General features: G+C 41.7%; 1 protein-coding gene across 1 annotated transcript; it reads right to left on the minus strand.

The window, feature by feature from the left end:
• Positions 1 to 2552: 2552 nt before the first annotated feature.
• On the minus strand, positions 2553 to 35185 carry trmt44 (tRNA methyltransferase 44 homolog). The gene is given in 12 exon segments (XM_055645278.1): positions 2553 to 2792; positions 5406 to 5522; positions 8625 to 8775; positions 8777 to 9040; positions 12954 to 13137; positions 17531 to 17637; positions 18945 to 19016; positions 20660 to 20767; positions 24107 to 24175; positions 26290 to 26509; positions 28944 to 29067; positions 34711 to 35185. Coding segments are annotated over 12 exon segments (1998 nt in total). The 5' UTR covers positions 35084 to 35185; the 3' UTR covers positions 2553 to 2583.
• Positions 35186 to 72089: the final 36904 nt, after the last annotated feature.

The following is a 72089-nucleotide window of genomic DNA, read 5'->3' on the forward strand; positions in this document are numbered from 1 at the left end:
TCCCATTAATTTGAGAATCTTTTGCAATTTTTCCTGTAGTCGCTTCCCCTTCAACTCCATCTTTATACTCCCAATTTGCCAATCCCTCCCCCCCCACTATTTAGTTTAAACCCAAGTGCAGCCCTAGCAAACCTGCCTGCCAGAATGTCAGTCTCCCTCCAGTTAAGGTGCAACCCGTCCCTTTTGTACAGGTCACCCCCTACCCCAGAAGAAATCCTAGTGGTCTACAAATCAAAATCCTTGCTTCCTGCTCCAGCCCCTCAGCCACACATTCAGATCCCCTATCTCCCTGTTCCTGTCCTCATTAGCACGAGGTACTGGAAGCAATCCAGAGATAACCACCCTAGAAGTCCGGCATTTCAGTCTACTTCCCAACTCTCTGGTCATGTTGGAGAACCTCCTTCCTCTTCTTCCTAATGTCGTTTGTACGTCCAGTCCCTTTACACCTCCATCCTCCACCAAGAAGTTCTCAATGCCCTCCAGTTCTTCCTTGAACAGAGACCCAATCACATTCCCTCTCCTAACACCCTTGTCTGACTGGCAGAACTTGGCCCCACCCTCAACAACTCTTTTGACTCCTCTCACTTTCTTCAAGTTAAATTGTAGCCTTGGGCACTTGCATAAGCCCCAGCTATGCCTGCTTTTTTGTCAGTTATGTCGAACAGTCCTTGTTTCAAACATACTCTGGCACCATCCCCCAACGTTCTCCTCTACATCGATGACTGCACCGAGGCTGCATCCTGCATCAGTACAGAACTCATTGATTTATTAACCACTAACTACTATCCTACCCTCAAATTAACTTGGACTATATGTGACACTCTCTCCTCTTTCTTGATCTGTCTCCATCCCTATTGACTGACCGACTTCCAGTTATCTGGACTACACTTCCATTTGCCTATTGCAAAGATACTACCCCTGCTCCCAATTTCTTCATCTCCGCAACATCTGGTCACAAGATGAAGATTTTCATTGAAAAAGATTTTCATTCGTCCTCTTTCTTTAGTAAATATAGTCCCCCCCCCCCCCCCCCCCCCCCCCCCCCCCGCTAATCTCACCCATATCTCTATCCCGTAATTCTGCTCTCAATGGTTAGAGTTCCCTCATCCTCACCTTTCACCCCACCAGCATCCACATCTAGTGCATCATTGTCCGACAGTTCCGTTACCTCCAATGTGATCCCACCACCAGTAACAAAGTGATCCCACCACCAGTCACATTTTTTCCGGCTTCCGCAGAAACCACATTATCCAATAATCTTTGATTCACTCATTCCTTCACACACAAACTACCCCCTCCCCAGGTACTTCCCTCTGCAACCTCAGGAGTTGTAACATCTATCCCTGTATCTCGTCCCTCACCTCCATCCAGGGACCCAGCAGTCCTTCCAGTTGGGACAGAAGTTCATGTGACTCTCATCTAACCTCAACAACATCTGGTGTTCCCAATGTGGGCTCCAGTACATCGTCGAGACGTAGTGTAGTGGCCATTTCATCAAACATTTGCGCTTGGTCTATCAAGGCCTACTGGATCTCCCGGTTGCTAACCATTTTAACTCCTTTTCCCATTCTGACCTTTCTGTCTTGGGCATCTTTAATTGCCTCAGTGAGTTCACGTGCAAACTAGAGGAACAGCACTTCATATTCCACTTGGGTAGCTCACAACCTAACGGTATGAACATTGAATTCTCCAATTTTAGGTAATTCCACTCCTTTTTCCCCCCTCTCCCCAGTATCCCACCTGGAATCACACCTATTTCTCCCCTCTCCCTCCATTCTTTCCTCTACCTTCACAATTTCCAACTCTTCAATCCTTTTGTCTCACTTGGCTTTTCATCTCCACCCTTTATCCAAACATCTGCCTATCAAGCTCACCCTCACCCCTCCATCTGTATATATTATCTGCCAGATTTTACCTTGCCCCCTCCCCTCTCTTCTAGCTTTCTTTCTCCCCCACCCTACACAATCAGACTGAAGATGGTTCCCGACCTAAAAACGTCAGCTGCCCATGTTTTCCAGAGATGTTATCTGACCCACTGAGTTACTCTAGCACTTTGTCTCTTATTTCAATCTGCTAGGTTGCTTGGCCTGTTTACTCAGTTTCAGATGACAGGTTTAATTCACTGAATCATATTCAGCTTACAGGTTCAGTAACCTGCAACACAAGAAACTTAAAAGCGAAACATCTGAGGGGAAGTTCCGCCACAGCCCTGTTAGAAGGCTCATTAGTTTAGTTTAGTTTAGAGATACAGCGCGGAAACAGGCCCTTACAGCCCAACGGGACCACGCCAACCAGCGATCCCCGCACATTAACACTATCCTAAATCCACTAGAGCCATTTTTTACATTTACCAAGCCAATTCACCTACATACCTGTACGTCTTTGGAGTGTGGGAGGAAACCGAAGATCTTGGAGAAAACCCATGCAGGTCACGGGGAGAACGTAAAAACTCCATACTTAACACAAAGGAACAAGTATTTGAATATAAATGAAAATCTTTATTCTTGTTTGCTATATTTCATTCTAATTGCCCAGAAAAAAAAAAAAAAAATTTGCCCAGAAGAACAAAATATGGCCAATAATTTACTTCACAGTTCGAGGCCGCAGTTCTTCTGTTCCATGTGCGAATGGACATTTTTCAGCATTTCGAGGACAACCATCAGGATGGTTTAAAAAGAACCAGCAAAGACGTGATTTGGATGTGTCTAATGGCATTTTCCTTGCACCGGGTGATTGTTTTTTAGTTTGCTTTTCTTTTGTCCAATCTCGAATCTGAACCTGGCCACGAGCAACTGCATGTTGGAGAAATAAAAAGTGTTTTCAAATATTTTAAAGCATTTGCCTCTACATTTGTGATCCAGTTACCCTGGTGAATACATTCCTACAGCTTTACATCAAAAGTTCTTCCAGATAAATGTATGGTGAATTCAAAACCATTTAAATAGGCTAATCATTCAATTCAAGTTCAGTCACTGATTTCTTAGATAAAGAACCATGTATGGAAATAAAAAAAGCAATAAATACAGGGGATCCCTTGGTTGCAGAAGACATGATTTACGGAAATCTGACTTTATGCTAATTTGCCCAGTTTCTACTCTCAGGTATAGTACTCGAATCTTTTCACCACAAAACAATGCAGTGACCACCCATAAAGCCAATGCCTTCTCCAAACTTTTGTTCACTTAAGAGCGAACATTGTGCACCCTGATTGACCATTCATTAGCACACTTTCTTTTGTTAAAGTTGCCAATATTTCTCTTGGTGATCGGCAGATAAACACCTCTCATCAGTCCTGCATTACTACAACCATATATTACCATTCACTTGCTGCCAACAACTTCAATCAACTATGCTGACCTTCCTAGTGTACTCTTTGCAACCCTAACATTTGTCAAGGCTAAAGATTCTACATTAGTTTAGTTTAGTTTATTATTCTGACACACAATGAAAAGCTTTTTTATTGCATGCTATCCAGTCAAAGACGACTATACACAATTACAATTAAGCCTTCCACACCTCACAGATAAAGGATAAAGGGTACAACATTTAGTGCAAGATAAAGTCCCATTAAAGGTAGTTCAAAGGTCTCCGATGAAGTAGATGAGTTTCAGGACCGCACTCTAGCTAATGAGAGGGCAACTCAGTTGCCTGATAACTGCCGGGAAGAAATGTTCCCTGAATCTGGAAGTATGTATTTTCAAGCTTCAAACTCTTGCCTGATGAGAGGGGAGAAGAGGGAGTGCTGCAGTTCCATAATCCTTGATTATGCTGATAGTCCTTGCTGAGAAGTGTAGATGGAATCAATGGTTGGTGTCTTGGCACCAGATTACGAGGTTCTCAATCACTTTCCTGTACTCTGTCCCGTCATTGTTGATATCCGGCCCACTAGGGTGGTGTCGCCTGCAACCTTGTAAATTGAGTTGGATTGGTATTTGGCTGTACTGTCATGAGTGTGTAAGGAGTGCAGTAGGGGGCTGAGAAAGCATCCTTGCAGGACACCAGTGTCGTGGATTATTGTGGAAGATGATTTATCACACGTCCTCACTGATTGTGCTTTACTGATCAAGAAGTCGAGAATCCAGTTGCAGAGGGAATTGCTGACTCCAAGTCCAATGAGTTTGGAGAACATTACTATTTAGGGGGAAAGTATTCACTACTGATTTTAGCAAAATTAAGTTTAACAGTTCTTGAGAATGGAACCCATAATGTAGGTATGTTGCAAAGCCTACCTGAATCGTGGCTGAGAATCTGCCCCACCCCGTGTGCGCGATTTTGGCGCTGTTTAGAGGGGGCGGGTTTAAAACGCGATTTTTACTAGGCTGTTGCAATCGAAAATGTTCAGCCTAGTAAATTATTAACGAAAAATCGCTGAAATTCCCCGTCGCAAAAGGTATTATTAGTTTTTATGGCCTTGTATAATAGTTATAGTAGTTTAAAAATCACTCTCTAAACCCGCGACCTCTCGCAGCCCCAGGGTTTTATAAAGTAAACAATTAAAGGTATGTACCTTATTTTTACATTAAAAGGGGCTTCTTAAGAACCCTATGTACAAAGTTTACTATAGCGAGTAGCTCATTTTGGGTTCTTTATATCCCGCAGTATTTTTCTGGGCATTTGAGGGCACAAAGCCAGCGCAATGTGAACGTTCTAAACCAGCGCGTTCAAAGGAACCCACTAGAAAGCCGATTTAAAATGGACTTTAATTTACAGCAATTGAACACTAAATTCCTTCCATTTGGCCTATAAATTGATGTAAATGAGATTAAAATATCATGTTTTATTGTGATTTATTGGTGAATATTATTTGGACACTTAGGCTCTGTAAAAATGTTAATCATTTATTAAGAAATGTTTAGATCTAGTAATTGAAGTTTGAAATTTGCTACACTTGGGTAACTAACTAATTATATGCTTTAATTTCAGGTCATCCAAGTTAGATTATTTTATGTTTGTTTCAGAATGGTTCAATCTACGATAACTGAAAATTTCATTCAGTTCTCTTAATTTTTAAGAAGGTTATGGCCTTTTGACAGCACGCGATCACAGCTTTTTTGTTATGTCCATAGAAAATCAATAGGGAACAAGATGCTAATTTCCGAGTATGAAAATGGCCATAACTTTTTAAATACTTGAGATATGAAAGTGAATTAGGTGTCAAATTAAACTTATTTTTATGCTTTATCTGATGGGATAAATTACAGACTTGATTTTTTAAATCTCAAAATTTTGTAACATTGCTACATAATGTAACTGAAGGATCCCCTCTACAAAACTGCTGTGAGTGTCAATAGGAGGAAATGGGATGTGATGACAGCCAACAAAGATTAAATGACATTGTTTAATACCACAAGGAAATGCTACAATCTGAGACTCTAAATAGAATTAATAAAGGTTGCAAATCTTACCTTCAAATACCTGACAATTGTTTCTTAAGAGTGTCTTCAACCCTCCACACTCATTTTTTAATCTCTGTAATGCACTGCTGTCTAGAAGATCCGCTACATTCTTCAGGGGCAGGCTTCCTGTGAGAAAACATATTGGAATAGAAATGGTGAGAAAGCCAAGATATTCACATCTAAGTGAGTACTTTGCATCTGTAACGGACACAAAGTACTGGAGTAACTCAGCAGGTCAGGCAGCATCTCTGGATAGGTGACGTAAGGGGACAGGACAAGATATATCCCAAGGTCCTGATGGGACCTATCCCAGGTTATTAAGAGAGATAAGAAAGGTGATTGCAGGAGCCTTGACAAAGATCTTTACTCTACTCATCTACTCTAGCCACAGGCGAAGGGCCAAAGGACTGGAGAGTGTAGGTTGGTGGGCCTCATTTTTAGTTTGGAGATACAGCACGGAAACAGACTCTTCGGCCTACCAGGTCCGCACCGACCAGCGATACCTGCATACTAACACCATCCTGCACCCACTAGAGACAATTTTTACATTTACCAAGCCAATTGACCTACAAACCTGCACCTCATGTCAGTGGTAAGGAAGCCAATGGGTTTGTGATATACAGGTCAACCACTGATTTTCAGGCAACTAGTGATCTGGCACCTCCTTTAATCCGGACAAAATTGCAAGAGCGCACTTGAAATCCCTCCCCCCCGGAAGTCCCCCTCGAAAATGTGGATCCTAGGCCAGGTGAGGCAGCTGATCTCAACCTCATCGGGACTTCTGCGCCGAACAGTGGGTCGAATTTGTCCCCTGCAGCTGAGGCTCTGGAACTCTGGTCTGGACGGAGCCAGCAGATCTTTTCCCATAACTGAATTTTGCGGCAGTTCAGCAGGTCAAATTTTGGCACCTGCGGCTGGCGTTCTGTACTATTAACGCAGCCGCCCCCCCCCCCCCCCCATGGCCGTGATCTCTATTGGTCTGGCAAAACAGATAATATTGCCAGGGTCTGGAACCAAGAGTGTCGGAAAATCAGTGAAGGCCCTATATAGGAACGATTTGGACGTAAATGTAGGTAGATAGACACTAAAAGCTGGAGTAACTCAGTGGGACAGGCAACAAATTTGGAGAGAAGGAATGGATGACATTTTGTGTCGAGACCCTTCTTCAGACTAGGTTGGTTAGGAAATTTGCAGATAACACAATCGATCACATTCTTTGAGGAAGGATATCAAAGTCTACAACAGGATATAGATCAGCTACAGAAATTGGCAGAGATATGCCGGATAGAGTTCACTTTGAGCCAGTGTGAGGTGTTGCACTTGTGAGGTGGAAAGTAAGGGGAATATATACAATTAACGGCAAGACCCTGAACAGCATTGATGCACAGCTGACAAAAACTCCCTGAAAGTTGCAACACAAGTAGAGTGGTAAAGGCGGCAGATGGTATGCTCGCCTTCATTGGTCAAGGCATTGACTCCAAGAGTGTTAAAGCTTCATAGGACTTTGGTCAGACCACATTTGGAGTATTGAATACAGTTCTGGTCGCCCCAATACTGGAAGAAAGTGGAGCTTTACAAAGGGTGTAAAGGAGGTTTACCAGAATGATGCCTGGATTGGAGATGAGCTGCAAGGAGAGGTTGGACATACTTGGATTGTTGTCTCTGGAATGGCAGTTGAGGGGAGACTTGACAGAAGTATGCAAAATTATGTGAAGCATAGATCGGGTAGACAGGCGGAAGCAGGCAAATAAGATTTTGGCTCAGACATTGGGGGCCATAGGGCCTGTTCCTGTGTTCTATATATCTGGGATTAGAGAGGTTCAATAGAACGTTTAAAATTATGAAGTTAAAAGGGGTAGATTTAGAGATCAATTGCAGTCTAGCCCTGAATGTAGAAACATAAGTATAAAATAGTTATAGATCAAATAAACAAGAATTAATTTTGTAAGAATTTGAAACTCATTGCCTGGAATCATAGGCTGGATGCATTTAATGAGAGGTATGATGGTTATGAATGGATGACAGCACCACTGAGGAGCGAGAGTTGAAGGAATGACCTGTTTCTGTGATGTGGGTTATAAGTACATTAAACCACATCAATATTTTCTGAAATTGTGCAATAATGATCAGAGGCTTAACCAAACAAGTCATCTCACATACAACTCTAAAATGACCTCTTCATATTTGTAAAACAGATGTCATGATTATAATTACACTACTATTTGATTGATTATGCTGAAAAATTATATAATTGCCCTGCAAAATTAGCAGTCTGAAATAACTGAGCTCAAATTTGGATCATTTGCCTGAAAAATAGTCAGCATCTTCATCTTTTGTGGCTTAGTTTACCAAATATCATGCAATATGTGAAATTACTCATGTATTGGAGGGTTTTGCTCTTTACAAGTTTAGAGTCCGAAAACTAGTCAGCAGGTCATGCTATTTTAAAAATAAAACTGGTTATCCAGTCTGAAGAAGGGTCCTGAAATGTCACATATACGCGTCTTCCTCATCCTGCTGATCATCATGCATTTTAGTTCAGAGATACATCGTGGAAACTGGCTCTTCGGCTTACCAAATCCACACCAACCAGCGATCCCCGCACATTAACACTATCCTGCACACACTTGGGACAATTTTACCCTTATACCAAGCCAATTAACCTAAACATGTACATCTTTGGAGTGTGGGAGGAAAAACGTGGTCACGGGGATAATGTACAAACTCCGTACAGACAGCATCCATAGCCGGGATCGAACCCGGGTCTCTGGCGCTACAAGTGCTGTAGGTAACAACTCTACCGTTGCGCCACCCATGCTTTATTCCATGACAATCTATTTATCATGCTGCCTCACCCAGAGTTGCTCCAATGCTGCTATTTAAAACAATATTTTACATTTATAACCCATATGAGCAAATAGATATTAAAAATATTGCTTTCCATTAAAATATTTTTCAATTCCACAACATCCTTCACATATATCTAACGATTTTTTATTATGAGACAATATACCAGCCAGTAAGAAAGGCAAAATAACCAGTTTCTATCGCAGTTAATACAATGGTAAATGTATAAATTAAAGCAATAAGAGGAATTATTGGTGTTTCAGACATTGGAATCTCTGTCATTCGAGCAAACAAAATTTGAGCCCTTCATTTTGAAAATCTAAAATAATTGATATAATATAGAACAGAATGACATGGAAAAGAGTGGTTTATCAGTCCTACCTCCCTTGTTCCAATTTCCTGCATTGTCTTCATCATTACTGTTCTGAGAGGAGTCCTGATTTATTTTCAAAAGTTCTTTGGCTACTTGAAGCACAACATCATCTGTGAAATCCCTCGGCAGCGTAGCACAGTTCCTAACTTTTTGTATTTTTTTCTCGTGGTTGGAAACCAGCCAACCACTTGCTGGATGCAAGTGAATTCATTTCAGCAGAAGTATCTTGAACCATAGAATCATAAGCATTGGAACAATGTTTCATATCAGGAGCAAACAGTGAAGTGGAAGCAATCACGTCACTAAAATGATTATTTGTACTCAGAGTACAAGAATATCTTTCTCTAATATATTGTGTTCTTTCTTCATCCAATCTTTCTTCACTGGACAGAGGATATGTTCTTTGATTACCAATCAAGCAAACCTACAAATACAAGGAAGAAAATACGAATCAAGTAAATTTATCAGAATATTATTGCTTTTCCACCTTGAAAGGCACAATAAGCAAGTTGCTTTTGAACCAATGAAGACCAAAACAAATTGACAACTGAAGTATATATAGCTATCAGTTTTGGGAGAATAATTTTGTAGTAACTACTAATGTACATCAATTTTAAAAAAAGCAATTACTTCAGTATTTCTGAATTAATGTAATTATTTCTGCTTGACAGGCTGATGAGACTACTATATAAATGTATTGAGCATCCTCTAATTCAATTGCTTAATAGAAAAATTAATATTAAATACCACTACCCCGTGGACTTTTCAACCGAAATGGCTATAAAAATTAAATAAATAGAATTTTATCACGTCCCAAATAAAAGAAAGGACTTAATTTGAAAGAGGTTGATGGTCTATTTACAAAACGCAGGCTTCTGAGGTACATTTTCTGCAAGGTTACGATTAGCTTTTAGGTCCAAAAAGTCATCAAATTAGCATTTCACGCTGAGTGACTATGATCAGTGTGCTTTGCCATGTCTGCACACTTTTTGCAGACATTGAAAGTGTGTTAATGTCCTCACAAATATCTTGCCAAAGTGATTTGCAATGTGCCAGTGCTATTTTTTTAACTTCACGGTTGCGCTTAAACTGAAGTCCTGAACTCCAGCATTCTGTTCTTAATCCTCTCAATTTCTCTAATTTTCCTTCCTCCCGTCACTCTTAAAAACAAACACTGGCCGTCTTTAAACAGTTTGCCTAAATCACTTTTTTTGCGAAATGCCCCTGCTACAAAGCAAAATTATATAAATAGTTGTTGCGTTGTAATGTGATTTTGCAAAGTCACATGAGAAACTTTAATGATTAGAGCTAAGATTGAAGTCTGAAATACATGACCTTTATGAATAACTCCAATTTTAAAAAAATGCAGTGCAATAGTTTGCTGTTTTACTACACTCACATATTTTACAAAAACCCAAAATATTTATCACAAATAATTAAGTCTGCCCAGTACATTTGTTTGGTATACCTTCAGACTAATACATTTATACAGATAAAATGACAAAATCATTGCACAGAACCTTTACAGTTAATTACTGAAAGAAAGTTGAACTGAAGGGAGATCACAAGTAAGATTGTGTCATTGATGTCCAGAGGAAAAGAATGGTGCCAGTAAGCGAGTTGGGGGCTCGCCTCTCACACACTCAAGAGCCGCTTTGGGGGTTCAGAGGTCGGCTGTGGCAGATGCCCTGGGGCACGGAGACTAAGTGGCGGCTGTGTGAGGTGAGGGACAGTGTGTCGTGGGTCAATGTTTGTCGTGGGCCGATGTACTGGTAATGTGGGCTGCTGTAAGCCCTGCAGCAACCAGAGGCTCAATTGTATTAGGTGTCACTCCAAGAGGGGGGCACAGGGATAGTACATGGCCTGCAGTGGTACAGTGCGACTGAGCAGTGGGAGGAGAATATTGACAAAATTGGCTGGGCAGGCCAACCCCTGCAACTCAAACCCAGTGCCGTGCTGAGCCAACAGGCCTTTTATGGCCAATTTAAGACTCCATATTTTATAACAACTTTGAACTTTAAAGGATGCAAGATGGTGCCAGAAACATGTAGTAATCTTGTGTCTGAAGAAGGGTCTCGACTCCAAACGTCACCCATTCCTTCTCTCCAGAGATGCTGCCTGTTCTGTTGAGTTACTCCAGCATTTTGTGTCTATCTTTGGTTTAAATCAGCATCTGCATCATAACAAGAGGATTTGAGTATAGGAGCAGGGAGGTTCTACTGCAGTTGTACAGGGTCTTGGTGAGACCACACCTGGAGTATTGCATACAGTTTTGGTCTCCAAATCTGAGGAAAGTCATTCTTGCCATAGAGGGAGTACAGAGAAGGTTCACCAGACTGATTCCTGGGATGTCAGGACTTTCATATGAAGAAAGACTGGATAGGCTCAGTTTGTACTCGCTAGAATTTAGAAGATTGAGGGGGAGGGGGGGATCTTATAGAAACGTACAACATACTTAAGGGGTTGGGCAGGCTAGATGCAGGAAGATTGTTCCCGATGTTGGGGAAGTCCAGGACAAGGGGTCACAGTTTAAGGAAAAAGGGGAAATCCTTTAGGACCGAGATGAGAAAACCATTTTTCACACAGAGAGTGGTGAATCTCTGGAATTCTCTGCCACAGAAGGTAGTTGAGGCCAGTTCATTGGCTATATTTAAGAGGGAGTTAGATGTGGCCCTTGTGGCTAAAGGGATCAGGGGGTATAGAGAGAAGGCGGGTACAGGATACTGAGTTGGATGATCAGACATGATCATATTGAATGGTGGTGCAGGCTCGAAGGGACAAATGGCCTATTCCTGCACCTATTTTCGATGTTTCTATGCAGTTCCTTCATACATTAGGAATATTGAGTACTGCCTCAGAGTAATCATCTATTCTTACGCACTTACACTTATGATTGTGCCTATTTATGGTAAAAACTTTACTGAGCTGTATGCAGAAAAAGGAATTTCACTGTACCTAGATACACGTGACAATAATGTACCATTGATATAAGACCAGGCGTAGGCCTGTCTTCTGCAGCCTATCCCACCATTCAGTATGATCTTGCCTTATCTATCCAGGTTTCATCTCTTCTGCTGTCAATTCCACATCATTTCAATTTTAAGATATTTAAAAAAATATGTATTTGCTTTTTAAATGGTTCCAGGGATCTAGCCTTCACAAATCTCCAGTATAGAGATTTTCAGATATTCATGACTCCCAGCAAGAAAAAATTCCTCTGCAACTTTTTAAATGATCACCTCCTTATCTTTTATAACTATGTCAAAACTGCAATACAAGACGATCTATATTGTAAGGACCATGTTAGCTGAAATGGAGTTGTCAGCTAAATTAGCAGCACAGCATTCCAAACGCTTCAAAAACAAGTAGACGTTTCAAAACATGTAGAAGATGTTCTCAAACAATTCTGGGAATGTCTGGCTATGTCTGGGTTTGCTGAACAAAACACTGCAATAGTTGAGCCGACCACCTATGCCCCCCTACCGCAAGTAGTGCAGAAACGGTGTGCATCAACAGGATAAGTGTGGCACGGTCTGATTGGACGAGAAACGCCATAAAATAATGTGTCGAGCGCCCTTCCAGAGCAGTTGAGAACCCCGCCCTTGGACCGTGTCGCAAACGGTGCCAGGAAATTGACAACAGGTCACTACACGGCAGCATGCTTTGCTGTGTACTCGGGGTTTGCGCATGCATACGCGGATATGGGAGTCTATGTGCTTTATTTGGTAGTGTAATAAAATATTTTGTTGTACAAACTCTGTTGCCTGAATCGGGTGATTTGTCAAACATAACATTTGGTGTAGTCAGCAGGATTCAAACAGACACTTAGTAATAATGTGTAAGTTGAAGAAATAAGTGGAGACTGAAACTCGTCAGATCCCCGGGTGGGTGGACAACACGGACAGGTTCCCCGAGAAAGAGCCACAAACTGTTGATGTCGTAAGTTAGATCCCAAGCTGAGAATCTTAAATAAAAAGAACAAGAAGTAAAAAACCTAAAAGACAAAATTGATGTTAAAAAAGCGCTCACTGACTGTCAGAGGCAGTGGAAACGTCCAGAAACTGGGCAACGGAGATGTAAAACCGGGCAGTGGACACAGCTTGTAAGTTGGCTGGCTCAAGCAAATGCAGGCGGCTAAGTTCACGGATTGGCAAATTGACCCAATTAAAGTCCGTCTGCTAATGAACCAGGGGGAGATCGTTGATACCTGGGATGAGGACATCTGTTATGATAATGACAGAAGTTCTGCAGCAGATCAGGGTCCCCCACGACAAACATTTGACCCTCCCCCCCCCCCGCTGCAAAAGAAAATATTTTAGAGAAAATTGTTCTCATACCCGTTTTGTAGATGGAATTCGGAGGCAATCTTCCTCAACTTTAAAACCACAAACAGATCCCACTTCTGTAATGAAATTCAGATATGCTCTGTACTGTGTATTTTTAGGTTCCCTTCGACAGTATTTTCCATAAAAATCATAGAAGCAACAAGGCAGGACAAAGTAGCGGCATGAATAGGATGACCTGCGACACAAAGTCAAAAACATCCATGAGTCTCTTACCACTGCAAATATTTTGGACTTGTGACTTGTATACAACCAATAACTACCAAAAGTTGAAATTGTTTGGCAGTCATTTGCTATTAAGCCTCTATCATTAACTTATTTTATTACAGCAAATATTACAGCATAAAACATCAGAGCTGAAAAATGCATGTTGAAGCAATACATATGCATCTATGTTAGCAATTTGGTTCTGTAAAAAAAATCGTCAGACTGGACAAATTAAGATTAATAAAATAAAGAGATAGATTAGAACATAAAATAGCACTGTATGTTTAAAACTGAAGAAGGGTTTCGGCCTGAAACGTTGCCTATTTTCTTCGCTCCATAGATGCTGCCTCACCCGCTGAGTTTCTCCAGCACTTTGGTCCTACCTGTATATTTAATATCTCTTTTTAAAGAGTTATTTGTGCTTGCAACATAAGGTACCCCAAATGACACAATAGCGCAGTGGTGCTCCCCAACAGTGTCAGGGTCCTGGGTTCGATCTTTTCTACGAGTCCTGTCTGTACAGTTTACATGTTCTACCTGTGACCACATGGGTTTTCACCAGGTATTCCAGTTTCCTCCCACATTCCAAAAACGTACAGGTTTGGCTTCTGTAGATTGTCCCTATTGTGTAGGATTGTTCTGCAGCCGTTCAGTGACATCCCTGGCCCTTGCACCAGGGCGGCAACATACCATCCCAAACGAGACTACAGGATGGTATGTTGCCTCCCTGGTGCAAGGGTCAGGGATGTCACTGAACGGCTGCAGAACATTCTGGAAGGGGAGGGTGAACAGCCAGTTGTCGTGGTGCATATTGGCACCAACGATATAGGTAAAAAAAGGGATGAGGTCCTACAAGGTGAATTTAGGGAGCTAGGAGATAAACTTAAAAGTAGGACCTCAAAGGTAATAATCTCTGGATTACTACCAGTGCCACAGGCTAGTCAGAGTAGAAATAGGAGGATATTGCAGATGAATACGTGGCTTGAAAAATGGTGCAAGGGGGAGGGATTCAAATTTTTAGGGCATTGGAACCAGTTCTGGGGGAGGTGGGACCAGTACTAACAGGACGGTCTGCACCTGGGCTGGAATGGAACCAATGTCCTTGGGGGAGTGTTTGCTAGTGCTGTCGGGGAGGATTTAAACTAATGTGGCAGGGGGATGAGTGCAAGAGCAGAGAGGCAGAGGGGTGTAAAATGAGGATAGAAGCAATAGGTAGCAAGGTGAAAAGTAAAAGTGGCAGGCAGACAAATCCAGGGCAAAAATCAAAGAGGGCCACTTTTCAACATAATTGTATAAGGGGTAAGAGTGTTGTAAAGACAAGCCTGAAGGCTTTGTATCTTAATGCAAGGAGCATTCGTAATAAGGTGGATGAGTTGAATGTGCAGATAGTTATTAATGAATATGATATAGTTGGGATCACGGAGACATGCCTCCAGGGTGACCAAGGCTGGGAGCTGAACATCCAGGGATATTCAATATTCAGGAGGGATAGACAGAAAGGAAAAGGAGGCGGGGTAGCGCTGCTGGTTAGAAAGGAGATTAACGCAATAGAAAGGAAGGAGATTAGCTTGGAGGATGTGGAATCGATATGGGTAGAGCTGCGAAACACTAAGGGACAGAAAACACTAGTACAGGCCACCTAACAGTAGTAGTGGAGTTGGGGATGGCATCAAACAGGAAATTAGAAACGCGTGCAACAAAGGTAAAACAATTATAATGGGTGACTTCAATCTACATATAGATTGGGTGAATCAAATTGGCAGGGGTGCTGAGGAAGAGGATTTCTTGGAATGCATACAAGATAGTTTTCTAAACCAACATGTGGAAGAACCAACGAGAGAGCAGGCTATTCTAGACTGGGTATTGAGTAATGAGGACGGGTTAGTTAGCAGTCTTGTTGTGCGTGGCCCCTTGGGCAAGAGTGACCATAATATGGTTGAGTTCTTCATTAGGATGGAGAGTGACATTGTTAATTCAGAAGCAAGGGTCCTGAACTTAAAGAAAGGTGACTTTGAGGGTATGAGGCGTGAACTGGCCAAGATAGACTAGCAAATGATTCTTAAAGGGTTGACGGTGGATATGCAACGGAAAGCATTTAAAAACTGCATGGATGAACTACAACAAGTGTTCATCCCAGTTTGGCAAAAGAATAAATCAGGGAAGGTAGTGCATCCGTGGATAACAAGGGAAATCTGGGATAGTATCAAAACAAAAGATGAAGCGCACAAATTAGCCAGAACAAGCAGCCTACCAGAGGACTGGGAGAAATTCAGAGTCCAGCAGAGGAGGACAAAAGGCTTAATTAGGAAAGGGAAAATAGATTATGAAAGAAAACTGGCAGGGAACATAAAAACTGACTGCAAAAGTTTTTATAGATATGTGAAGAGGAAAAGAATAGTTAAAACAAATGTAGGTCCCTTGCAGTCAGAAACAGGCGAATTGATCATGGGGAACAAGGATGTGGCAGACCAACTGAATAACTACTTTGGTTCTGTCTTCACTAAGGAAGACATAAACAATCTTCCGGAAATAGCAAGGGACCGGGGGTTATATGAGATGGAGGAACTGAGTGAAATCCAGGTTAGCCGGGAAGTGGTGTTAGGTAAATTTATGGATTAAAGGCCGATAAATCCCCAGGGCCAGATAAGTTGCATCCCAGAGTACTTAAGGAAGTAGCCGCAGAAATAGTGGATGCATTAGTGATAATTTTTCAAAACTCTTTAGATTCTGGAGAAGTTCCTGAGGACTGGAGGGTAGCTAATGTAACCCCACTTTTTAAAAAGGGAGGGAGCGAGAAAACGGGGAATTACAGACCAGTTAGTCTAACATCGGTGGTGGGGAAAATTCTGGAGTCAATTATTAAAGATGGGATAGCAGCACATTTGGAAAGTGGTGAATTCATTGGACAAAGTCAGCATGGATTTATGAAAGGTAAATCATGTCTGACGAATCTTATAGAATTTTTCGAGGATGTAACTAGTAGAGTGGATAAGGGAGAACCAGTGGATGTGTTATATCTGGACTTTCAGAAGGCTTTCGACAAGGTCCCACATAAGAGATTAGTACACAAACTTAAAGCACATGGTATTGGTGATTCAGTATTGATGTGGATAGAGAACTGGCTGGCAGACAGGAAGTAAAGAGTGGGAGTAAACGGGCCCTTTTCAGAATGGCAGGCAGTGACTAGTGGGGTACCGCAAGGCTCAGTGCTGGGACCCCAGCTATTTACAATATATATTAATGATCTGGATGAGGGAATTGAATGCAACATCTCCAAGTTTGCGGATGACACGAAGCTGGGGGGCAGTATTAGCTGTGAGGAGGATGCTAGGAGGCTGCAAGGTAACTTGGATAGGTTGGGTGAGTGGGCAAATGCATGGCAGATGCAGTATAATGTGGATAAATGTGAGGTTATCCACTTTGGTGGCAAAAACAGGGCTATTATCTGAATGGTGGCGGTTTAGGAAAAAGGGGAGATGCAACGAGATCTGGATGTCATGGTACACCAGTCATTGAAAGTAGGAATGCAGGTGCAGCAGGCAGTGAAGAAAGCAAATGGTATGTTAGCATTCATTGCAAAAGGATTTGAGTATAAGAGCAAGGAGGTTCTACTGCAGTTGTACATGGTCTTGGTGAGACCACACCTGGAGTATTGCGTACAGTTTTGTTCTCCTAATCTGAGGAAAGACATTCTTGCCATAGAGGGAGTACAGAGAAGGGTCACCAGACTGATTCCTGGGATGGCAGGACTTTCATATGAAGAAAGACTGGATAAACTCGGCTTGTACACGCTGGAATTCAGAAGATTGAGGGGGGATCTTATAGAAACTTACAAAATTCTTAAGGGGTTGGACAGGCTAGATGCAGGAAGATTATTCCCGATGTTGGGGAAGTCCAGAACTAGGGGTCACAGTTTAAGGATAAGAGGGAAGTCTTTTAGGACCGAGATGAGAAAATCATTTTTACACAGAGTGGTGAATCTGTGGAATTCTCTGCCACAGAAGGTAGTTGAGGCCAGTTCATTGGCTATATTTAAGAGGGAGTTAGATGTGGCCATTGTGGCTAAAGGGATCAGGGGGTATGGAGAGAAGGCAGGGATGGGATACTGAGTTGGATGATCAGCCATGATCATATCGAATGGCGGTGCAGGCTCGAAGGGCCGAATGGCCTACTCCTGCACCTATTTTCTATGTTTCTAACAAGGGTGTGGGTGATCATTGGTTGGCTCAGATTCGATGGGCTGAAGGAATATACGTGATATTTAAAAACTAAAGCAAGTTTAATGAATATTTCTAATTTGTGCAGAGGAATAACAAAAGCAAATGAACAAATTTCATTTTTTTTGGATCAAAAAAGCTAATTACCTTGCTGCAACAACGGGAATCCATGGTGTGAGCTCATCTGAATGGTTGCCAATTAGCCAATCCACTTCCGGAAAAAGGAAGTCATCACTTGGAGTTATGGCACATTCCTATTAAAAAGCAGCAATTTATTTTTCTTAAATATTTCTTCAGCGACCTCAATTGTCTACATGAATTTTGCACTGTTATATGTCACAGGATATTCTGTCAGCTACCAATATGTGATTCTAACATCTGCTGGTTTTCAAAGATCAGGATATTCAGTCTTAGTGGTCAGTCTGAAAACTGACATTAAGTCACGTGGCATAAGTAGAAATTAGTTAAATCTAAATTGGGTGATAACGAGGACAGCATTAGTGATTAAATACTGATTATATCATCGTTGCATGACCTTCCAGCACAGTGTTAACAATTGAAAATAGAATAATTGGGCAATAATTAGTCCAAAGCTATAGATGGGCGATTTTTTATAAGATGGGCTAAAAGCCAATGCTGCAATTTACTTGAGCAGTTTGACTGGTGAATGGCAATAACATATTTCCTTAGATAAGCAGACAATTAATAAAATATTGATTTATGTGATTATAGAGGAAAAGACAAAACATCTCAAATCAGCAGTGGGGGTTCTGAGAGTGGTGTAGCGGGAAGAAATAATCAATGCATTTGAAAAATACATGGATGATTGTCAGATGCCCCGTGACCTACTTGATTATGGACTGAAAGTTGGAAAGTAGGTGAAAGTTGGGAAGTAGGATGAATCTGAATCTGAAGCTCTCTTTATGTTGACATTGGCTCAATGGCGATCTATAAATATCTTTGAAACTATTATCATGAGGATAAAGGACAGGTGAATCATGTGCATAATAAAGGTGAATAGGATAATTCTGTCAAATTTAAGTATTCACTGTCATATGGGCTTTATATATACTTATACAAGGATTATAAAAAGCCCTAAATTGGCTGTTTGTTCTTCCACAAACGTTGAGGTTTTGCTATCCAAACCTACATTCTTTACACTTGAGAATTTTCAATTTTACTTTACTGTTGAGGATGCACACTACACATTTTATGGTAGACTCCCAGACTACACATAATTTCTACATTCCTTACTACCATGACGGAGGGATCTGTGATTTGTAAGTATGTATTGGAAAAGGTCTGTGGTGTTTGGTGTCTTCTGGATTCCTGCTACTATAAATAATTGGTGAAATACTTGGAAGTATAATTTTAAAGGATTAATTACAAAACCAAAACCCCAAAATAACTATAATCACTTTGACATTTATTTGACTAAATTAAGCTTTAAGTTTCCACTTATTATTGCAGCAGAAAATAACCACTACAGCATTGAATTCAATATTGAAACTGACTTATGTGGCGATATGGATAAGGGATATTGCAAAGTGTTTGTTTTTACCTCAAGACGTGTTTGTGGACCATACATATCCCATATCTTCCGCTTCCGCACATCTATACCTCTACCAGGGTGCTAAGAGATAAAACATGCAATAATGTTATTCAAGTATTATTGCCACTAGCCTCTTTGCACAACTAGTTTTTCATTTTTGCCAACAATATTAAAATTCCAGTTACATTTTTGCCTTTCAGATCATACAAGTTTTAAATGTATGATGATCATCATGGCTTAATCAAAAAATGCTTAGGGCTTAAGATTCACCAACATTTTTCAGTCAGTGTCTGGATTCCAGACCTGAAGGCAGATTCAGGGCATTCTTATTTCTGAATAGTTTCACAAATATGTCGATTGTAAAATTCAGTAAATATACTATCCTAAAATAATTTCAATCACATTATTTTTCTTCTCAAAAATATGTAGATTGCAAAATTCGGTAAAAAATACTACTCTGGAAGAATTTCAGTACCATTATTCTTCTTCTCATTTAGTTTCCTCAGTCAATGGCATCATACCATTTCCAATGTATCAAGGTTCACTGGATGATTGAGACCGAGCTCTTGCTTTAATTTCTCTTGCCGCTCTATGCAATAGTTCTAGTAGACTGCTACATATTCTGGCTGTCGTGTGCTGTTTTTGGAAATGCCAGGCAGTCACTTTCTAGTTCGATAGAGTAAATGTCAAGGCTCTAGTTTTCTATTGTATACAACACTTTCTTTCAGTAGGAGAGCCTGTGCAAACAAATTGGAGCAGTTTCTTGTAAATGTTAAACAGTATAAGATTTGACAAATGCTACTGAATCAAAAGGACATGTTTGTAACTATTTGATCCAAAACAAGAGATATGGCACAAAACAAATTATGTGGCTTGAAAAATGTTACGCTTCCCCTCACATAATGACATTTACAGGTATAAGGCAATGTGACTGTACAAAACCAATAACATTGGCTGTGCAATACTATAACACAACCAAAGATAGTTGTGCGTGACTGAAGAAGGGTCCTAAACCTAAATCGGCACCTATCCATGTTCTTCAGAGATGCTACCTGACCCGCTGAGTTACTCCAGCACTTTGACTTTTTTCCCCCCTATAGTTGTTTATTGGATGAGTTGTCACACAAGAATCAGTCCAGCTTAGGGATGCAGGCTGACAATGGCAATTTGTACGAGAAAACATTTAAAGCTCACTGCTGGGGGGAAATTCAGGCCATGCAGTCTCTATAGGAAATTTACATTGTTCAAATTATTTGTAAAGTAAACGAGACGACAGGATGCTGTTTTCACGCAGCTTATAGAAAAGCAGTGTAGCTTACATTTTTCAAACTTCCAGATTTTTACATTTATATATGCCCATAAATAAAAATGAACATTGTTAGCCTCCCCCCCATCATTTTATAGCAAAATGTACCCCATTTATTTTCAGCTGTTGTAATTTTATACTACTTTCTCAATCTAACAAATCAGGTAGAGATGTATTTTATTAAATTTACAGATATCAAGTGGACCTATGTGAATGGACATCACTTAGTGGCTTAACACCGACACCACAAGCTTCTTAATTGACAAAATAAATCATGATTAATTTATCCTGGAATTATCCCCTTTCAATATTTTAAACATAAAGTGTAGAACAATTATGAATCTTACATTTAGCAGACAATATTTTTAAACAACCTCCTATTACCAATACGAAGTATAGTTAGCTCAAATTCACTTACCCCCTCATTTGTCAGGATATGAACCAGTAATCCATTTCCACATCCCAAATCTATAAAGTATTGTTTGTCAGTCAGGCCTTTTTCAGCTCGCTCATCTTCCCAAAGGATCTGAAATATCCAGCAGCATTAAAACAGTTTCATTTGTTGCAGGAAATTAAACTGTATTTTAGTAGAAACACATTAAAATATTGATGTAACATCTTACATTGCAACCCTATTACATATGGAAGAAGAGAATATCTTATCATTGGAGATGGTACTAATTCACTCTATTTATAAAGTGAAAATATATTTCCATAGCCACATGAAAAAAAACATTGAAGTAAACTTCAGGATTGTTATATTGTACAACAGGAACAAAAGCAACGTTACCATCTTTCAAGTATATTTTTCCATGTGATCAGATAATGGTTCATTTGTACCTCATTCATTTAATCAGTTACCCAACTAAAAGCATGATTCCCACTGGATGTGCAGACCGTTTGCAGCCACATGATTTAATTTGTTTATTTTATATTAAACGTTTTCAACTTTCATTAGATCATAATTAAGCCATCGAGAGAAATGTGCAGTATACTACCACTATAGAAATATTTTTCCTCTTATGTTGCTGTGCCCAAACGTTAATGCACCAAGTAAGGTGGATATTTGAACAAGGCTACATACAGTACTGCTGAAATATCACATCAATCAATCAATCAATCAATCAGTCAATCAACCTTTATTGTCATCTGGCAAAGCAACAGTTGTACAGTGCAACCTGAGAAGACGTTTCACATGAAACTTAAAACATTTCACACATAATAACAGTAAAAACAGTCCAGTCCCTGATGACACTTATCGTCACTTATCAAGACATAATTTTGTTTGCCATGACAGTGCATTAATGATACTCATTCAAATTGTGTTAAACTGCATATAATGCATTTAGAATGAGAAATAATTTAAATCTATGGTGATCCATATGAAATTAGTGTAAGATAAACTACTATAAAATACATGTTAATGGGGAATGTGGACTAGGTGCTAGAGAGTTTCAGACTCACAATATCAAAGTTAATTTTCCTGCAGTATTTTCAAAAATAAAAGTTATTTTAATAGTTATAAGATTATTTTTCTTACTGTAAGCTAAAAATACCGAAGGCTATATTTTACACTACGGTTGGTGCCAGAAAAGTGCAACCAGAGTGCTGGTGGAGGCAGTCACATCAGTGATAGTTAAGATGTTTAAGAATGAACTGCAGATGCTGAAAATTGAAGGTAGACAAAAATTCTGGAGAAACTCAGCGGGTGAGGCAGCATCTATGGAGCAAGGGAAATAAGCAACTTTTCGGGTCTAAACCCTTCTTCAGACTGATGTGAGGGTGGGGGCGGGAGGAAGAAAGGAAGAGGTGGAGCCAGTGGGCTGAGGGAGAGCTGAGACTATCTGAAATTACAGGTCATTGTTCATAACGCTGGGGTGCAAACTGCCCAAGCAAAATATGAGGTGCTGAGGTGCTGAAATATGGGGCCAGAGTGAGGACCACCATAAATTGGAGGAGCAGCACCTCAAATTTCACTTGGGCAGTTTGCACCTCAGCATGATTAAAGCATGATATTAACCACTTTAGCAGAATGAATGGGAAAGGATTTTTTTTTAAACATAAATCCAATAAACATTGGTGTTCTTAACGAAGATCCTTCTACATGTATTATGTTACGCTGACATTCAGAGACAGCACATAATTAGCAGGACGAGTGCAGCTGCCCTGAAGAGAAACACCCATGCAATAATAATTGATGAATTAGAAAAGTTGGGATCAATTGAGAAGTGGTTCATTTTCAACATAACACACAGCATATATAAATTTATTAATTCTTCATATAAAGAGTATCAAATGCTGAATTGATGACAGGAATGAAATGTTTAAAATGATGGCTAAGCCAAAGTCACAGATGGATGCTCAACTGTTATGGCAGGGATTGTACCTCCTACAAGACAAACTGGATAGCATAAGTGGCAATGATACATCATTTCCGGATGAGTTCAATGTCTTTTATGCACGGTTTGAGGGGGAGAATGATTACACAAGCCCCCATAGCCCCTGACGACCCTGTGATCCAAGTCTCTGAGCTTGGCATCAGAGCATCGTTCAAGAAAGTGAATCCATGCAAAGCATCCGGTCCTGATGATAAACCTGGCAGAGCACAAAAGATTCTGGAGGATGGACCAACTGGCTGGTGTATTTGAGGACACCTTCAACTTCTCACTGCTGTTGTCTGAGGTTCCAAATGGTTTCAAAAAGACATTGAACGTACCAAGAATTTGGTGACCTAGCTCAATGACTGCTGTCCAATAGCACATATTCAGCGTAATAAGGTGCTTCATGAGGTTGGTTGTGGCGCAAATGAACTCTGCCTCAGAAATGTCCTAGATGCACTCACTTTTCCAATTACCACAGCAGGTCATCAACATATGCAACAACTGGCTTACTTAACATTACAAATATATGCCCCCATCTTTCAAAAGTTATAAGTCTTTCATAGTCCTAAAGTGATCCAGCATGGAAACTGGCCCTTCGGCCCAACTTGACCACACTGGCTAACATGTCCCAACTGCGCTTGTCCCACCTGCCTGCGTTTGGTCCACATCCCTCCAATCCTGTCCTATCCATGTACAGTCTGTCTTAAACGTTAGTGTAGTCCCAACCTCAAATACCTCCTCCGGCAGCTTGTTCCATACACCCACCACCCTTTGCGTGAAACGTTACCCCTCAGATTCCTATTATATCTTCTCCCCTTTACCTTAAACCTATGTCCTCTGGTCCTTGATTCCCCTGCTCTGGGCAGGAGGCTCTATGCATCTCCCCGATCTATTCCTCTCATGATTTTATACACTTAAGATCACCCCTCATCCTCCTGCACTCCAAGGAATAGAATGCTTAATCTCCTGCTTGATCTCCTACCCTGCTTAATCTCTCCCTATCCTATAGTTCAGGCCCTCGAGTCCTGGCAACAACCTTGTAAATCTTCTCTGCACCCTCATCTTTCCTATAACATGGTGCCCAGAACTGAACACAATACTCTAAATGCATTCTCACCAATGTCTTATACAACTGCAACAACTGCAATAGGCCCCAGCCTATACTCAATACTGAAACTGATGAAGGCCAATGTGCCAAAAGCCTTTTTGACCTACCTTGGACGACCTTCAAGGAATCATGCAGTTGCACTCTGCTCTACAACACTCCCCCAGAACCCTGCCATTCACTGTGTTCACAAACTGTGTTCAGTTTAGAGGTTTTTATGAAATCGGGCAACAGTAGAAAGTAGGTCAATCCTTTTCTGCCTGACTCATGATCACAACAAACATTATTCACTAGCACAAACAGATGTACAAATTATTGGAACACATTCCCGACCTCGGCCAAGATATCCAAATTTGTGAAATGTGAAATATCACCCTACCAATAAGTATGTAGCAATGGCGACATCCTCATAAACAAATTTTTCAGGATTTGTAACTTCAGGCCAAATCTAAATAAAATTGAAAAGAAAAATATATTAGGAAGATGCCAGTACCCAGCAGCCATAAACACTTAACAGACAAGAACAAGGTGATATTTCAATGTGAAATTATGCGCTACAAATAACTTATTAGAAACATAGAAAATAGGTGCATTCGGGTAGGCCATTCGGCCCTTCGAGCCAGCATCACCATTCAATATGATCATAGCTGATCATCCGGAATCATTACCCCGTTCCTGCTTTCTCCCTATATCCCTTGATTCCATTAGCTCTCAGAGCTATATCTAACTCTCTCTTGAATACATCCAGTGAATTGGCATCTACTGCCTGCTGTGGCAAAGAATTCCACAAATTCACAACTCTCTGGGTGAAAACGTTTTTCCTCATCTGAGCCCTAAATGGCCTACCCCTTATTCTTAAACTGTGACCCCCCTGATTCTGGACTCCTCATTAATACAAGCAGGTACATAACATTACTCACAAATTGGTATAATCAGGACGCTTAAAAAAATCTTGATTGAAATGACATTATCTAGGATCCCTGAGGAAAGGAATTGCCAGAAAAGTTTTTTTTCCAACTTTAACTTTTTTAAATGACTTTGATTCACTCCATTAAAAAATGACGCATAAAAGCAGTCAATTAAAAGCACAATTTGTCCTGCTGTACTTTAATTCTAATGTTATACCACAGTTTTGATATATTTTAACAATATGTGCTTTGAAATAATAGGTACTATGCTAACACAATACCTTGCTTTCCCTTTCTTGAAAAATAATGTTGATATTCATGAGGATAGTGGTTTAAAATCATATGTATTACAAGAACAGTGTTTGAATATTTTTTTAAATATTCACTGAGCTCTGTTCAGTATGAAAGTCTACCTGTTCCAAACATTTTTAACTGCTTCATTAGGAATTGGGATTTCTAGATTGGATGTCTTCTTGAGGCTCGTGTATAAATTTGATAACATGTTTGTACATCCTGTGAGCGAAGGCTTAACAACTGATTTTGTTTGAATCGCAGAAAAATATATATACATTTGTCTCTTTCACAAAAAGCTAATGAAAGACTGAGAGGTTATTTTGAAAGATTTTTGTGCTAACTTACTTTAATTTATAGCCCTTGTTTTGCAGAGTTGCCAAGTTTTGTCAGAGCATTTCAGTATTCTAGTACCTGAAAATTAGTATTTTGCTGAGGAAATCAGTATTTTTACGGTGCCATTTTGCTGTAAAATGTTCTTTTATATGTGCTGTCATACCCATGTAAGAGTACAAGAATACATAACTTTGCTACCAATTGACATGTCTTCTACGCACCTTACTTGACAGTGCATTCATTGCCATCTCTTTGTATATTGCTGTGTGAATGGCTGCTTCTTGATTTCAGAACCAGATGATGTAGAAGCCATTTTGGAAGCCTCCCTCTCCTTCCCTCGCTCACCTCTCTTTCTCTCTCCCTCCCTCCCCCCTTCTCCCTCCCTCTCCCCTTCCTTCCCCCCCCTCCCCTCTCTTATTCCCTCCCTCCCTCTCTCCCCCTTGAGCCCACCCACCGTTCTTTAAAATCAAGGCCAATCCCAATGTAACTGCAGTCCCACTAGTAACCTTTCACCACTAGGCTTATCCACAATTCTACCACTGCCTGAAAAATAATGAAAGGCTCAACATCCACTGAGAAAGAGAATTCCAAAGACTCATTGTTATACGAGAATTTTCCTGAACAGTCTGTGACCCCATAGCGCTTCGTTAAAATTCCCACTTGTTGAACTGACAGTGCTCTGCTTAAACCTGGAGCGGGACAGGCAGCGACTCTGAAGAGAAGGAATGAGTTAGGTTTCTGGTTGAGATCTTTCTTCAGACAGAACTGAACTCCGTATTTAAAATCTGTATTTAACCACAAAATCGTACATCAGTATTCTTATCGCATTTCCGTACAAAATACGGAAAATCTGTACTACTTGGCAGCTCTGGTTTTGGTATCATGTGTAGAAGATCTTATCAGTGCTTTATAAAAAAGTATTTTATACATATAGTGGATGAAGTGACAATGACAATGCTCCATTAAATTAACTCAAGTAACACATACACACCAAGGTTATTCAGATTTATTTTTCTCAGTGTTGTACCTTGACTATTTCTTTGTATTTTGCTTTCAAATTATGATAATATTGACTATATTTTTCCACAGGAATGAGAGAAAGGGTGCTCTTAAAATAACTCTTCTTGTTCTCTGCAGACCATTTCGCAATCTTTGTAAGTAAAACATCTGTAAGCCATGCTGTTTTGGGATACAAAATCCCATCCGCATCCCATTCTTCAGGATACAATATGGAAATGGAAATAAACCTTTAACACAGGGGTTAAAAAAACTGTTACAATACTGAAGAAAAATATGGCAGTTTTAAGATACAAACAAGAATCTAACAATACTATAGATGCTGGAATTCAAAAACAAAGACAAGTTTTAAGTTGCATTGGTGTGAGAGATAAGACAATGTAAATGTTTGTGATAGATTGAGGGCAGGGCCGCTGTGATGATCAGTTGTTAATGGAGATAATTCAAGGATGCCAGAGAATTATGTAGTATATCTTTATTGTCATTTTCCCGAGTACTCACATACCCAGAGGAAACAAAAAAACATTGCTCAACCAGTGTCCATTCAGTGTGCAGTAAAAAATAAATAGAAATAAAAATACATATATCATGAACAAATTAAACACTCTACTCTCTACTAAACATCAACAGGCGTTCCGATCGGCAGTGGCATGACAGTGGCTCTGCTGCAGTGTGTCCAGGTTGGTGGTTGGTGCGCGACTTTGGCAGAGGGCAAAGTATGTGTTGCAAATTAGTATGTGTTGCAAATAAGAGAGGGAGAGAGGGGAAATTAAGCCAATATCACTTTTGGATAATTTACAGCAGAAATAGCTGGAAAGCATTTACAAAGCATATTTTTTTTTTAAATAATTCGATATCAAATCTGGAAAACTACATAATGTGGCACAGCTGGTAGAGCTGCTGCCTCGCATTGCTGGAAAACCAGGCTGGATCCTGACCACGGTTGCTGTCTGTGTGGAGTTTGCACATTCTCCCCGTGACCACATGGGTTTGCTCCATTTTTTTTCACATCCAAAAGACATGCGTGTTTACAGGTTCATTGACCTCTGTGAATTGCCCCTAGTGTGTAGGGAGTGGATGCGAAAGTGAGATAACAGAACTTGTGTGAAAGGCAGATCGATGGTCCGCATGAACTTGGTGGGTCGTAGGGGCTGTTTCCGTCCTGTATCCCATAACAAAAAAGACCAAATGGAAGATGAGTTTCTTTAAGACTGCAATAAGCCTCTTTATAACAATACAGGTCATAGGCGATAAGATAGATCAGAGTGGATGAGGGATGGGTGATTGAAATAGACAGCAACAAAACACTCAGAATTGTCCCGAGAGATTGAGCACAGGTGCTTAACAAAATTGTCACCTAATTTGCATTTAGTTTCACCAATGTTCAGGGGGAGCACTCTGAACATGGAATGCACTGAATCTAATGAATCACAGGAGCTGAATCAGTGTTATGTTGCTGTCCACTTTAATTCTCCGACTCTCACTCTGTCTCGTCTGTGGTTCTTGCATTATTATTGAGTTCCAATGCAAGCTTGAGATCGTGCCCTGGTCACCCCTCCTCACAGTTTATCTGCAAGTTAAAACTAACCTATTTCCATTTCCCTTTCTAACAAAAGACCGTCAGCCCAAATCACAATCTGTTTCCCTTTCTGCAGATGTTGCCTGACCTGTTGAATGTTTCCAGCCCTGTCCCTTTTAGTTTAAGATGTGTGCAAGATTGTTGCATAACAAAACACACAGTTAAGCTTTATCATACTTGCACCAAATATTTTCAGAAGAATTGGTTTTCTTTCCCCAATCTCAGTGTTTCTGTCAATCTTTCACAATCTTACAAGAGTTGCATCATTTCCGAAGTCCACTACCCCCCCCCCCCCCACCCCCCCCCCCCCCCCTCTTTTAATAATTATCACCCAGCGTGGGGGTGGGGGGACCGCCATGAAGAACAATGGAGGACTCGGCTTGGGGGGGACCGCTGTGTTGGACGGTGGGAGAACAAAGGGGGTCATGGTGTGGGGGGACACTCTCGTTTAGAATTCTCTGCTCATGGGATAAGTCAGCGTTTGTTTGTTCATTTGTGCTGGTGAAGGTGCTGTGCACACAGCAGCCAGACAACAGTTGCTTGTCTTTTTCATTTTGTTTTCACTTTTAATTTCAAGGTTTTGTACACCTTGTGTTATGACTGCCGGCAGACCAATTTCCCTCCGGGGATTAATACATTTTTATCGTATCGCGTACAATGTATAAAATATGTCTAGTTATTAATGTGATCTTCCGACAAAAAATACAAAATGAATAAATGTAACGCTAGTGCTGAACGCTCCCTAGATCACACCAGCAAGCAAAACTCAAGTCTGCAATTCATAAAATCAAGCCAACCCTTATATTTTGAGAAATTTCAATAGGTTTGGTTACATCTACCAAAGGTGGTTCTTTATGTTTTTGCCTCAGCTCTAACAAAAAGGCACACACGCAATTCTCCAGGCTATTATCAAGACAAAACGTCTGCACTATCAGGCCACCATTTAGGTTTTGTGGAAAATTAGTATATGTAAATGAGGATTCTGCCACTGAAGAAACATTTCCGTTCTTTTCAATAAAAGGGTACTTTTAGCCTTTAACTTATTTTTCTGCAGTACTGATACTGTTGTCTCATTGAGAACTCACCATGATGATTCATCTTCTTTATCGTGTCGAAGTTTTAATCTGTACATATTGTTCTTCCTGAATGTACAACTTTCTGCAATCTGCCCATCTATCGGTATAAATGTTGCTGTGTTGTTTAGAAAATCTGCAACGCACGAAAGCATACTGTTTCTTCAAAAGAAAAGGTGCAGCAACAGTAATGTACAACCACTTGCTTGCGTCTGAGACCTAAATCAAATCGCTTCCGATCAACTGCTCAATTTTTTTAATAATATAATTTGTGCCATTTCCTCTCAATGACCTATAGCCATTGAAAAGGAACACCAAATTAAAAAATAAAAACATATTAACTGATGCTATTGATAAAACAAAATGTTTCAAAGTACTCGCTGAAGCCCATATAGTTCAATGGTTCTTTATTATCACATGTACCAAGGTACAGTGATTTTTCTTTTCATACAGATCACTGCTCTGCCCTCATCAAACCTCTTGGCGATCTCTTCAAAACAATCTTATCAGATTTACAAGACACGATTTTGCATGCATAAAATAATGCTGACTATACTTAAATCAGTCCATGCCTATCCAAATGGCAGTAGATACTGAACCTAAGAATCCCATGCAACAACTTTCCGCCACTGATGTCAGGTTAACTGGCCTTTTCTTGCTGGCCTTCTTAAAAAACAGTGCAACTTTAGCCACCCTCTAGTCTTTTGGAACTTCAACTGTGACTAAAGATAGAGTCATACAGCATGGAAACTGGCCCTTCGGCCCAACTTGCCCACACTGACCAATATGCCCCATCCACACTAGTCCCATCTGCCTGCAGTTGGTCCAAATCCCTCGAAACCTGTCCTATCCACGTACCTGTCCAATTGTTTGTTAAACAATTGGACAGTTTGTCCCTGCCTCAACTACCTACTCTTGCAGATTGTTCCATACACCCACCACCCTTTATGTGACAAAGTTACCCCTCAGATTCCTATTAAATCTTTCCTCCTTCACCATGAAAACCTATATCCTTTGGTTCTCGATTCCCCTACTCTGGGCAAGATAATCTGTGCATCTACCTGATCTATTCTTCTCACTTCTAAAAAGATCACCCCTTATCCTCCCACACTCTAAGGAATAGAGTCCCAGCCGGTTCAATCTCTCCCTACAGCTCAGACCCTCCTGGCAACATCCACATAAATCTCTGTACCCTTTCGAACTTGACAACTTATTTCTGGTTCCCAGAATTAATACTTTATAACATGGTTCCCAGAATTGAACATAATACTTTAAATGCGGCCTTACCAACATCTTATATAATGCAACCTGACCTCCCTTTTTTGTGTAACCTACATAGTTATTATGCTGATTGATGAAAGTCATGTCAATGCCAAGCCTTTTTTCCACCCGATCTGACACTACTTTCAATGAGCTATGTGTTTGGACTCCTCCTAGGTCACTCTGCTCTGCATTTCTCAGAGCCCTACCATTCACTGCGCAATTATGTCTTCAAGGGCCTCCACAATTTCCTCAGTAGCTTCCCACAAGGTCTGAGGATTTACTCGGTCAGATGCTGAGGATTTATTCACCTTAATATGCTTTAAAACTGACAATATCTCCTCTTTAGTAATTCAGATATGATCACAGACATCACAACTCCTATACCCCAATTCCCAACTTCTCCTCAGTAAAAATAGATTAGTATTCATTTAATTGCTCCATCTCTTGTGGTTGTAAATGATGAACCTTGCTAATCTTTAAGGGGACTATTCTTTCCCTAGCCATTCTTTTACTTTTAATATACCCTATACCCCTGTAGAATCTCTTGGGATTTTCCTTTGCTTTGCTTGCCAGCTCAATTTCAAGTCTTCTTTTTGCCCTCCTGATTACATTAAGTGTATTCCAACTTTTCTTATACTTGTAGAGAGAGTACAAGTACCCTCTTCAAAATGTCTGACAAGGTACATCCCTTTACACTCTCAGTCCCAATGTAGGTTTTCACCTCAACACATCAACAATTTCTCCCCCCCCCAGCAGATTGGTTGCTCCATATTTCACCATTTGCAGTCTGTAGTAAATCTTAAGCAGACTCAATCAATGGCTACAGTTATGGCAGCTTGAATATAAAACTAAATAGATGGAACATTTGTGAAGGAATCTATTTTGGCAGAAAATATGCATATTTTAGAAACATAGAAATATAGGTGCAGGAGTAGGCCATTCGGCCCTTCGAGCCAGCACTACCATTCAATATGATCATGGCTGATCATCTAAAATCAGTACCCTGTTCCTGCTTTTGCCCCATATCCCTTGATTGCTTTAGCCCTAAGAGTTAAATCTAACTATCTCTTGAAAACATCCAGTGAATTGGCCTCCACTATCTTCTGTGCCAAAGAATTTCATTTCTGTGGCAGAGAATACCACTGTAAAAGATGAGTGAACACTTGTAAAAGATGAGAGAACAAAATCAATTGTGGTTGAGAAAAAAACCCTTGGAGGGCTTGTACATGAATTACTGAATTACATGCAGGTTCAGCAAGCAATTAACGCAAATGATACATTGACATTTGTGTGTTACTTCAATTGTTGGGCGGCACAATGGCACAGCAATAGAGTTGTTGCCTTACAGTGACCTAGGTTCGATCCTGACTATGTGTGGCTGCGTGTACGGGGTTTATACGTTCTCCCTGTGACCATGTGGGTTTTCTCTAGTGCTCTGGTTTCCTCCCGGATTCCAAAGTTGTGCGGATTTGTAGGCTTCTGTAAATTGTCCCTAATGCATAGGATGGAATTAGTGAACGGGTCAGCATGTATTCAGTGGCTGTTTCCATGCTGCTTCTGCAAACTAAAAATGCTAGCAAGATCACATCTGGGATACTGTATACAGATCTAATTTCCTTACCATGAGGAGGACAAACTTAAGATTGAAGGACCTGAGATTGTTGGTATGCCGGATTGATTTTTGGGATGGTAACTTTGTCAAAAAGCAGATTTGGGCCAAGTGCTTAGGAGATGAGCTCAAAGAACTGTAGAAATCTTTACAGGGTAGACGAATGAGGAATTTAGAACCCAGGGATCATGTGTGTTAAAATACTGGGTTGGTCATTCAAGGCAGTTCCTCACCAGTCAAGAACCAGAGTACACAAGATTAAGGTGAGAGGGGAAAAATATAAAAGGACATGAGGGGTAAATTTTTCACAAAAGATGATGAAATAATTTTTGACAGTAAAAAACTTGAGGGAAGTGAGGAAATTACAGGAAATGGTACCAAGGTAGAAGATCAACTACAAATAGTGAAAAGCACAGCTGGCAAGAGCTGATTGGCATACTGTTTTTTTTTTTTTGCCCCTAGCTTATATTTCAGTGAATATAAAGTTTGGTGGGATGAGTAAGTATGTGCATTCACGATTCCAATATGTCAAACGCAGGAATAACACATTACATTACATAGTCTTCAGATAATGCATTATTCCACCAGCTTGATAACAGACATTTTTGGTGGAGATGAGAGTGGGTAAGGGATTCTGGAGAGAAGACATTCAAGGAAGATAGAGAATTGGAATAGCAGATGGTCAGAATGTAATTCATGTTCATAGCAAGACAGATCTTTGGAACAAGATATTAGGAATGAACTGTATTAGCTCACTCTGGGATCATGAATTCTTAAGAGATTGGACAGGCTAGATGCAGAAAAAAATTCCCAATGTTAGGGGAGTCCAGAACCGGGGGGTCACAGTTTAAGAATATGGGGTAGGCCTTTTAGTACTGAGATGAGGAAAAACTTTTTATCCAAGAGAGTTGTGAATCTGTGGAGTTCTCTGCCACAGAACGCAGTAGAGGCCAATTCACTGGATGTTTTCAAGAGAGTTAGATATAGCCCATTGAGCTAATGGAATAATGGGATAAGGGGGAAAAGCAGGAACAGGGTACTGATTTTGGATGATCAGCCATGATCATATTGAATGGCTTGAAGGGTCGAATGGCCCACTCCTGTACCTACTTTCTATGTTTGTATGTTTCTAGCCTGAGTATTGATCGTAGATATGTGTTGGTGATTCAGAAAGGGATAGTTGGTGGTCAATCTTTGGAACAGATTTTAAAAGGCAGTCTCCTTGTCTCAGAGAAGGGAGATACTACTATCTGATGTTTATTTTAACACTACATGTGCATTGGCAATCTAGCAGACTTTTGTGCAAAAGACCAGCAAAACAACCTGAGTTATAAACCCACGATGGACAGCTGCGGATCAACTAAATAAGGTGACTGCACTGAGGCCTGCATGGTGAGATAGGAGTTGGGGGGGATTGGGGGGGGAAGAAACAACTTCTCAACCCTCATTCTCACCGCATGTACGGAGGCGTTTGCCTGAAAGGCTTGGATCGAGTGGAGGGTGGAGAGTTTCCCATGATTTTTCCACTCACTGGAGAGCCTCAGGACTAGAGGTCAAGTCATAGCCTCAGAATTAAAAGATGTTCCTTTTGGAAGGAGATGAGAGGAATTTCTTTAGTCAGAGGGTGGTGAATCTGTGGAATTATTTGTCGCAGAAGGCTGTCAATTAATATTTTTAAGGCAGAGATAGATTCTTGATTAGTAGGGATGTCGTAGCGATGTAACAAAACTTACCTTCAGCGGCGCTGCAGTTCTGCCATTGGCCATTTGGCGCCTTTGAGGGGGAGGGGCGGGATTAAAATGCCATTTTCTCCTGCCTGTCCGAGGGATTTCCTCGGCCTGCCAGCTGATGCAGAAAAATCATCCGATTTCAGTTCTCGGAAGTTTAAAAAAAAATTGCGGGACAGTTTAATCGCTGGAGTAAAATAAAAAAACGACTTCTAACGCCCTCAACGCCTACAACAGGACGGATCTCACGTAGGGGACAAAACATGGGGCAAGTCGTTTACTTTACATATAAACTTGCTTCTTGGAATGACTTTAATCAAAATTTCCTTGGCAAAAATGTGATTTTGGCACCATAAGGCAGTGTTTTTCCTGCAGATATGGGGTTTAAATTCACTGCAACCGCAACGTTCCAATTGATCGCGTTCCACAAAAACTCACTCGCAAGTTGATAAAAATACCCATTAATTTACGGGAATTAAACATTAAATTCCTTCCATTTGGCCTGGTCATGACAATGAGATTTAAAAATCATGTTATATTGTGAATTCTTGTGTGAATGTTATTTGGACATTTGGACTATTTAAAAATGTTAACCTTTTCTTAAGAAATGGATAGATGTTTAGATCTAGTAATTGAATTTTGTAATTAGCTACAAATAGGTAACTAACTAATTATATGCTTTAATTTCAAGTCATCCAAGTAAGATTGTTTCATATTTGTGTCAGAATACTTCAATCTATAAAAACTGAACATTTCTTTCAGTTCTCTTAATTGTTAAGAAAGTTATGGGCTTTTGATTGTCCCCGATCACAGCTTTTGTGTTAAGTCAATGGAAAAGCAATAAGGGAGCAAGATGCTAATTTCTGAGTATGAAAATGGTCATAACTTTTTTAATACTGAAGATATGAAAGTGAATTAGGTGTCAAATTAAACTTCTTTTTATGCTTTATATGATGGGATAAATTGCAGACTTGATTTTTAAAATCTCAAAATGTTATATAACATTGCTAGATGTCAGAGGTTATGGGGAGAAGGCAGGAGGATGGGGTTAGGAGGCAGAGATAGATCAGCAATGATTGAATGGCGGAGCATACACTTGATGGGCCGAATGGCCTAAATTCTGATCACATTATGACATGAAAATCGCTCTCCGGCTCAAGAGGGGGCGATTGCACTCTACCTTGGAGGACTATCTCAGTGCAGGTGGCCGCTCCGGCTTTGGGAATCACGGTCCGCAGCACCACCTTCAACAGCTCGACCCGCGGGGGAAGGAGCAGCTCCGGGCCTGCCCCGGCCCCGGCCTCCAGACCCGGCAGCAGCTCGGCCAACACCTCCCGCAGCCCCGCAGCAGCGCTGCCGCAGGCGGAGCAGTCAACCTCCCGCTCGGCCTGCAGCAGGCATCCGCTCAGCCGGCGGTTCGCCACCTGCGGCCTCGCCGTCCACACGGCGACTGCGGCCCAGAAGCCGGCGGGCGGCGAGTGCGGGGCGGTGGCGGGGTCGCAGGACGGGGCGGTGGAGGGGAGCAGCGGCAGCTCGCGCTGCATGGCCGCCATAGGGAAGGACCGCGCGCTTCCGCCCGCCCGCTCGCGGCGCCACGTGACAGCGGCGACAGTTGGCTTCAAAAATCTTAGAGCGGCGGCGGAGTTCCGCTGTGTGAACGTTGGTTGCTCAGCTCAGAGTCGCCTGGACCGCAACACAGGTGTGTACACTGGAGGCGTCACACTGTGTACACTGGCTGCAGCATAGGTGTGTACACTGTCCGCATCACAGGTGTGTGCACTGACACTGTCCGCATCACAGGTGTGTACACTGACGGCTTCACACTGTGTACACTGTCCGCATCATAGGTGTGTACACTGTCCGCATCACAGGTGTGTACACTGACGGCTTCACACTGTGTACACCGGCGGCATCACTGGTGTGTACACTGGCGGCATCACTGGTGTGTACACTGGCCTCATCACAGGTGTGTACACTGGAGCCATCACTGGTGTGTACACTGGCCTCATCACAGGTGTGTACACTGGAGGCTTCACACTGTGTACACTGACGGCATCACTGGTGTGTACACTGGGGGCTTCACTGGTGTGTACACTGGGGGCTTCACACTGTGTACACTGGCCTCATCACAGGTGTGTGTACACTGGTGGCATCACAGGTGTGTACACTGGGGGCTTCACACTGTGTACACTGGCCTCATCACAGGTGTGTACACTGGTGGCATCACAGATGTGTACACTGGGGGCATCACAGATGTGTACACTGGCGGTATCACATCACTGGTGTGTACACTGGCTGCATCACTGGTGCGCAGCATCACAGGTGTGTACACTGGCCGCATCACAGGTGTGTACACTGGCCGCATCACAGGTGTGTACACTGGCGGTTTCACAGGTGTGTACACTGTGGCATCACAGGTGTGTACACTGGTGGCATCACATGTGTGTACACTGGTTGCATCACAGGTGTGTACACTGGTTGCATCACAGGTGTGTAGACTTAGACAACACATTGAAACATAAATTATATATTTAAAATTTGAAAGTGTTTAAAAGGACTGCAAAACCAAAAATAAATTGCGATAAAACATATAACCATTGTAGTGTAAGAGGTGGACCATTGTGTCATGTAACCGACGTAGGATTTGCAGATTGATTGAAGAATCCGATGGTTGGAGACAACTAACTGCTCCTGAATCTGATGGTGTGGGATTTAGGGCTTTTGAACCTCCTGCTCAATAACTGCTCAGTGAGAAAATGGCGTCGCCCAGATGTTGGTTATCTTTCATGCTGCCATCTTAAGGCAACACCCGAGTAGATGCTTTTAATGGTTGGGAAGTCAATGCCTTCTCTTGGCTGGGCAACGTCCACCACTCTGCACCCTCCAGCGTTCCTGTACAACGCAATTGGCATATCAGGCCATGATGCAACCTGTCAGGATAGTATTTTGTGACATAAAGTACCAAGTTAAGGAAAATGTGTTCTTGCCAGAGCCAACTGATTTTAGCTTGCCACCTGATATAAGATCTAGGACCAGAGGTCCTAGCCTCCGAATAAAAGGATGTTGTGAGATGAGGAATTTCTTTAGTCAGAGGGTGGTGAATCTGTGGAATTCATTGCCACAAAAGGCCATGGAGACCAAGTCAATGGATATTTCAAGTTCAAGTTCAAGTGATTTTATTGTCATGTGGCCCTGATAGGACAATGAAATTCTTGCTTTGCTTCAGCACACAAAACATAGTAGGCATTTACTACAAAACAGATCAATGTGTCCATATACTATAATATAAATATATACACACATGAATAAATATAATGATAAAGTGCAAATAACAGATGATTGGTTATTAATAATCAATGTTTTGTCCGAGCCAGGTCTAATAGCCTGATGGCTGTGGGGTAGTAGCTATTCCTGAACCTGGTTGTTGCAGTCTTCAGGCTCCTGTACCTTCTACCTTAAGGTAGCAGGGAGATGAGTGTGGCCAGGATGGTGTGGTTCTTTGATGATGTTTCCAGCCTTTTTGAGGCAGCGACTGCGATAAATCCCCCCAATGGAAGGGAGTTCAGAGCCGATGATGGACTGGGCCGTGTTTACTACTTTTTGTAGTCTTTTCCTCTCCAGGGCGCTCAAGTTGCCGTACCAAGCCACGATGCAACCGGTCAGCATGCTCTCTACTGTGCACCTGTAGAAGTTAGAGAGAGCCCTCCTTGAAAAACCGACTCTGTAGTCTTCTCAGGAAGTAGAGGCGCTGATGAGATTTCTTGATGATTGCATTAGTGTTCTCGGACCAGGAAAGATCTTCAGAGATGTGCACGCCCAGGAATTTGAAGCTCTTGACCCTTTCAACCATCGACCCGTTGATATAAATGGGGCTGTGGGTCCCCATCCTACTCCTTCCAAAGTCCACAATCAGTTCCTTGGTTTTGCTGGTGTTGAGGGCCAGGTTATTGTGCTGGCACCATATGCACAGTCGCTCGATCTCTCTTCTATACTCTGACTCATCCCTATCAGTGATACGTCCCACAACAGTGGTGTCGTCAGCAAACTTGATGATGGAGTTCGCACTGTGACTGGCTACGCAGTCATGAGTACAGAGGGAGTACAGTGGGGGGCTGAGCACGCAGCCTTGAGGTGCTCCCGTGCTGATTGTTATCGAGGCTGACACATTTCCACCAATACGAACAGACTGTGGTCTGTGAATTAGGAAGTCGAGGATCCAATTGCAGAGGGATGCGCAGAGACCCAGTTCTGCGAGTTTGTAACCAGCTTGGTGGGGATGATTGTGTTAAATGCCGAGCTGTAATCGATGAATAACAGCCTGACATATGAGTTTTTAAGGCAGAGATAGATAGATTCCAGATTAGTACAGGTGTCAGGGGTTTTTGGGAGAAGGCGGGAGAATGGGGTTAAGACGGGAAAGAGAGATCAGCTATGATTGAATGGCAGAGTAGGTTTGATGGGTCAAATGGCCCAATTCTGCTCATATCACATGAACTAATAAATAACTCCTGTTTTCAGCATTAGGGGAGATAGGTAGTTTTAAAATAGTGCTGTGTGCTGTTTGTACATTAAGAAAATATCGAGGGCTTACTGATTATACATGTGCATGTTGCGATCGAGCTCACGGGACCTCTCCTTGGAATGGAATCCAGTACGGTGCCAAGAACCTTGAGACCACTGCTGCAAGCCAGAGTCCCAGATCAGCAGAGGAGTATGAGACCAGTTGCATTATTGATGTTTTAATAAATGTATATTTTTAACTTTACATTCTTTCCTGAAACCTGCTTGTTACATTTTGGCTGAATTCAGTGCAGATTTTAAGAAAGAAGGTCAAAGAGCTAATACCCAAGACCTTTCAGAACCCGTATTGAATGGCCAATTCTGAGTAGTTCTGTAGCTTACCAATTGTATTGAATAAATGGGGATCACCAACATATTGGGAGAGCGAGTTGCAGGGTAAGTCAGAAAAGTTACTGTATTCAATTGATAAATGATAAAAACAAGGAACTGCAGATGATGGTTTATCAAAAAATACACAAAGTCCTTGAGTAGTGCAACAGGTCAGGCAGCATCTCTGGAAGACATGGCAAGGTAACATTTCAGGAAGAGTCCCGACATCCCAAGAAGATGCTTTTTTTTGGTGCTTCTGTAGAAGTTGGTGAGAGTTGTTGGGGGCATGCCAAACTTCTTCAGCCTTCTAAGGAAGAGGCCGCAATGTGCTTTCTTGGACACACCTTCGATGTGGCTGGTCCAGGACTAATTGTCGGTGATATTTATTCCTAAAAACTTGAAGCTTTCGACCATCTCTACTTAAGCACCATCAATGTATACCAGTTTGTGCATGCTACTTTGCTTCCTGAAGTTAATCATAATCTCCTTTGTCTTGCTAACATTGCGGGAGAGGTTATTGGCTCTGCACCAGGTTATGAGGTCTTAATCTCCTTCCTGTACTCCATCTCATCATTATTTGATATCCGGCCCACTTTGGCGGTGTCATCTGCAAAGTTGAACATTGATTTGGATTAATAATTAGTTGCACAGTCATGAGTGTACGGGGGGGGGGGGGGGGGGGGGGGGGGGGGGGGTGAGAACACATTCTTCTTGTGTCCTTCTTATTCAAGTGTTCCAGGATTAGTGTAGTGCCAGAGATATGGTATCAGCCGTGGACCTGTTGTGGTGGTAGATGAACTGCAGTGGATCAAGGCTGAAGGTTGAAGCAGGTGGGTACCTCGGAACGGGTTTTTAATTAAAAGATGTCCATGAACGCTCCCATTTGTTGCTCTGCGCAGTTCCTAAGGATGCGGCCAGTACATGATCTAGGAGAAATATACTAAATTACTAAGATAGATTTTACGCTCCATCAGTGGTGGGATACTTTCAAGGATGATTATCCAGGGTCAATATATTTTTGAAATGAGTTATTCACTCTGTAATTGTGTTGTTTGTCTTAACAATAGTTATGGTGAAACGAGAGACATCAGATGCTGTAATCTTTGCTGATATTTGTATGTCGTATTGAACATTTTATGTCATGCAACAGGAAATTGAGATCCTGTATACTACAGAAATCTTTTGTGTTCAAGAAGAAGAATTGTAATAACGTATAGTATTTAACTATCAACATACGTTTATATTGTTTAGTGCGTTATTATTGTTCAGTAGGATATCCACAATCATTGTTAAAACTCCCGGTTCCTGAATAAAGTGCAGTACGTGCATAATCGATGATATGATCACTCTAATGACTGTGAAAGGCTAGTACTAGTAGTGACTATAACTTTCGCTTCCCTCATGAGTTTTTTTTTCCCCACCAACCCATTTCTTTTCCTCCCTTCGTGAGCAGAAAATCCAAATTTGGTGCCACGAGGTTGGTTGCTGCTACCTTCCCTTGAAAAAACATTTTCTCCAATAATATCCAAAGCATTATATCTGTTGGGGAGGAGGGACATCTACCCCGGTGACCGGATGTTACCTTTTCCCTTCCTGTCTGTATGCTCATTATTTATGGTGAAACTACATCCGTACATGTGCTATGCATGAACTTTTCAGCATCATGGATAGTCCATAATGAATTCATTCACAGAGTTTTATCATGCCTCTATCATGCATTTTACCAGTAACTGTTGCATACAGTACATTTTCTGCTCATGTGGCAGAAGTGTCCCTGATTGCCGAGATAGGGCAGGTGGAGCATACAGTGGGCGTGAGCTCTCCTACCATGATTTGCCCTTTAATTATGAAAATTAAACTAAATGAAAGCCTACTATTTACAGTGTGCTTATTTTACTCTAGTCCCCATACAATTATTGGACATTTTAAACTCTCCAGCCCACTTTTCCACTGTGACTATTTCGGCTATGTTTAAACACTTTGAATCTCTGTCCCCACTCTTTTTAAAATGGCTACAACTTTGTCCCGCTGTGTCCAAACTCTTTGAATGCTAGTTCCATGTTTTAAGCTCTGAGTTTGTTTCCAGTACTTTTAAATTCTCCTTGCTTTGGTTTCCACTGTTTTCAAACAGGATTGCTTTCAGACCTTCATTGCTCCGAACTATGTTGATGGAACCGTCATGAGGGGGGGAAGGGAAGAACAATGGAGGACCCGGCATGGGGGTACTGCTGTGAGGGAAGGGGGAGGAGAACAAAGGAGGAGTCGGCATACTTTGTCAGTGCCGTCAGTGGTCACTATTTGTATACCTTGGGTGTGCAAGCAAAGAATTTCACTGTGACTTGTCACATGTGATAATGAAGTATTCTATTCCATTCCATGGTATCAAATTCAATTATAACTTGTCATTCTTCACCCACCCACAGAGTTGCTCTGTAACCATTCAGTGACATCCTTGTTCCTGACACAGGGAGGCAATGTACATCCAAAATATCGCACCCACAAAAAATAGACACAAAATGCTGGAGTAACTCAGCGGGACAGGCAACATCTCTGGAGAGAGGGAATGGGTGACATTTCGGGTCAAGACACCTTCTTCAGACTGAAAGTCACGGGATATGGAAACGAGCTATATAGACAATGATGAAGCTAAATATAGAACAATGAATGAAAGATTTGCAAAAAGTAACAATGATAAAGGAAACAGGCCATTGCTAAAAGTTTGTTGGGTGAAAACGAGCTGGTGCGACTTGGGTGGGAGAGGGATGGAGAGAGAGGAAATGCTGGGGTTACTTGAAGTTGGAGAAATCAATATTCATACTGCTGGGCTGTAAGCTGCCCAAGCAAAATATGAGATGCTGTTCATCCAATTTGCATTTAGCCTCACTCTGCCAATGGAGGAGGCCTAGGACAGAAAGGTCTGTGTGGGAATAGGAAGGAGAATTAAACGGTTTAGTACCCGGGAGATCAGGTAGATTCATGCAGACTGAGTGATGGTGTTCAACAAAACGATCGCCCAGTCTACGTTTGGTCTTATTAGAGTTCATACCCTGTTCAACTGATACAGTAGATGAGGTTGGAGGAGGTACAAGTGAACCTCTGCCTAACCTGAAAGGACTGTCAGGGTCCCTGGACAGAATCGAGGGACGAGGTATAGGGAGAGGTGTTGCATCTCCTGCGGTTGCAGTGGAAAGTAACTGGGGAAGGGGTGGTTTAGGTGGGATGGGATGAGTTAACCAGCGAGTTGAGGAGGGAATGTTCTCTGCAGAAGGCGGAAATAGGTGGAGATAGGAAGATGTGACTTGGGGTGGGATCCCGTTGGAGCTGGCGAAAATGTCGGAGGATTATTTGACTAATCTTCAATTTTTTGAAGAGGTTACTAGGGAAATTGACGAGGGTAAAGCAGTGGATGTTGTCTATATGGACTTTAGTAAGGCCTTTGACAAGGTTCCTCATGGAAGGTTGGTTAAGAAGGTTCAACTGTTGGGTATAAATGCAGGAATAGCAAGATGGATTCAACAGTGGCTGAATGGGAGAAGCCAGAGGGTAATGGTGGATGGCTGTTTATCGGGTTGGAGGCAGGTGACTAGTGGGGTGCCTCGGGGATCTGTGTTGGGTCCTTTGTGGTTTGTCATGTACATCAATGATCTGGATGAAGGTGTGGTAAATTGGATTAGTAAGTATGCAGATGATACCAAGATAGGGGGTGTTGTGGATAATGAAGAGGATTTCCAAAGTCTACAGAGTGATTTAGGCCATTTGGAAAAATGGGCTGAAAGATGGCAGATGGAGTTTAATGCTGATAAATGTGAGGTGCTACACCTTGGCAGGACAAATCAAAATAGGACGTACATGGTAAATGGTAGGGAATTGAAGAATACAGTTGAACAGAGGGATCTGGGTATAACCGTGCATAGTTCCTTGAAGGTGGAATCTCATATAGATAGGGTGGTAAAGAAAGCTTTTGGTATGCTAGCCTTTATAAATCAGAGCATTGAGTATAGAAGCTGGGATGTAATGTTAAAATTGTACAAGGCATTGGTGAGACCAAATCTGGAGTATGGTGTACAATTTTGGTCGCCCAATTATAGAAAGGATGTCAACAAAAATAGAGAGAGTACAGAGGAGATTTACTAGAATGTTGCCTGGGTTTCAACAACTAAGTTACAGAGATAGGTTGAATAAGTTAGGTCTTTATTCTCTGGAGCGCAGAAGGTTAAGGGGGGACTTGATAGAGGTCTTTAAAATGATGAGAGGGATAGACAGAGTTGATGTGGACAAGCTTTTCCCTTTGAGAATAGGGAAGATTCAAACAAGAGGACATGACTTCAGAATTAAGGGACAGAAGTTTAGGAGTAATATGAGGGGGAACTTCTTTACTCAGAGAGTGGTAGCGGTGTGGAATGAGCTTCCAGTGGAAGTGGTGGAAGCAGGTTCATTGGTATCATTTAAAAATAAATTGGATAGGCATATGGATGAGAAGGGAATGGAGGGGTATGGTATGAGTGCAGGCAGGTGGGACTAAGGGGAAAAAAATTTTGTTCGGCACGGACTTGTAGGGCCGAGATGGCCTGTTTCCGTGCTGTAATTGTTATATGGTTATATTATTTATTGTATGCTCCGGCTGATGGGGAGAAAGGTAAGAATGAGGGTGACTGTCTCTGTTGCGACTAGGAGGAGGGGGAGCAAGAGCGGAGCTGCAGGGTACCGAGGAGACACGTGCGAGGACCTCATCTATGATGGGAGAGGGGAACCCCTGTTCCCTAAAGAATGAGGATATCTCGGATGTCCTGGTATGAAACACCTCATCTTGGACACAGATGCGGCATCCACCGAATTGTTGATCTCTCCTCCCAATAATTGAATGTCATATTCAATTGTTCTCTCATTCATCTTTCTCCTCTCCTGTGCAGCTGAACCTATGACGATTGCACGTTTCCAGTTCTGACTGTAGTCACTGAGGAACTATCACCCTCAGCTTTATCCAAAAGGGGGAAGCTTTTGTGAGGGAGATAGACTGAGAAGACTCCTGGATTACCTGCCTGATGTGCCTAGTCTGCCTATAAATAATTCATTCCTTCTGTCTCTATACAATCTCAAGCTGAAGTGTGAATCTCTCCTAAATGTTCAATCCACAAAGATCTCAGTCTTGCACTGTACCTACTTTAGTGCTTCTTGACACTCTCCACCTTTGTGCCTCTGTGCTCTCTCCATTTTGTATCCTGACTTCCATTCTTCTTCCCGCGTTTTTCCACTTTCTCACTGTCCCCTTTACTAAATCGATACATACTTTTATATCCTCCTTTGCATTATCAGATATTTGGTATTGTGTCCACATTTCAATGCAGTTCTCTCTCAAACCGTGTGTACGACTGAAACCCACACTCTAACTTTGCCAAAGGAGAGTGACAGACCTCTTTGTTTAGCTCACTTTACAGTTCCTTGAAAGCCTAATGTACAGGTCACATGTGCCCATACACAAAGTACGCTGTTCTTCCTCAATGGTTTCTACCAATTTTACTTGCACAATCTGATCCATGGTGTTATTGTGCAAAGTCATGTCGGAGTCATTTTTCATGTATGCATCCACATGATAGACAATAATGGGCATGCATCGGGCTTTCTACCAAATCTCTTCCAGATCGTCTTGCCGCAAAGAGGCTTTCCTGCAATGTTCCAGTCATCCTTTCACTTTGGTAACCAAATAGTAATGCCATTAGCGACAGCAAGGGAGTCAGTGTAGATATGAGCTTTTTGTCTTCTTCTTCCAGTATCAGGTAGACTGCAACCAATTCTGCATATTGGCTTGTTGCTGTAAAATAGTCTGTGTATTAGTGTTAAAAGCTACTGCCCTCCAGCATCGCTTTCCATTTTTCCATACAGCAGACCCGTTGGTCAACCGTGCATGTCATTGTTGAGCCATTTAATTGGTGAGTCAGGCAAGCTAGGGACTGTGGCCAGGTCTGCACTGGGGGCTTTCAGCAACTTGCTCATGTAACTTGCTGACACCACCCACCCCTTTCGAAGCTCCTTCACCAATGTACCATTTCCATTTAACAATTGAACTTTGTTGTGCACTGCCAACTCGATTGGTGGGGGTCGCGGAAAGAATCCACGTCATGATAGGAAGGTCCGGTCGCAGGAGGACCTTGTCATCCCCTGTCTGTCTTTCCATTCCTACCAGTGCCCAGTAACAGCACAGCAGCTGTTTTTCAAAAGGTGCGGAATGAGTGGCTGCATTTGGCAGCTTGCATGACCAGAATCCTAGGGGCATTGTCCAACTATTCTGTTGCTGCCATAGACTCCAGATAGCAATGTCTGAATTTTCAGAGGTTTGCCATTCAAATGGGGCACGTGCCACATATGAAGCAAGTGGCAGGGCCTGGGCTTCCTAGGCAGTTTCAAAAGCCTGCTGCTATATGGGACCCCATTCAAAACAAGCTTTCTTTCGAATAACGGCATGCAAGGGTTGGAACAGGGTTGTTAAATGTTGTATGTGAAGCCTCCAATAGCCGAGTAGCTCGACAAATGGCTGAGCCTCCTGCTTACTCGTGGGGGTCGCTATATTGAGGATTTTGTCTTTTATCTTGTCTGGTATTATGAGATCTCCTTTAACCCACTGAATGCCCAGAAACTGGTCCCTAAATTAATATATCATCAATGCAACGTACCACTTTAATGTCAGGGGGCAGAGAAGATCTGTCCAGATCTCTGGCCACTATGCCATGACACAATGTGCGGCTGTGCATATACACCTGTGGTAAAGGACAAAAGGTGTGCCGTCTCCTTTCCCAAGTGAAGGCAAACTTGTCTTGGGATTCTTCAGCGATTGGAATAGAGAAAAAGGCATTGGCCAGTTCAAAACTGCATACCATGAGTCAGTGCCCAATGAAAGGCTCTCGAGTAATAACATCTAGTCTCAACATCTAGCATTGCAGCTGTTAAAGGGGGGTGCATGTTTATTTAACTGCCAATAGTCAATTGTGATAGTAGACAACTGAAGGCAAGCCTGTTATACGTCTTCTTCACCAACCTGTTCAACTCGCCATCTTTCAGGGAACTATGTGCAGGTACCCCTATGTCTCTCTGTTCTACCAACAGCCCTGCCATCCAACGTGTATGTAGGCAGCACGGTGGTGCAACGGTAGAGTTGCTGCATAACAGTTGTCCCTAGTGTGTATAGGATAGTGTTTGTGTGCGGGGGTCGCTGGTCGGTGTGGACTCGGTGAGCCGAAGGACCTGTTTCCGCGCTCTATCTCTAAACTAAACTAAACTAACTTCAAAAAGCCAACTATATCACATTGGTCCAAGTTTAATTACATCTTCCATTCCTTTCCCCACTTTAACAGTTAACCTAGATCTTTTTTGTAACTTAGACAACCTTCCACATTGTCCACCACATGTCTCACAAATTTGCGCACAATTCTGGTGTCATTAGCAAATTTACTAATCATACCACCTACATTCTCATCAAAATCATTAATATATACTGTAAGACAAGCAACTATGGGCCCAACACCAATATCTGCAGCACACAATTAGTCACAGGCCACCAATCTGTAAAACAACTCCAATACCACCCTCTGATTCCTACCACCAAGCCAGTTTTATATCCAATTGGCTATATCAAGCTGGATCCCATGTGAAGTAATTTTCTGGACTAGCCTACATGTGGAACCTTGTCAAAAACCTTGTGAAAAATGTAAGTTTGTCCACTTTGGTGGCAAGAACAAGAAAGTAGATTATTATCTGAATGGTGTCAGATTAGGAACAGGGGAGGTGCAATGAGTCCTGGGTGGCCTTGTACATCAGTCACTGAAAGTACGCATTCAGGTAAAGCAGGCAGTGAAGAAAGCAAATGGCATGTTGTCGTTCATAGCGAAAGGATTTGAGTATAGGAGCAAGGAGGTCCCACTGCAGTTGTACAGGGCCCTGGTGAGACAACACCTGGAGTATTGTGTGCAGTTTTGGTCTCATAATTTGAGGATGCACATTTTTGCTATTGAGGGAGTGCAGCCTGGTTCATCAGGTTAATTCCCGAGATGGCGGGACTGACATATGATGAAAGAAGGGATCGACTGGGCTTATATTCACTGGAATTTAGAAGGATGAGAGGGGATCCTATAGAAACATATAAAATTCTTAAGGGATTGGACAGGCTAGATGCAGGAAAAATGTTCCCCATGTTGGGGAGTCCAGAAATAGGGGTCACAGTTTAAGAATAAGGGGTAGACCATTTAGGACCAAGATGAGGAAAACCCTTCTTCACCCAGAGAGTTGTGAATCAGTGGAATTATCTGCTACTGAAGACAGTGGAGGCAATTCACTGGTTATTTTGAAGAGTTCGATTATAGCTCTTAGGGCTAATGGAACATGGGCAAAAATCAGCCATGATAATATTGAATGGCTCAAATGGCTGAATGGCCTATTCCTCACCTATTTTCTATGTTTCTAAATTCTATCTGGATATTATCTACCACCTCATTAATCCTCTAGATTTCCTCTAATCCTCTGGGAAATCGTGTCAATCAAATTTGTGAGACATGATTTCCCATGCACTAAGCCATGCTGATTAGACCTAATCAATCTTGGCCTTTCGAAATACAGATAGATGCTGTCTATCAGAATCCCCTCCAGCAACATTTCCACCGCTGATATTAGGCTCACTGACTATAGTTGGCTGGCTTGAACATGCATCCCTTCTTAAATAAAAGCACAATACTAGCCCTTCTGCAATCTTCTGATACCTCACCCTTGACTAAGGGAAATACAAATATATCTGCTGAACACCTGATATTTCTTCCCATCGTGTCCGAGGATACTCTTCGTCAGGCAGTGAAAGTTTGTGTCTAAGCATGGAAGCTATTAGCTTTGAAGATGGTGGAAGTGGATCTGATAAATAATCATTAGAAATGGTATAGAAAATTGAGGGAAATATACTTGCAGAGCTACAGAAGTAAAGTTGTGGAGATGGACCAATTGCATTGCTCTGGAGCATGGACCAGATGGGACAAATGACTGACTTCTGTGCTGTTCATAATCTGTTAATATATTTATCCCAGAAAAATGTCAAGCTACTGCAATTTCTCAGAATCAGTGTTCCTATAAGGCTGGAAAAATCATAATGGCAAATTTGCTGGCTTCTTGTATGTTATCTGCTTATGACCAAATTATTCCCAACAATTCGCACCAGTTCTGAAATTGGATCATGGAAATTGAAATTGGACATAGGAGATCTGCAGAAGGATGCGTTGATTTGAGGATAGTGGGCATGATGATTATCTAGAGAGAGGCTGCATTATTTTTATAATTTACATAGCACATAGAACATAGAACAGCACAGCATAAGAACTGGTCATTTGGCCCTCAGTATCTGTGTCAAACGCAATGCCAAGACCAAGATCAAATAAGGTTACATATTATGTCAGGTGCAGCGCAACATATAAGGCACAAAGGATTGGAACTGTCATTGAATTAGGTTTTAATGAATTTTGTTGCTGTCTGTGGAGTAATATTGTCACCAGCAGTAATATTACTTGAGTTGGAAATAGTATTAATATCCTGTAACTATATATCAGCCTAACCTTCTATGGGGGAAAAACAGCTTAGATATAGTGGAAGATAAAATGTGCATGCATTTCCTTTTTTTTAACTTGTATTTCAGCATATCTATCTATCTATATTACTAAAAGTCTGTTCTTGACCGGTTTTGGCAATCTGTGCTGCGATTTCCGAGAGAACGCCGCCACCTACGGCCGTCATTTTTGGCCACCTTGCTCAGAGCCCCCCTCCGCCGCATGTGTGCCGAGGATTTTTCCCGTCGATTAAAAATGACAGAGATATTAATGTTTTTACAAAATTCCCCATTCTCTCTGCTGCCCCCCGCTGGCAGCAGGGGGGAGGGACTATAAAACCAGGAAGTGGTGTGCCACACAGTCTCTTCAAGATGGTATTGGTTCTAAAGTGGTTCTAAAGCTTGCAAAAAAAGTGTGTCTATTGGTTCTAAAGCTTGCAAAAAAATGTGTCTATTGGTTCTAAAGCTTGCAAAAATGTCTATTGGTTCTAAAGCTTGCAAAAAAGTCTTGCTTAATAAAAATGTCTATTGGTTCTAAAGCTTGCAAAAAAAATGTCTATTGGTTCTAAAGCTTGCAAAAAATGTCTCTATTGGTTCTAAAGCTTGCAAAAAATGTCTATTGGTTCTAAAGCTTGCAAAAAAGTGTCTATTGGTTCTAAAGCTTGCAAAAAGTGTCTCTATTGGTTCTAAAGCTTGCAAAAAAATGTCTATTGGTTCTAAAGCTTGCAAAAAAATGTCTATTGGTTCTAAAGCTTGCAAAAATGTGTCTATTGGTTCTAAAGCTTGCAAAAAAAATGTCTATTGGTTCTAAAGCTTGCAAAAAATGTCTATTGGTTCTAAAGCTTTCAAAAAATGTGTCTATTGGTTCTAAAGCTTGCAAAAAAATGTCTCTATTGGTTCTAAAGCTTGCAAAAAAATGTCTCTATTGGTTCTAAAGCTTGCAAAAATGTGTCTATTGGTTCTAAAGCTTGCAAAAAAATGTCTATTGGTTCTAAAGCTTGCAAAAAATGTGTCTATTGGTTCTAAAGCTTGCAAAATGTGTCTATTGGTTCTAAAGCTTGCAAAAAATGTCTATTGGTTCTAAAGCTTGCAAAAAAAATGTCTATTGGTTCTAAAGCTTGCAAAAAAATGTCTATTGGTTCTAAAGCTTGCAAAAAAAAATGTCTATTGGTTCTAAAGCTTGCAAAAAAAATGTCTATTGGTTCTAAAGCTTGCAAAAAATGTCTATTGGTTCTAAAGCTTGCAAAAAATGTCTATTGGTTCTAAAGCTTGCAAAAAATTGTGTCTATTGGTTCTAAAGCTTGCAAAAAATGTGTCTATTGGTTCTAAAGCTTGCAAAAAAAATGTCTATTGGTTCTAAAGCTTGCAAAAAAAATGTCTATTGGTTCTAAAGCTTGCAAAAAATGTCTATTGGTTCTAAAGCTTGCAAAAAAGTGTCTATTGGTTCTAAAGCTTGCAAAAAAATGTCTATTGGTTCTAAAGCTTGCAAAAAATGTCTCTATTGGTTCTAAAGCTTGCAAAAAATGTCTATTGGTTCTAAAGCTTGCAAAAAAAATGTCTATTGGTTCTAAAGCTTGCAAAAAATGTGTCTATTGGTTCTAAAGCTTGCAAAAAAATGTCTATTGGTTCTAAAGCTTGCAAAAAAATGTGTCTATTGGTTCTAAAGCTTGCAAAAAAAGTGTGTCTATTGGTTCTAAAGCTTGCAAAAAAAATGTCTATTGGTTCTAAAGCTTGCAAAAAAATGTCTATTGGTTCTAAAGCTTGCAAAAAATGTCTCTATTGGTTCTAAAGCTTGCAAAAAATGTCTATTGGTTCTAAAGCTTGCAAAAAATGTGTCTATTGGTTCTAAAGCTTGCAAAAAAAAATGTCTATTGGTTCTAAAGCTGCTTGCAAAAAGTGTCTCTATTGGTTCTAAAGCTTGCAAAAAAAGTGTCTATTGGTTCTAAAGCTTGCAAAAAAAGTGTCTATTGGTTCTAAAGCTTGCAAAAAAGTGTGTCTATTGGTTCTAAAGCTTGCAAAAAAATGTCTATTGGTTCTAAAGCTTGCAAAAAAAATGTCTATTGGTTCTAAAGCTTGCAAAAAAATGTCTATTGGTTCTAAAGCTTGCAAAAAATGTGTCTATTGGTTCTAAAGCTTGCAAAAAAATGTGTCTATTGGTTCTAAAGCTTGCAAAAAATGTATATTGGTTCTAAAGCTTGCAAAAAAATGTCTATTGGTTCTAAAGCTTGCAAAAAAATGTCTATTGGTTCTAAAGCTTGCAAAAAAATGTCTATTGGTTCTAAAGCTTGCAAAAAAATGTCTATTGGTTCTAAAGCTTGCAAAAAATGTCTATTGGTTCTAAAGCTTGCAAAAAATGCAAAAAGTGTGTCTATTGGTTCTAAAGCTTGCAAAAAAATGTCTCTTGGTTCTAAAGTTTTCATAAATGTCTATTGGATCTAAAGCTTGCATAAAGTGTCTCTATTGGCTCTAAAGCTTGCAAAAAATGTCTATTGGTTCTAAAGCTTGCAAAAAAGGTGTCTATTGGTTCTAAAGCTTGCAAAAAAAAATGTCTATTGGTTCTAAAGCTTGCAAAAAGTGTCTATTGGTTCTAAAGCTTGCAAAAAAATGTCTATTGGTTCTAAAGCTTGCAAAAATGTGTCTATTGGTTCTAAAGCTTGCAAAAAATGTCTCTATTGGTTCTAAAGCTTGCAAAAAATGTCTATTGGTTCTAAAGCTTGCAAAAAATGTCTATTGGTTCTAAAGCTTGCAAAAAGTGTGTCTATTGGTTCTAAAGCTTGCAAAAAAATGTCTATTGGTTCTAAAGCTTGCAAAAAAAATGTCTATTGGTTCTAAAGCTTGCAAAAAAAGCTTGCAAAAAAAGTGTCTATTGGTTCTAAAGCTTGCAAAAAATGTCTATTGGTTCTAAAGCTTGCAAAAAATGTGTCTATTGGTTCTAAAGCTTGCAAAAAAATGTCTATTGGTTCTAAAGCTTGCAAAAAAATGTCTATTGGTTCTAAAGCTTGCAAAAAATGTCTATTGGTTCTAAAGCTTGCAAAAAATGTCTATTGGTTCTAAAGCTTGCAAAAAATGTCTCTATTGGTTCTAAAGCTTGCAAAAAATGTCTATTGGTTCTAAAGCTTGCAAAAAAATGTCTATTGGTTCTAAAGCTTGCAAAAAAAATGTCTATTGGTTCTAAAGCTTGCAAAAAATGTCTATTGGTTCTAAAGCTTGCAAAAAATGTCTATTGGTTCTAAAGCTTGCAAAAAATGTCTCTATTGGTTCTAAAGCTTGCAAAAAAAATGTCTATTGGTTCTAAAGCTTGCAAAAAAATGTCTATTGGTTCTAAAGCTTGCAAAAAAATGTCTATTGGTTCTAAAGCTTTGCAAAAAATGTCTATTGGTTCTAAAGCTTGCAAAAAATGTCTATTGGTTCTAAAGCTTGCAAAAAAAATGTGTCTATTGGTTCTAAAGCTTGCAAAAAATGTGTCTATTGGTTCTAAAGCTTGCAAAAAAATGTCTATTGGTTCTAAAGCTTGCAAAAAGTTTCTCTATTGGTTCTAAAGCTTGCAAAAAATGTCTATTGGTTCTAAAGCTTGCAAAAAATGTCTCTATTGGTTCTAAAGCTTGCAAAAAAAAATGTCTATTGGTTCTAAAGCTTGCAAAAAAAATGTCTATTGGTTCTAAAGCTTGCAAAAAAGTGTCTATTGGTTCTAAAGCTTGCAAAAAGTGTGTCTATTGGTTCTAAAGCTTGCAAAAAATGTCTATTGGTTCTAAAGCTTGCAAAAAAAATGTCTATTGGTTCTAAAGCTTGCAAAAAGTGTCTATTGGTTCTAAAGCTTGCAAAAAAAAAAATGTCTATTGGTTCTAAAGCTTGCAAAAAGTGTGTCTATTGGTTCTAAAGCTTGCAAAAAAGTGTCTATTGGTTCTAAAGCTTGCAAAAAAATGTCTATTGGTTCTAAAGCTTGCAAAAAGTGTCTCTATTGGTTCTAAAGCTTGCAAAAAGTTTCTCTATTGGTTCTAAAGCTTGCAAAAAAAATGTCTATTGGTTCTAAAGCTTGCAAAAAAATGTGTCTATTGGTTCTAAAGCTTGCAAAAAGTGTGTCTATTGGTTCTAAAGCTTGCAAAAAAATGTCTATTGGTTCTAAAGCTTGCAAAAAAATGTGTCTATTGGTTCTAAAGCTTGCAAAAAAAATGTCTATTGGTTCTAAAGCTTGCAAAAAAATGTCTATTGGTTCTAAAGCTTGCAAAAAAATGTCTATTGGTTCTAAAGCTTGCAAAAAATGTCTATTGGTTCTAAAGCTTGCAAAAAGTGTCTCTATTGGTTCTAAAGCTTGCAAAATAAATGTCTATTGGTTCTAAAGCTTGCAAAAAAATGTCTATTGGTTCTAAAGCTTGCAAAAAATGTCTATTGGTTCTAAAGCTTGCAAAAAAATGTGTCTATTGGTTCTAAAGCTTGCAAAAAATGTGTCTCTATTGGTTCTAAAGCTTGCAAAAAAAATGTCTATTGGTTCTAAAGCTTGCAAAAAATGTCTATTGGTTCTAAAGCTTGCAAAAAAATGTGTCTATTGGTTCTAAAGCTTGCAAAAAAATGTCTATTGGTTCTAAAGCTTGCAAAAATGTCTATTGGTTCTAAAGCTTGCAAAAAAAGTGTCTATTGGTTCTAAAGCTTGCAAAAAAATGTCTATTGGTTCTAAAGCTTGCAAAAAGTGTCTATTGGTTCTAAAGCTTGCAAAAATGTGTCTATTGGTTCTAAAGCTTGCAAAAAAAAAATGTCTATTGGTTCTAAAGCTTGCAAAAAAATGTCTATTGGTTTCTAAAGCTTGCAAAAAAAATGTCTATTGGTTCTAAAGCTTGCAAAAAATGTCTATTGGTTCTAAAGCTTGCAAAAAAAATGTCTATTGGTTCTAAAGCTTGCAAAAAAAGTGTCTCTATTGGTTCTAAAGCTTGCAAAAATGTCTATTGGTTCTAAAGCTTGCAAAAAAATGTCTATTGGTTCTAAAGCTTGCAAAAAAAATGTCTATTGGTTCTAAAGCTTGCAAAAAATGTCTATTGGTTCTAAAGCTTGCAAAAAAAATGTCTATTGGTTCTAAAGCTTGCAAAAAAATGTCTATTGGTTCTAAAGCTTGCAAAAAATGTCTATTGGTTCTAAAGCTTGCAAAAAAATGTCTATTGGTTCTAAAGCTTGCAAAAAAGTGTCTATTGGTTCTAAAGCTTGCAAAAAAGTGTCTATTGGTTCTAAAGCTTGCAAAAAATGTGTCTATTGGTTCTAAAGCTTGCAAAAAATGTCTATTGGTTCTAAAGCTTGCAAAAAAATGTCTATTGGTTCTAAAGCTTGCAAAAAATGTCTATTGGTTCTAAAGCTTGCAAAAAAGTGTCTATTGGTTCTAAAGCTTGCAAAAATTGGAAGTGGTGCAGAGGTGGAATATTGTGTTGGGGGACCAGCCCTCCCATGTGAAATTGGGACCCAATGGGTCCCACTTAGTCTAGTATCTATATTACTAAAACTCTGTTCTCGACCGGTTTTGGCGATCTGTGCTGCGATTTCCGAGAGAACGCCGCTACCTATGGCCATCATTTTTGGCCACCTCGCTCAGAGCCCCCCTCCGCCGTATGTGTGCCTAGAATTTTTCCCGTTGATGAAATATGACAGAGATATTAATGATTTTTACAAAATTCTCCATCTCTCTCTCCTCTCTGCCCCCCGCTCCCTCCTCCTCCCCTCTCCCCATCCCCCCCTCCCACCCCCCCCTCTATCATCCCCTCTCCTCTCCCTCTCCCCTCTCCTCTCCCCTCCTCACTCCTCAGCAGGGGGGAGGGACTATCCCCCCCCACCAGGAATGGGCCGCGCATCGTGGCGCGGCGCTCAATTGCTCTCTGCAAGTGGTGTGCCTCAATCATCCCTCTCTCCCTCAATTGGCGTCCCCCCTCGCCTCATCAGAGCTCTGAATGACACTGACAAATGTCTACCGAACTGTGAGTACACTTAATTTGGTTTGAAAATGAAAATATGTGTTAGAGGTAAAAAAGCACTGCCTGCAAATGGTTGCTTGGGTTTGGTTTGAAGTACAAAGGCACTCCTCTCTCTTCTCCCCTCCCCCCCCCCCCCCCCCCCCTCTCCCCCCCCCTCCCTCCCTCTCCTCCCCCCTCCTCCCCTACCCTCCCTCTCCCTCCCCCCCTCCCCCCTCCCCTCACCCCCCCCCTCTCCTCTCCTCCCCCCCCTCCCCCTCCCCCCCTCATCCTCCCCCCTCTCCTCCCCCCCTCACTCCCCCCCCCCCTCCCCCCTCTCTCTCCTCCCTCCCCTCTCCTCTCCCCCCCCTCTCCTCTCCCCCCCTCTCACCTCCTCTCCCCCCCCCCTCTCCCTCTCTCCCCCCCCTCTCTCTCTCCCCCCCTCTCTCTCTCCCCCCCCCCTCCCCCCCCCCCCCTCCTCCTCCCTCCGTCCTCACCCCCTCCCTCCTCCTCTCCCTCCCCCCCCTCTCTCTCCCCCCCCTCCTCTCCCTCCCCCCTCCCTCCCTCCCCTCTCCCTCTCACCCTCCCCCCTCTCCTCTCCCCCCCCCCTCCTCCCCCCCCCTCCCTCTCTCCCCCTCCCCTCAAATGCGCACTAAAGATAATTACGATATGGTGTACATGCTAGATTGTCTCCACTCCCCTCCCGTACCCCCTCTCCTCTCCTTTTCTCCCCCCACCTCCCCTCCTCTCTCCCTCCCCCCCTCCTCCCCTCCCTCTCTCCTCCCCCCCTCCCCTCCCCCCTCCCCCCCCCCCTCTCCCCCCCCTCCCCCCCTCCCCCCCTCTCCCCCTCCCCCTCTCCTCCCCCCCCCCTCTCCTCTTCCCCCCCTCCCCTCCTCGCCTCCCCCCCCCCTCCTCTCCCCTCCTCTCCCCCCCCCTCTCCTCCGGCCCCCCCCCCTCTCCTCTTCCTCCCCCCCTCTCCTCTCCCCCCCCCCCTCCTCCCCCCCCCCCTCCCCCTCTCCTCCCCCGTGCCTCCCCCCCTCTCTCCCCCCCCCTCATATAATTCAAAATTAAAGACAAAACTGTTTTCTAATAATAGACTTACAAAGAGGTATACCTTCAAATATGCCTGCTACCTTTTCTTTAATAACTCAATTTTTAAATGTTGGTATTCCTTAAACATTGCTTGCTAAAAATAAGCATAATTGTCTTTCTCAAATAAAAATTATATTTGTAATAATATACTGATGCATCCCTAAATTCCTGTACAAGCAATATTGGGCATCAGTATAAGATGTCAGAAATTTAATTAATAAATTAATATTGAAGAATTGATTCATTTGATTACTAATGTTACTCAAGTGAAGCAGAGAACAAGTTTTTTGTCTTCACCATGAGATGGCAACATTTACCTTAATGCAGTTGCCTAGAAATTCTGCTACATGGCACTTTTGCATTTCAGTGCTTTGTGCAAAAATATCAGTTATTTTCAGAATTAGAAAATGTTTTCTTAGAAATTAGAAAAACATTTTTTAAATTTAAACAGAGTTTTAAAAGCCAGAGAGTCAAACAGCATGGAAACAGGCCCTTTCGGCCCAACTAGTCCATACTGGCCAAATGCCCATCTAAGCAAGACCATTTGCCTGTGTTTGACCCATATTCCTCCAAATCTTTCTTATCCATGTAACTGTCCAAATATCCCCTAAATGTTGATATTGTACCTGCCTCAACCACTTTGACTGGCAGCTTATTCCATATACGACCAACCTCTGTGCGAAAAAGTTGCTGCTCGGGTTCCTATCAAATATTTTCCCTCTTACCTTAAACATATTGCCTGTGATTCGTGATTCCCCAACCCTTGGTGTAAGATTCTGTGCTTTCACCTAATCTACACCCCTCATGATTGTATATACTTCTATGAGATCACCCCTCTATCTCCTACACTCCAACGAATAAAGTCCTAGCCTGCTTAATGTTTGTCAATAATTCAGTCCCTGGAGTCCTGGCAACAACCTCGTAAATTATGAGATATTGAAAGCGTTGGTCTTCAGCGAGTTCAGTTTCCTCGTACACAACTTAATGTAGGTTAGAATGCAGGTAAAGCAACCAGTTAGAAAGGGAATAGTGTGTGGCTTTTATAACAAAACAGTTTGAGTACAAGGGCAGAGATGTCCTGCAGCAGTTATTGGAACCTGATGAGACCACATCTAGCATATTGTGTGTAGAACTGATATCCAACCTCAGGATATATTTGCAACAGAAATAGTGCAGCAAATGTTCATGAGTTTGATTCCTCAGACTGTAGGTTTGAAGTGCGAGGAGTGATTGAGCAGGTTGGGCCAATGCTTTCCTTTACATTTAGTAGAATGAGTAGTGATGTCCTTGAAATATATCAAACTCATACTTGACATGGTAGATAGGCAGGGTGTTTTTCTCCCGTGGCCTCAGAAGTCTTAGTGTCAAAATAAGGAATTAACCATTCTGTACTCAGATGATAATAATTATTTTCTTCCTGAGCGCCGTGAATTCTTGGAATTTTCCAACCAAGAGACAGTCATTGAATTTATTCAAGACAGAGATTGATATTTTTAGATATTAAAGGAATCGTAGAATGTGAGGTTGATGCAGAAAAATAACGATGTGGTAAAAGATCATTTTGAATGTCAAAGTAGGCACAAAGGACCAAGTAGAATATTCTTGTTTTTATTTCTTATATTCTTATGGAACTTGATTGTTAACATTTGCATCATTCAGTATTTCATATAAAACACCCCAGAGGCTCACTATTTGAAAAACCTGCTACTATTGTCTTCAAGCATCTAAATTAAACTTCACTCATTTGATTGCTTGTAACTTACTGTCTGTGGGTACTTCAGTGCTGGTCCTTGTGTCGGGATTTTTCAGTATTGGCTTCAGGCCAGGTATTGAAAGCAGCCTCAGATTTTTCCAGGAGTCCCAAGCGAAGGAACCTGGAAGGTCAGCCACTCGCATACCATTTCCTCATGGCCTGCAGGAGCCTATGAATGTAACCCACCATTTCTGTGGAGCAGTTGCTGTACAGGCTTCAGTTTTCCAAATCAGTTATGATCAAGATATATGACATGTGCATAGACTGTTCACAGTCTCATTCCCAGCTTCTTGCTTCTGAATTAGTCCAGGCTTTCACTCTTCATAAGACTTTTACTGTTCAACACCGTAAGCTAATTATCTGGATTCTGGGAAAGAATGGATTTGCCTATTTTACCTTTAGGAGAGAATATGAGGCGATTTTTCAACATTAATACCCATGATGGGAGCATCAGAACCCTTACAGCGACTGCCATTGGCGTCCTCCAAATACACCACTTCCAGGCTTCACTACAGTTGCAAGACTTAATGCATTGTCATTCTATATAACATAACTGTAACTGATAGCAGAGCTTGGATATTGGTTTAGGAACCAAAACGGTGAGAGGAGCAGGAGAAGATGGAGATGGAAGAGAATGAAGATGAAGAGGAAGAAGATAGGTGGGAAACCCTCTCTGAATGTGCAGAAAAGGTAGACTGTCGGAAACTTTTTTCCAGGGCTGAAATGTCAAAGACTAGAGAGCATAGTTTTAAGGTGAGAATGGGAAAGATTAAGGGAGATGTGTGGGGCAAGTGTTTTACACTGAGGGTGATGAGTGTCTCAACTGTGCTGCCAAGGCTGTTGGTGAAGGCTGACACAATAGTGACGTTTAAGTGGTTTTCAGATAGTCACATGGACATGCAGAGAATGGAGGGATATGGATAATGTGCAGCCAAAAGAGTTCAGTTTATCTTGGCATCATGCTCTTCGTGGACATTGTGGGCAAAAGAGCCTGACCCTGTGTTGTACTGTTCTATGTTCAATGTTCTATATAGGCAGGATTTGTCCAGTAATTCTTCTCAACACCACTGCACCTTTCCTCCATAAATCATGGCACAGATCATAGAACAAATCGATCAAACACACACGTCTCCAGTCATTTATTCTCAGTTGATACCTATCATGATGCAATGTCACTGAACCATGTTCACATTCCATTGAATACCTTTGCATGCTGAGGAGATAAAGCATAACAGAGTTGTAATGTGGCAAATGTTCAATGACATTATGTATCTATCTTGACGCCACTGCAGCATAGCACAAAGAGACCAACAGAATGGTTATGTAAATCTGTTGTAGTTCTGGTCTTTATGCAGTGGTAGAATTGCTGCCTTACAGCGCTTGCAGTGCCGGAGACCCGGGTTCGACTCCGACTATGGGTGCTGTCTGTCCCCAGTTTATATGTTCTCCCCGTGACCTGCATGGGTTTTCTCCGAGGTCTTTGGTTTCCTCCCACAATCCAAAGACCGACAAGTTTGTAGGTTAATTAGCTTGGGTTTGTATACTTGGCATAAGTGTAAATTGCCCCTAGTGTGTGTGGGCTTGTGTTAATGTGCGGGGATCGCAGGTCAGTGCGGATACGTTGGGCCGAAGGCCCTGTTTTCATGTTGGATCTCTAAACTAAACTAGACTTCAAAAATCTGGATTTGGATGACCTGCAATGCAATTTCAATGCCAACCAATGATACAGAGCAATTTCTAGATCGTTGTCTCTGGTATAAATGCATTACTTTTTTTAAAATCATATTTAACCTAGTCAGGAGAAGTAACTGGATATATTTGTTGTCTAAAAAACATGTGCTGTGCTCAGTTTTGCCTCTTAATTGGATAGAGCACTGCACAAGGCGCTAATATAGTCATTGACACTGGAAGAATTAATGTGTGGTTGAGTCCATAAGGTATAAATATGGCTTTGGTCAATGGTGTTAAACATGTGTAAGAATCCCCAACTGGTTGCACCCTCTGTATATATTCAGCTCTGTTGACTTTATTGTGCAGCATATAAACAAAAAAATGTTGATATGCAAGCCAACATATCATTCTCCTGATGATTTATTCATTCTATGTTACAAAACATATACAGGTAAATACAATTTTAACATAATTATTTTCTTGGTAATTTGAATAAAATACCTGTAATAAACCTTTTAATAAAGTATCTTCCAGTAAAGTCCTCCACTTGAGCATAAAAACATATGTTCAGCCATTAGGTGTTGCAGTAATCTGTGAAGTATTGCTAGTGTTGTTGATAAGTTACAGGTTTAATACAGCAGTTAAATTATTTCCCTTACATTGACAATTTATGTTCATACACAGATGTTTAACAGATATGGAACAAGGAGAAGAATGAATGAATGAATACTTTATAAATAAGCAGTTTGGTTTCAAACAAGCAGATAGTGACTGGTAGATTATCATATGAATTGATGCCTAGGCCCCAATAATTCTCAATCAAAATCAATGATTTACCTAAGGAGACCAAATGTAGCATTTCTAAGTTTGCTGAGACACAAAACTAAGTAAGAATGCATGTATTGGTGGTGAGACTTCAAGGCAAGCTGAGTGAGCAACGTTGGGAAATGGATTACAATGTAAAATATGTGATACCATTCTTTTGGTAGAAAAAACCCCAGAAATACTCAGTAAAATGCTGAATAATTAGGAAATGTTGATGTAGGCTTAATTGGTTTCCATTTGATTTTCCCTTCCATGAAAGTAGAAGAGAAGAAGCACTGGCCAGATTTGGATTTGTTTTGAGGAGACGAGCAGAGTTGGTGAGAAAGGAAATTGCCAAAGGACACATCAAATAGTGGATGTTGAGAAACAAAAGATGAGTGAAGATCGAGGCTAAGGCTCAATGATAGAATGAAGGAAAGAGGCTTGAAAGGTTTAGGAGATTTAGGATAGTGATGATTTGCAATACCCATCCCATTTATATGGGAGAAAACAGGCAACAATTTTATTTTTTATTACATATGCTGCCAATTCTGTGGTAGACAAAAATGCTGGAGAAACTCAGTGGGTGAGGCAGCATCTATGGAGCGAAGGAATAGGTTACATTTTGGGTTGAGACCCTTCTTCAGACTGATGTGGGGGTGGGGGGGCAAGAAATGAAAAGGCGAAGACAGTAGGCTGTGGGAGAGGAGGGGGGGGGGGGGGGGGGGGGGGGGAGGAGGGAGAAAGCAAAGACTATCTGAAATTGGAGAAGTCAATGTTCATACCGCTGAGGTGTAAGTTACCCAAGTGAAATATGTGGTGCTGCGCCTCCAATTTGTGGTGGGAGTCACTGGCCATGGAAGAGCCCAGGACAGAAAGCCCAGATTCGGAATGGGAGGGGAGTGGTAGTGCTGAGCCACCGGGAGATCAGATCAATCCTGTGACCAGTTTTGTTTTATCATTCCAAGTATCTATACAGTGTTATTTGTATATGGTAGTTTGAAAGAGAAGGGAACAAAAATCCATGAGTTTTTGTTTAATAGAACTACAATTTGACACATAAGTAAACAAATGCTGACCAAAGTGTAAATTAAATTACAGGAAATACAAAGAAAACAGATGGCAACTATCCATATTACAAACAATAAATAGTCCTTTTCTCAAAATATCTTCTTCAACACTGAATAAATTAATAATGTTCCACGTCAGTGGAAGGCAAAAGCATTTTTGACTCTTCTATTTTTCCAAATTGGTGTATTGCATGTGATGGGGTCATGTTTGTTTTTCCTATTGCTATAATAGCTTTCTGTCTCGCAATTATCATTTAACCATTTATTAATTTACAGAATTTTACCAATTAACTTTGGGTCTCTAACCCTCATAACAATCTGCATTTGGTTATGTAGAGTATATTTTTCCAGATGTCTGCTTTATTTGCAATTGAAGTGAACGGATTAGTGGCATGCTGCCCCCAGGAAGCATGCCAAAAGAAATTCACAATATTCAGTTCAATCTTCCGCATGTAATCATACTCTTCTTAAGGAAAACATTTTCAGTTTTAAAATGTTAAACACATGTTTTTCCTGTCTGAAGAAATTGATGATTGCTCACAAGCATTAACATTTCTGTGGATTACTTTTGCAGATTTAATAAATAATAGAATTTAATAAAACACCAAAGCAGTAGTGACAACCAGGTTTAATAAATTAATATTTTAAAAGATAATTATAAATTGGGCTACTTCACTCCAAGGTAAAATCCCACAATCATTGTTTTTGTGTTTTCAAACAAAGTTTATTTCTTCCGGTGATAGGAGCAGATTGGAAAGGACTCATTTTAATGTTGCCACTACTACTCTGCAAAGTAGTCATTGCCTTAAGTGGGAATAATGCTTTTGCCAGTCTGAATCCAATCTTGATGTTGTATTTCAAAGATCAGTAACACTGAGAATACCAGGTCCATTTCAATTGTTCACCATCCAAGAGAATCTTTTCCATTCGACAAAGTAAACATGGTAGATGATTTCTCAATAAGCGAGTTCGGTATTCCGAAAAAGGCAAGGAATTATGGGATATGTCTAACGTCCCCAAGATGGCCCCTACCTGTGGCGACATTTTTGCGAACGGCACAACGATAAATAGTAAAATACAGTATTTTTGAACTCATTTGCATCAGAGAATCTACCGAAATCAACGCTGTAAGTAGCGAGCTGCTAACGCATTAAATGCATTAGCGCTAGTGAGAACTCCTGATGTTAGCGACGGTAAGGGAATCCCTGATCAGGGTGGAATCTCCAACCTCGCGGAGGACCGTAAGTACTCTACCTTTAAACACCGAAGAGGGCTCCATGGAGTACGGAAACATGGCCATCAGGCAGGACTACAAGTAAGACTGAAGCGGAGGGGACTTCGGCCCCCTCTCCCTACTATCCTACTGGCCAACGTACAGTCACTTGAAAACAAGAGACCTTAAGGGCAAGACTGTTTTATCAAAGGGAGTTGAGGAGCAAATCCAGGACTGTTTGGAGTCTGTAGACTGGGCAATGTTCAGGGACTCGGCAACGGACTTGAACAAATATGCCACAGTTGTTACAGACTTCATAAATAAATGTGTGGAGGACTGTATCCCAACAAAAACCTTTCAAGTGTTTCCCAATTAGAAGCCTTGGATGAAATATGAGATCCACACTCTTCTGAAGTCCAGACACGGGGCATTCATGTCTGAAGATACTGAGGACTACAAGAAGATCAGATCTTAGTAAGGCCATCAAAAAGGACAAAGGGGACTTCTGCTCCAAGCTGGAGGATGAGTGATGTTCGGCAGCTGTGGCGGGGCCTGAATGCAATCACCTCCTAAAGGCGAAATCAGGAGGCAGCACACGGCAGCGAATCATCACTCTCTGACGAGCTCAATACGGAGAACACTGATGTGCCTTCTCGAGCCCCCATTCGCTGTGATGGTATTTCGGTCACGATCACAGAGGTCGACGTCAGAAAATCCTTCAGAGGGGTGAACCCTCGTAAAGCGCCTGGTCCTGATGGTATACCCGGTCGTGCTCAAAAAACCTGTGCGGACCAACTGGCTGGAGTTTTTACGGACATTTTCAACCTCTCACTTCTGAGGTCTGAGGTTCCCACTTGCCTTAAAAGGGCATCAATTATACCGGTGCCCAAGAAGAGCAAGGTGACGTGCCTCAATGACTATCGACCAGTGGCACTAACGTCGGTGGTGATGAAGTGCTTTGACAGGTTGATCATGGTGCAAATCAACTCCTACCTCAACAAAAACCTGGATCCACTGCAGTTCGCTTACCGTCACAACAGATCAACGGTAGATGCGATCTCGCTGGCTCTCCACTCCGCGCTGGACCCACTTAGACAACAAAAACTCATATGTCAGGCTGTTATTCATTGACTACAGCTCGGCATTTAACACAATCATCCCCTCCAAGCTGGTTACCAAACTTTCAGAACTGGGTCTCTCTTTGCAATTAGATCCTCGACTTCCTCATTCACAGACCACAGTCTGTTCGTATTGGTGGAAATGTGTCAACGTCGATAACAATCAGCACGGGAGCACCTCAAAGCTCAGCCCCCTGCGATACTCACTCTATACTCATGACTGCGTAGCCGGTCATAGTGCAAACTCCATCATCAAATTCACTGACTACACCACTGTTGTGGGACGTATCACTGTTGGAGATGAGTCAGAGTATAGAAGGGAGATTGTGCGTTTGACCAAATTGTGCCAGCACAATAACCTGGCTCTCAACACCAGCAAAACCAACTGTGGACTTTGGAAGGGGTAGGATGGGGACCCATAGTCCTGTTTATATCAACGGGTCGATGGTGGAGAGGATCAAGAGCTTCAAATTCATTGGGCGTGCATATCTCTGAAGATCTCTCCTGGTCCGAGAACACAGATGCAATTATAAAGAAACCTTATCAGCGCCTCTACTTCCGGAGAAGATTACGGAGAGTCGTTATGTCAAGGAGGACTCCCTCAAACCTCTACAGGTGCACAGTAGAGAGCGTGCTGACCGGTTGCATCATGGCTTGGTTCAGCAACTTGAGCGCACAGGAGCGGAAAAGACTGCAAAAGGTTGTCAACACTGCCCAGTCCATCATCAGCTCTAACATCGAGGGGATCCATTGCAGTCGCTGCCTCAAAAAGGCTGCCAGCATCATCAAGGATCCTGGCCACTCACAATCCTGGCCACTCACTCATCTCTCCGCTGCCATCAGGTAGAAGGTACAGGAGTCTGAAATCAGCAACATCCAGGTTCAGGAATAGCTGCTTCCCCACAGCCATCAGGATATTAAACTCAACTCAAACACAACTCTGATCATTAATAACCCATTGCAATTACAGATAGTTTATTTATGTGTGTATATATTTATATTCATTGGTATATCGTCACACTGATCTGTTCCATTGCTTGGATCACTATCCTTTGGTAGATCGGATTGTCTGTGGAGAATCTGAAGATCCGCCTGACAATTGTTATTCGCTACTCTGCAGTACGTTGTCAGTTTGGACCCACAGGTCATCAGGAAACACCAGTGCTTGAATATCAAATACAGGTACAATTATAGAGGTGTACAAGATCACGAGAGAAATAAATAGGGTAAATGCACAGAAAATTTTACCCAGAGTAGGAGAATCAAGAAACAATGGAATAGGTTTATGGTGAGGGGTGAAACATCTAAAAGGAACCTGAGGGGCAACTTTTTTACACAAAGGGTGGTAGGTATATAGTTCGGGATGCCAGAGATGGTTGAGGAAGGCACTATCACAATGTTTCAAAAACATTTGGACAGTTATATGGAATGGGTAGATTTAGAAGGATACTAGACCAAGTGCAGACCCGTTGGGTCTGCTCCCCCAATGGTGTGATCCCCCAACCCAATATTCCACCATGCACCCGTCTCCTCCAATGGAACTGAAGCCGTTCCCAAAAGTAAGATTGCAGCACTGCCCTGCCTCCCTCAGCAGTGGATTTAAAAAAAAAATCCAATGGCACCTCCCCTGCCTGCTGCAGCAGTGAAAAGTTCAGAGTGTTCTGTCTTGCAACTTTGTTTCAAAGTGTGTTGCAAGCTGACATGTAAATGGAGAAGCCTGTTTATTTTTGAAATACTTGGGGGTGGGAGAAGGATTTGATTAAAAACGTGTACTTCAACACAACGAAATGAAATGAGGAGCGGATACTTAGAAAGAAAAGCGAAATCTCTACCGAAATGGAAAATATCTCGGAGATTGAGCGTCTGGATTGGGCGTGGCAATGAATCAAAGGAAGAAATGCAGCCGGCAGCCGTACATGCAAATGAATCTATTCCGATTGGACATCTGCGAGCATCGGCCATTCCGATTGGACATCTGCGAGTACCGGGCACGAATCGAAAGGCAGGAAGGGCGCCGGTCGGCAGTCGGTCGGATGGCCCCAGAGTTTTATAGATAGATAGATAGACAGACAGACAGACAGACCAAAAGCAGGCAGGTGGGACTATTGTAAATGGGGTATGTTGGTCGCTGTAGGCTGAATGGCCTGTTTGCACACTGTATGACTCTATAACATACGGAGGACCAGCCACCAACTGCAACATAATCAGTACAAATTTAAAATAGATAGATAGCATTTTTAAAATAGAAAGATGCCGTGTAATATGTTTCCATGGTATCTTTTTATTTTAATGTGCATACAAGTTGTTGTTTTCTGCTCCATTGTTTATATAAACAAACACAACGTGTAAAACTCTTTGTTATGAAATTCAGCAATTGGATTTGAATTGTATTTCACAACTGTTCATTTAAGGAAAAAAGAGCTGGCAACTGACTGTACTTTCATGATCATGTCACTTTTTGGCTATTTGTGAGGCCACTGGATTAGTGTGTAACATTGTGTACAGTACTCTGGGAAATTGTGCCTCAAGATTGAAGTATAGAGGAGATAGGTCATGCTTCTTGTTCATTTATATTTGCTCTTTCAAAGAAATCCTATTGTTTGCATGGACACACTCAAACGAGGGAGCAGACAGAAGGCGTTGTGCACATTGGCACAAATGTCCGGTAGAAAATGGGACGAGGTACTATCGAGTGAATATAGGGAGTTGGGAAGAAAGTTAAAAAGCAGGACCTCAAGGATAGTAATCTCTGGATCACTCACACACTAACGAGGATAAGAATAGGAAGCAAGGAAAATGAATCCATGGCTGAAGAGTTGGTACAGATTTCTGGATCATTGGGATCTTGGGTCAGAAGTAAACGATACAAGAGGAATAGGTTGCACCTTAACTGGAGGGGGATTAATATCCCAGCGAGCAACTTTGCAACTGTTACTCTGGCAGGTTCAAACTAGATTGACAGGGGACAGGATCCAACGCAGTAGTGAGGCAGGTGGGAGGCTGGAAGTTGATACAGAAGTCAACAACAACATTCAGTGGACATGACAGATAGTAGCATGGCAGAAAGAGAGGAAAGACTTGGATTAAATTGCATTTATTCCAATGCAAGAAATCTGACAGTTAAGATGTATGAACACTGGCATGGATAGGAACATATGACGCACATCAATGCCGTTGCAGAAACCTGGCTAACGGAGAGGCAGGACTGGAAGCTTAATGTTTCAGGGTATAGGTGCTATTGGCGAGATATAGGCGGGGTAAGAAAGGAGGGGGTGTTGTTTTATTGATCAAGGAGAAGATCACAATGGTGATCAGATCAGAGATGACGTTACTGAGGGATTGTTCAGTGAGGCTACATAGTTGGAGCTAAGAAATACAAAGGAAGTGATCACCTTGTTGGGACTACATCTTTCTTCGTTTTTGCATATAAAAGTACGTAACAAAGTTGCCACAAAGGCACCGACAAAGTTGCAAAAAGTACTCAACCCTTCCTCATTGCTACTGGGTCCCCCTTTGTGGCTCGTCCACCTCAGCCTGACCTCATTCTCGGCCTATCACGAACCCGAGGCTCTGTTCCCGGCCTGACTCCGTTTGAGGCTCCACTTAACCTCATCCTCAGCCAACCTTCTCCTTGGACCGACCTGACCTCATCCGCGGGACTCCGACTCGTCCTCATCGTTGGCCCGACTTGACCTTGGAGCTCCAACTCGACCACTTCGTTTCGACCACTTGCTCCGCGCCGATATCTCCGTAAGCCGCGGCGCCCTGTTGGGTAAGTCCTCGTCTGTCATCTGTAAGCAGACCGTCAGCAGAAAAAAAACGCAGAACAATTAGAGAGAAAAAAACTTGCTTTTTCTACAACAATCTTGCTTGCCCTTCCATAAGTTAACACAAGAACATTGTGAAAAAGAAGGAGGTTCCTCATGTCTGCTCCACCATTCAGCTTGATTGTGGGTGATCTTCTACCTCTGTCACTGTGATGCATTAAACCCATACCCCTTATTTCCATTAATATCTAAAAATCTATAGATCACTGTGAGATTTGTTGGAAATGCATATGACATTCTTGTGTTTGGAAGAACAATTTCTAATGGTGATGAAAACTTGTATAATTGCAAATGCATTATTTGCATTTGGTTTAAGAGCTTCTTCTTCTTCTTTCATGGCATGCACAGCCTAAAGTTGTAGGACAACTTGTTCTATTTGATCTTCTGTTTGTGCACGTTGAGTTGATTGCATTAGTCGAAACAGGACGGACCACGTGAAGGTTGCAATCTTCCACCCCGTTTAAGAGCCATGCATTAGGAACTAGTCATAATGACCTTGGATTATGAAATGGTGATAAAAAGGAACTACAGATGCTGGTTTATACCAAAGATGGACACAAAATGCTGGAGTAATGCAGCATCGCTGGCAAAAATGGATAAGTGATGTTTTGGGTCAGTACCATTCTTCAGACTAATTGTATGAGGGAGAGTGGGAAAAAATGAATGGAAGCAAAAAAAAGCCTCACATGCTCCTCCGTTAACCTCATCTACTGCATTTGATTCCCGATGTGGCCTCCTGTAAATCAGCGAGACCAAGCATAGACTCGGCAATCGCCTTGCCGAACACTTGCGCTCCGTCCGCCAAGGCCTATAAATCTCCCAGTTGCTAACCGCTTTAACACCCTTCCCATTCCCTTTCTGTCTCGTGCCTCCTCCATTGCCAATTGGAGGAACATGACCTCATATTTCACTTGGGCAGCTTACAACCCTACAGAAGATTGAATCCTCCGTTTTGAATTTGAATTCCCTTTGTCATTCAAACCTTTTGGGTTTACAGCTTGTAGTATATTTTATGATGTATATGTAGGTACGTGGAATTATAGCCAAATAATCGTTACTTTCGTTCTTTGGTAAGAATGCAGGAGTTTGAGAATTTTTCACTTTTGACTGCTTTCGAGCCTTGTTACCACCTCACTGATGGAGAGATGAACAGATCACTTACTTCCAGATATCACTGGATTCATTTTATCATAATTTCACTTTCTGTGAATGCTCCTCTGTGGACAACTTAAGTTGGAAAATTTGCCATTTTATTATTTGGGAAGCCATTTTTCGCAGAATTCAATAGCATCCCGTCCACTCTAATGTTTTTACTGATCAGCTTATCTTTGCACTTCTCTGCTTGTAAGTACAAAGACATTTTGAGAATATTAACTTCCTGATAGTTTTGAAAAGCTTTCCCATGGCTTTCTCCACCATTGCTATGAAAAAAAGATGATGAATTACCTCATGGGCCTTGCTGTATCCTGTTTGTGAGCAATTCTGAGCACAGCTGGAAGGAGATGAGATGACCTTTCCCATTCCTTTTGTGGCTTGTAAGCATCTAATTATTTTCATCATTGCCTCCTAACATTTGGCTTGAATTAAATTCTAAATTTGTGATTGTGCTGGGGTGTGATGCTGTGGGGACTTTTACATATTATTTGAATGTTTCTCAATTCAGAAGCACTCAACAGTCCCTGCTTGCCTTCCCTTAGCTTGGCTGGATGTGAAGGGCCAACCTTGCACCTGTTGTAGGTCTCAAGTTGTTCACCCTCAGAACTGAGGCGGCACGGTGGCACAGCGGTAGAGTTGCTGCCTTACAGCGCTTACAGCGCCAGAGACCCGGGTTCGATCCTGACTACGGGTGCTGTCAGTACGGAGTTTTACGTTCTCCCTGTGACTGTGTGGGTTTTCACCGAGATCTTTGGTTTCCTCACACACTTCAAAGACGTAAAAATTGTCCCTGGTGTAGGATAGTGTTAATATGCGGCGATCGCTGGTTGGCGTGTACTCAGTGGGCTGAAGGGCCTGTTTACCCACTGTATCTCTAAACTGAACTCTGACAGCCTTTGGCAGAAGGCAAGGCTGTGGGAGGAGGGAGGGTGCTGGCTGGATCTCAAAACCTCTTGGGCCTTTCCTAAAGTTTTCAAATGCACTTGATTTTCCAAGACTTTTAAAAACTGCTAATAGAGCTATAAGTATTTGAAAAATAATGAATGTTGTAATTACTTAATTAAAAACATTTGAAGAATATTTAGCAAATAATAAAATCATTACAAAAAAGTAAAATAGTAAAATAAGGAGTGATTCCTCATTCAAGAGCCTGAGCAAAATACTTGCTAAATTGCTGGTACTGGTGCAAGGGCTTGAGGTATGTGGATAATTTGGCTCTTCCCAGGCAGGTGGAACCTGAACAAGAGGGACTGTTTGCACTTGAACCAATATCCAAGCAGTGAGATTGGCTCATGCTACTCAAGAAGGTTTATACTAGTCTGTGCTTTGTGTAATTCTGAGACAGCTGTAAAAGCAACCAGATTAAACAATGCCTGAAGTACACTTCATTTATGTTGTAGGAGCAGAACTAGGCCATTCAGCCCATCGTCTACTCCGCCATTCAATCATGCGGAACCATAGTTCAGAACCATAATTTTTAATCTCCACCTTAAAAATATCCATTGACTTTGGCTCCACAGCCTTCTGTGGCAATGAATTCCACAGATACACAGAATAAAGAAATTCCTCCTCATCCCCTTTCTAAATGTACGTCCTTTTATTTTGAATCTATGGCCTCTGCTCCCACTAGACTCTCCCACTAGTGGAAACATCCTCTCCACATTAACTCTATAAGTTATTTGCTTTGATCCTTGACCATCTCTCCTCTCAAATTTATCTTGGTTCAAGCTTTGTTTGCCCATTTCCAAGACATAGGAACATAAAACATAGACCAGTACAGCATGGGAACAGGCCCTTTGGCCCACAATGTCATGATGCAAAGACCAAGTCTTATCTGCCTGCATATGATCCATAACCCTCCATTCCCTGCTTATTCATGTGTCCATCCAAAAATATTTTAAATGCCACTATTGCATTGTACCTCCACTACCTCCCCTGGCAGTGAATTCCAGGCACTCAGCATCCTCTGTAAAAAATTGCCCTGAACACACCCTTTAAACAGTGCCCGCCCCTCTCACCTTATAGCATGTTGTTCCTGTTTGTCACCAGCTTATTTCTTTGTTTCTTCACAGGTCTCCCTTTAAGTGCCTTGTGACCTACTTTTTCAGTTTCAACATATTCTATTTAGTTTCTTCCAAGTTATTTTTCATAACTAAACATATCCCTGTCATGACATGGTGTCTAAGTAATGATATTGTGAAAGTACATTCCAAGACTGGGGTCACACAGAAAGAATTTAAAAACCATGATTTTACATTTATAATGGCCACCCGATGTGATAGTTTGTTGCCAGCACATACACAAATAATTAAATTAGGTTTTTAGGTTATTCAATGCACCAAACATTTTTTAAAAATGGGTTAAAGGATTAGGCGAGACACAAGAAACTACTGACGCTGTAATCTTGAGCGGACCACAAAGTGCTGACGGAACTCTGAATCATGCAGCATCCTGATGAGTTGCTCCAGCACTTTATGTTTTGATAAAGAATTAGACATTCTGATTGCTATTTTTCAATCCCTGGAGACCAAGGCACCGTGATATAGCGTCCTCTGTAGACCTGTTGGTCCGGTAGGCAAACTGATGGGGGTCCAGTGTGGAGGGGAGGCTGGCTTTGAGGTGAGCCAAGATCAGCCGCTCAAAGCACTTTGCAATGACAGGGGTGAGTGCCACTGGGCGGAAATCGTTCAGACTCCCTGTAGCTGATTGTTTGGGCACTGGCACAATGGTTGATGTCTTGAGGCAAGTGGGGACAACACCCTGGGCCAGTGATAGTGAAGACCAGTGATAGTTGTCCAGCACATACCCTGAGCACCCGCCCGGGGATGCCATCGGGGCCGGCAGCTTTGTGCTCATTCACCTTGCTCAGTGCATCTTGTACAGCAGAGGTGGAGAGACTGAGGGGTTGTTCATTCGGGGGTGGAGCAACTTTGATGGCTGGAGTTTTGTTGTCCCGATCAAAGCGAGCATAGAAATGGTTTAGCTCGTCAGGAAGGGACGCGTTGTCTGGGGGGGGGAGTGTTAACTTTCTGGTAATCGGCAATGGATTTGATTCCTTGCCACATGCGCCTGGGGTCGGAGTTGTTTTGGAAATGCTCCTCATTCCGCCGTTTGTGATTGAGTTTAGCATTCCTAATTCCCTTTTTCAGATTGGCCCTGGATGAGCTGTATCCCTCAGCATTGCCAGATCTGAAAGCGGCATCGCGAGCCTTCAGCAGGAGTCTGACCTCCGTGCTCATCCATGGCTTCTGGTTAGGGAAGGTCTTTATCTCTTTGTGGGTAGTGACGTTATCAGTGCAGAATTTTATATAGTCCATATCTGTTGAGGTGTATGAGTTGATGTCCACTTGGGAGTTAAAGGTGGCCTGGGTGACAAACAGACTACAGTCTGTTTGCAGCAGCATCTATGGAGCGAAGGAAATAGGCAACGTTTCGGGCCGAAACCCTTCTTCAGACGGCCCTAAACGTTGCCTATTTCCTTCGCTCCATAGATGCTGCTGCACCCGCTGAGTTTCTCCAGCTTTTCTGTGTAACCCTCGATTCTCCAGCATCTGCAGTTCCCTCTTTAACACAGTCTGTTTGCTTCTGTTTGCTGAAACCAAAGATCTTATAGCGGAGCAAGATAGGCTACTCCTGCTAAATGCAATGGACTGACGTGTAGTACGCTATGGAGAGGATCATGGGCATTTTCCACGCCCATTTTAGCAACCTGAGCCTACCTAACCCGACCCGACTCGCACTGTAATCAATGCTGCGGGGCAACAGTTTGTGTGGGTCAGATTCATAAATCTGTCAGTTCAAACATCTTGTCAAGAATAAAATTTGATTCTGGTAATTGTCTGTTTTAATGTTTTTTAAATCATTTCTTTTTAAATGGCTCACAAGCCGTGTTTGAGTTGATTTTGTAGTAACCGGAACCGACCCGGCTCGCAGGGTGATTGACAGGGGGGACTTTTTGTGCGTGATTATAGGGTTAGATTCATAATTCTGTTAGTTCATAATTCTGTTGATTCTTGTTAAGGAATAAAATGTTTATAAACACACATACATGAAAATTATATAAATGTATATAACACACACAATTATATTTATTCTAAACCAATAATGAACTTTATTTCAGACTAGACAAGGGACATTAAATAAGAAACATTGTAAATAAGAAACATTGTCTTGGGGCACTCTCTCTCCCCGCTGCCCCGGGCCCCGCACTCCTTCTCCCCGCTGCCCCGGGCCCCGCACTCCTTCTCCCCGGGCCCCGCACTCCTTCTCTCCTCACTGCCCCGGGCCCCGCACTCTCTCTCTCCCGCACTCTCTCTCCCCGCTGGCCCGGGGCCCCGCACTCCTTCTCCCTCGCTGCCCCGCACTCTCTCTCCCTGCCGCCCCGGGCCCCGCACTCCTTCTCCCCCGCCGCCCCGCACTCTCTCCCCCCACTGCCCCGGGCCCCGCACTCTCTCTCCCCGCTGCCCCGGGG

The sequence above is a fragment of the Leucoraja erinacea genome, chromosome 1 (genome assembly GCF_028641065.1).
Source record: "Leucoraja erinacea ecotype New England chromosome 1, Leri_hhj_1, whole genome shotgun sequence".
In the NCBI taxonomy this organism is placed as follows: domain Eukaryota; kingdom Metazoa; phylum Chordata; class Chondrichthyes; order Rajiformes; family Rajidae; genus Leucoraja; species Leucoraja erinaceus.